Source organism: Medicago sativa, chromosome 6, assembly GCF_051527215.1.
Source record: "Medicago sativa cultivar Bolivia chromosome 6, Bolivia_mono, whole genome shotgun sequence".
NCBI lineage: Eukaryota > Viridiplantae > Streptophyta > Magnoliopsida > Fabales > Fabaceae > Medicago > Medicago sativa.
In genome coordinates this window covers 17,740,474-17,812,562 of record NC_140754.1, presented here as the reverse complement: position 1 = coordinate 17,812,562, position 72,089 = coordinate 17,740,474, and the positions used below count along the sequence as shown (strand labels likewise).

General features: G+C 33.3%; 2 protein-coding genes across 3 annotated transcripts; one reads left to right on the top strand and one right to left on the bottom strand.

Moving 5' to 3' along the window:
* Positions 1-15,673: 15,673 nt before the first annotated feature.
* LOC146913336 (PKS-NRPS hybrid synthetase cheA-like) lies at positions 15,674-21,711 on the bottom strand. The gene is made up of 3 exons (XM_085720913.1): positions 21,349-21,711; positions 16,825-17,562; positions 15,674-16,777 (listed from the first exon to the last, which is right to left on the bottom strand). Exons 1-3 carry the CDS (start codon positions 21,709-21,711, stop codon positions 15,674-15,676), a joined length of 2,205 nt encoding a protein of 734 aa, XP_085577039.1.
* Positions 21,712-25,025: 3,314 nt separating this feature from the next.
* On the top strand, positions 25,026-37,232 carry LOC146913335 (cytochrome c1-2, heme protein, mitochondrial-like). 2 transcript variants are annotated; one of them, XM_085716529.1, is made up of 8 exons: positions 25,026-25,044; positions 33,427-33,494; positions 34,801-35,015; positions 35,488-35,767; positions 35,845-35,916; positions 36,426-36,542; positions 36,650-36,715; positions 36,795-37,232. In XM_085716529.1, exons 2-8 carry the CDS (start codon positions 33,438-33,440, stop codon positions 36,909-36,911), a joined length of 924 nt encoding a protein of 307 aa, XP_085572655.1. In that variant the 5' UTR covers positions 25,026-25,044; positions 33,427-33,437; the 3' UTR covers positions 36,912-37,232. The 2 variants fall into 2 exon arrangements, with proteins under 2 accessions (XP_085572655.1, XP_085572654.1); XM_085716528.1 differs by lacking the exon at positions 25,026-25,044 and adding an exon at positions 31,679-31,795.
* Positions 37,233-72,089: the final 34,857 nt, after the last annotated feature.

The window sequence follows — 72,089 nt, the reverse complement described above, 5'->3', positions numbered from 1 at the left end:
TATACAACAAAGGCGTTCGTACAATAATATTACAACTCGGCTTTTCTAAAGAATAATAAATGCATCCTTTAAAATCCACATCATCCAGCAGCGGGTACGAACGAACATTTGTTGCATCATCCATTCGGCTACTAGCTTGCTAATCCATCCTGATATCTGAAACAAATAAGGATTGGGATGAGACATAATGCCTCAGTGAGTTCCACCTAACCCTAGGCTATAGGCAACCTCAGGGGAAGAACCTATAGTCGCCACGTGTCTACAATACAACCTAACGGTTGATTATACGTGTGTGGAGTCTTGCTTCCCTAGACGGCAGTGCATGCTAGACCCGTCACAGGCTTACCTTACTTGTTATAGGCTTCTCTTCTTATACGTGTCATGGCAGTTAAGGGGGAACTAAAACCGCAATGCCAAGATACGATCTACGCATCAAGGCCTTCACTTGCTAAAGTCATGACACGACTCTAAACCAGACGATTAGGGGAAACCTAGGATCGTCGACGGTATAACTCTCTTAACTTGCTTACTTGAATAAGTTGCATCTAAACTTCTTAATCTTGCCACCAAAGTGACTCTTTCTAGCTTGCTAGCTCTTGACTTTCTACTTCTATATTCTTTCTAGTTCTTGACAGTCTATGCCAAGGCTCTATGACATAACACACATAAATGTATGATGAATATGCATAGTTAGCTTCATTGATTATGTTAGCGTGTAACAAACAATTATCTTGAATTCATTTTATGGATTAGTCCCGAGTGGAGTAACCCCGGAAGTTAATCCTTACTCCCGGTAAAATGCCTAGCAAGGGCGTACCGGACTCCCTTAGTGAACGTGCGGGTCCCTTACGGCTCACCCCGTTCCCCTTGGAGAACCTTTTATACCCAACCTTGGAAGGAATATAAAAGACACGACACCTTCACTTCTCAGTGGTCTTGACCACTTAATACTTAATCTTATGCATGTATGAAGGTTGAACCTATTCATGCTATCTCTTTTACATCGGATCTTTAAACGATCCCTCTAGAGGTAATTTAAAGCTTGCTTATCTTACTTTGCGAATAGTTAATCTAACCATTCACAACTTAACTATAATAAATCTATGCTTGACTATCTAGTTCTCAACAACTATGTTGAGGCTCTACTTTCATTCCCTTCCTTAATGGTTGACTTGCTACCCGTTCTTATCTTACTATTCTTTCATTGCCATGATTTGCTAACTTTGCCAAATACATGCTTCTTCTCAATAAATCTTTACTTAAAATTAGCCAGTAGAACCTTGGTTTGAGGGGTTTACCTTCATAAAAGACTGCTCGGGTAACACCGGCTCAAAGGACGACAACAAGGCCTGAGACGAGCAAACAATGCCGTAGGCACTGTCTTGCTCGCGAGGCGAGCTGCATTACTCGCCGTGGCGAGTTGCATTGCTCGCGAGGCGAACTAGGGGCGAGCAGTACCCCTGATTCGGTTGTCTTGCTCGCCATGGCGAGCTCACTTGCTCGCGAGGCGAGCTGTGACAGTCCAGCCTGCATAAAAGGTGTTCTTGACCCAAAAGCCTCAAAACCAAATACCCTTATGCATAGTATGATTCTAGAGGTCATAGGAAACTTGTAAAACATTTGAATGGCAAGCGTTGGCAAGTATAACAAGCATAACATGAAAAGGGGTGCTTACACACTATATGCAAACCCTAAAAATGCATTTCTTACCTTACAAGTCAATAACATAAACTCAAGGTGGGAAATCTATCTAAGGAACTCACCTAATCAAGCTTCTCATAGCAGCTCCAAGTCCTAAGCTCAAGCATGCCAAAAACCTAGCTCTTGGCCTCTTGCTTCCTTTGCCCAAACCACTCAAACTTGTTGTTCTTTCTTGCAACCTAAGCATCTTGATCCATAACCATGAAGAAACCATACTTGAATCACCTTTGACCTTACCAAGAATCAAACCCTAACTATTTCTTCCAAAATAAATTCAAACTTCCATTCAAATCCATTGTTGTTTCTTGCTTGGTTCACCAACTCCATGAAGCATGCTCAACATGAGCTCCAAGACAACAATCTATAGCCACAACCTCTTATCAAAACCAAACCCTAGATTTTGAATCTTTTCTTGAGAGGAGAAATAGAGAAATCAAATGAATCTCAAGCTTCCTTAAGCTTGATAGATCATGGGGAATCAAAGTCTAAAAGCTTTCCATGAAAGGAAGAAGCTTTGGAAAGATTTGTAGAAGAAAAGAGGGAAGGATGACGTGAGAAGGAAGAGAGAAGGGAGAGAGGATTGCTTTCCAAACTTAGAGAGAGAAAAGGGTAAGAATTGTGAGATATTTTGGTGCCTTTCCAAATAAATACCTCCTTTGGTGCGCAGTTACCAAATTGCCCTTGCCTTAAGCGTGTTTGACACGGCACTGATACCTTATCCGTATTAAACTGACATAGCGTAATAAATATTCTCCATACTTACTTTCCTTAAATTTAATCCTCTGGCACGATCGACTGGTAATATTTCGATACTGACAGACGGGATATTACACGTACACAAACGCAACATTATTAGCTTTTAACCACCAAAACGAATGAAACTTTACTTTATCTACAAAACAATTTAATGTGTTTGGATACAACTGTATGAAAGAGATTTGTGTTATAAAATTACCTCCATCTTTTGATACTTATTTTCTTTTCCCTCTAATTTTTTTAGATTTTTTTTGTAGATTCTATTTAAAAAAAGACTGTAACAAATTGATACAATACTCTTTAAAGTATTTTTTTTCTTAAAACATTATAACAAATGGTTTCATATGGTTTGTTTGTTGCAGAGTAAAATCAAAGTGATATTCACATTCAATAATTTAGAAATTATTTTTTCGGGTAAAATCACTTTTTTGTTTTTGATAGAGTAAAATCACTCTTTTGACAGAGTAAAATATGGTCCATTTGTTTTTCGTTATCGTAATAAAAATCATTTTCTTAAAAATAATTTAGTTTGTTTGGAAACTACTATATAACACACTTTTTTTTTTCAAAATTACTTCAATCTTTTGACACTTATTTTCTCTCTCAACTAAAAGAGGTTTTTTGTTATACAAATTAATGAGCAATTATTTTTGTATGGAAAACGACATAAAATGATTAAAAAAAATGCGATGTGTCCGATTATTAAAATGGGGTATAATTATGTTTTTGCTATTTATTAACATTCATATTAGAGAATAGTATTTAAATTAAAAAGTTAATTTTGAATATCAAATAAATCACATACAATTAATTTTTTTCTCATTCTCATTAATTAAACATGATTTTTGGAGTGATGCATTTCAATAAAAAATATCACCGTTAACTACATGTACAAACCTTCCTCTAAAAATAAAAATAAACTCCATGTATGAACCACCACCTCAAAGAAAAAATACATGTACGAACTGATATATTTTGAAAATAATAAATATATTTACCAGTCTTCATGTATTAAATATGACTTTTAGGGTCATTCATTTCACAAACAAAACCATCGACTACATACATAAAGCCTCGATATATTGCAAAGAATTCATATCTCTCTCATTCTTCATGTATTATATATGACTATTAGGTCATACATGTCTTGTCAAAAAAATATTATATATGTTAAAATACAAAGTGATTGTAAATAACTACTATATTTTTGTTTATAAATACTCACATATTTTTTTTATAAACAAATTATAAATCACATCATGTATTTTCCGTTTATAACAAAAAAAAAATCATATCATATACTACTCTGAAATTAGACGAGAAACATCAACAACAATAATTACTTATTTACTTAATATATAAAAAAATTAATGTAGATTGTTTAATACTCCGTCTCAAAATAATTGTCTCTTTTGTAATTTTTCTCTGTCTCAAAATAATTGTCACGTTTGAATATCAATGCAACATTTACTATATTTTTCCATCATTATACCCTTATTTATTGAATTTCATTAATACTCCACTAACTACAATTAATAAGAGTATTTTAGTAAATGATACTAATTTTACCATTTTTTTAAGGATACCAATTTTACCATTGAAATTGACATAATTAATCATTTTCTTAAAAACTGCACACAAACCTTAAACGACTATTATTTTGAAATGGATAGAGTATTATTTTGCATTTTATTCTTTGAGCACAAATGCCTAAAATAAAATACACTTTACGAGTGCAAATTACCAAAAATTCTTACCTATCTAACCATTAATATATATATTTTTATGGAAAATATGATGCACCTCTAAATATTTATACATATCACATATATGTATTTATAAATAATAAAATCGATGTCCCATTATGTTGGGCGCAATCATCTATCCCGACTATGTTTAGGATCACCACTCAATACAAACTCAAAGTGAAAGAAACAATAAAATACAAATATGTATACATATTATATGTATGTGTTTATAAATAAAAAATCAGTGTCCATTTATGTGTGGAACCCTGGACACAATCATCTATCCGATCACCACTATATATAAACTTAAAGTGAAAGATACCCGGGGGGAGGTGGTGCGGGACGAGAGTAGCTCCTCTCAAACAATCCATAATTGGACGTGCCTCCGACGACATTGGGATTGGGAAAGCTTAAGTTGAAGTAGTGCGACTCCGAGAGGCCATCACCATTTTCGTTATCGGCGATGATGCCATAACCGGTCCTGACATCGATAAGGGTGGCATTCAGAACGGCATGGTAAAAACCAGCCGCTCTTGAGGATTCTCCAGCGTACACGTAGATCACTGGTTGACAGAGTTCGACTGCGCTGAACGGCATGCCTTGAAGAAAGTTGTGACGGAGATAAATGGCTCTGTTGTTAACTGCTTGCATGATGTTTTTGAAAGAGGACCGGGGGGGGGGGGGTGGGGGGGTGGGGCTAAATTTCAAAAAGCTGAATGATTGAACAGTAAATATTTGACAACTTAAATACAGTTATTTCAACGTGTCCCTCACACGGATCGCCAGGGTGGATTTATATCCATTGTGCGATGTTGATCTTATCAACGGGTAATAATCACCCTTTTGTGTTTCCTTACACCCAGAGTCATTTTTATTTCACGCATTACAAAAATAGTGATTTTTCCCTTTCAAAAAAAAAATAGTGATTTTTCATAGACTTTACCCTTTACCAGTTTCTAGTGAAATGTAAATGTAAAGAAAATCTATATTATGTAAATGTGAAATACAATATAAAAATGTGGATGGATTGCTTGTCTTTCCGCTAGTTGTAATATATAAAGAGATATAAATTTGACATATATAACGATCATATATTTTTGTCAAAATAAGATTAAAATATACTATTTTAATAGTGTAAAATATAATTTCTATTGTAGTTGTGGAACTTGTGGTGTTCCTAATTTAATGGGATTTAACTATTTTTACTAGCGCAAAGACGGGCATTATCGTGCCCGTCTATCCGCTCTTTCTACTGCGTTAACGCATGTGATTATTTATTATGTTTGTTTGTATAATTTTGATTTAAATTTTTAAATATTATAGAAATTATTGATATATTGATTTATAAACAAAATATTGTCAAGGCATACAACAAAATAATTTTTGAACTCAACATATTTTAGTTTGCCTTGACGCATTGATATTGATATATTGATATTGTCCAGACATATTTTAGTTTATAAACATCAATATTGATATATTGATGTTTCTTTTACACAACACACATTTATGTTATGATGTTTCTTTTACACAATAATGGTCATTTATTGTTTATTCTAATAGTAATTAGAAACATCGTAACATAAATGTGTGTGTTGTGTAAAAGAAACATTGTTATGATTGCGATAAAAGAATATATTTTAAAACTACATTTTTCGTAAAGTCTCCATCTTCTCCTTCTATTTTCCCTTCTTTAATGAGAACTTTTGTTGAAAATAATTTTAAAGTCAATATATTTTAGTTTGCATTGATGCATTGATATTGATATATTGATATTGTCAAGGCATATTTTAGTTTATAAACATCAATATTGATATATTGATGTTTCTTTTACACAACACACACATTTATGTTATGATGTTTCTTTTACATAATAATGATCATTTATTGTTTATTCTAATAGTAATTAGAAACATCACGACATAAATGTGTGTGTTGTTTAAAAGAAACATCATAAATAAATGTTTAAATGACATGTTATGTAAAACAAACATTGTTATGATTGTGATAAAAGAATATATTTAAAAACTACATTTTTCGTAAAGTCTCCATCTTCTCATTCTATTTACCCTTCTTTAATGAGAACTTTTGTTGAAAATAATTTTTGAACTCAACATATTTTAGTTTGCTTTGACGCACTAATATTGATATATTGATACTGTCAAGACATATTTTAGTTTATAAACATCAATATTGATATATTGATGTTTCTTTTACACAATAATGATCATTTATTGTTTATTCTAATAGTAATTAGAAACATCATAACATAAATGTGTATGTTGTGTAAAAGAAACATCATAAATAAATGTTTAAATGACATGTTATGTAAAAGAAACATTGTTATTATTGTGATAAAAGAATATATTTAAAAACTACATTTTTTCGTAAAGTCTCCATCTTCTCCTTCTATTTTCCCTTCTTTAATGAGAACTTTTGTTGAATTTTGAGAAACTCCTCTTGATAAAGCTACATATAATTGACCATGACCGAAAACATGTCATGCAAGATAGATTCCGACATTGGGAATTGTATGCCCTTGTGACTTATTTATGGTAATACCAAAACTTAGTTTAACGGGAAATTGTTTTCTGCTAAGCACAAAGATAAGTCATGAACTCACATTTGTTTTTAATTTAATTCTGTGCAATAATGCGCTTTTTCCAGGATTGCTTTATGTTAGGATTTCCACATTCAACATATTCTTAAATAAACCACGACATAACAATCGTGTTCCATTACACAGGTCATATCTAGGGTCTATGTTTCGCAACAACATCAAATGTGCACCTTCTTTTACCTTTAAAGTATGTGGTGTGATACTTTTTTGAGCAATTGAGTTTAGGAATTCCTGTTGATATAAGTTATGGGTATCCCCTCCAACCTCGTTAAATGACAACAAATTATGTTATTCTCCTGAAAACTAATTATGAATTATGACATTACTCCTCGCCTATGAATCACATACACTCCTCATATTAGATGTGTCTGAACACGTGTTGCATACACATCCACAAATATAATTACCCTAAACTATGTGGTTTTCTCAAATTATCAACGTTATTGGTGTGTCAGTATCCTTGTTGTATCTGGTGTCGGTGTTCATATCCATACTTCTTAGCGATTCTCTCTTTTTATGGCCTCTCAGATGGTGGTTTGAATGTGACCAAAAACAAAAGATAGTGGTTTGAAGCTTTCTAGTGTTTCTATTTTTAGTTGTTGGTTGTTATCGTTTAAAATTTTTGAATTGTTTAAATGGTTTTAACACTTTGATTTCACTGTATTTTGTTGGATATTGGATAGGGGCCATGGGAGCAGTTTATCAATTGTATACATGCAGAACGTTTGGAATCACAAAGAAAAAAGCAATGTTTTTATTCCTTTGAACGACAGTGGAAGGAACTTAATGACATGGGATGTTATTGCTTATTTTCCCTTTATTTAATAATTAAAAAAACCACGGTTCTCTTTATATAAAAAAAAACACGCTATCATAGTTTGTATAAGCAATTATAAACCATCAAAGTCAAATAATTATTAAAATTAATCGTAAACAATTTGAATCATAATTGATTATAAACCAGCAAAGTCAAATGTGTAATCCATAAAATTAATCGACTTTGATTAGTTGTAACATGAAAGAAAAAGAAAAAAACTAAACAGGTTTATTCTGAACTTTGATGCAAAAGGGTTGAGAGAGGTTGAGAAAAACTAAACAATGCGGGAACGAACTACCTGTGAGAACCCTACTTATTAATATTTAATATAGTGCTAACAAATCTTTTTCTAAAATATTTTGAGTCATAATCATTTTTTTAGAGGATTTAAAGTCCAATCTTTAACATTATTTTTTGGTCACGTTTGTTACTATTCTTTTTTTAGAGGATTTAAAGTCCAATCTTTAACATTATATTTTGCTCACGTTTGTTACTAATCTTTATATCAGAAGATTTAAAGTTCAATCTTTAACATCATTTTTTGCTCACGTTTGTTACTAATATTTTTTTAGAGTATTTAAAGTCCAATCTTTAACATTATTATTTTTTGCTCAAATTTTTTACTAATCTTTTTTTTTAGAGGATTTAAAGTTCAATCTTTAACAATATTTTTTGCTCACGTTTGTTACTAATCTTTTTTTAATGGATTTAAAGTCTAATCTTTAACAATATTTTTTGCTCACGTTTGTTAGTAATCTTTTTTTCGAGGATTTAAAGTTCAATCTTTACCCTTATTTTTTGCTCACGTTTGTTACAATTGATCAAAGGCTAAGGAAGAGTAAATTATATTAATAAAATAATATGAAAATACTGTTTTCTGTGGAAGTAATAAAATATTATGGAAATATTGTTTTTTGTGGAAGGGATATGAAAATAGTTGCCAATCTTTGTCGGTTGTATTGAGGGGAACAACACAGATGTACAACGTAAAATCGGCTGATAAAAAAGTAACATGAGTTTTTGTTTTGTGCTAGTTTTTTGTGAGTTTGATCTGTTGTTAACTGAGGTAAAAGATGGTTAACGAAGACGATTAGTGACATGGATTAGTAATCCACATGTTATTTTATAATTGGCTAACAGTAAGAACAATTCATAAGGAATTGTGTGTAAGTTTTCTCCTTAAATTAAATTTATTCTTATCTATTTGTTACATGTGTTATTTGTATTTAAAATTAAAATTAAAAATTAAGGGTATTTTTGGAAAGAAAAATCCAACCCAAAAGCGTGCATAAAGGAGTAGTTTTCTTTATATATAGTATAGATAAATTAGTAATTTAAATTCATTTTGTTGTGTGGTTATTCCTATTTAACATGGGATTTGACATTTTTCTAATTTAATAATTTAATTTATAAAGTAAAAGGAATAATATTGTAAATATAATATTAATAATTTAAAGGAAGGATAAAATTAGAAGAGGAAAAAAAACACTAAAAACATCAGTTTTTAAACAAAAACTAAGAGATAATTTCTTCTCCATTTAATGATCTTTTTTTCTCTTAAAATCGTATTTTTATTATTTCTTTTAGATTTGAACGTGTTTTTTGTTCAAAATTTTTTAGAGGAGAGAAAGTAACCATCAAAAGATCGAGCTAATTTTGTACAAAAAAAAAAATCTCTTTTATATCCAGTTGTATCCAAACAAACCAAATAATTTATTAAAAAAATGATTTTTATTACAATAAACAAAAAAAGATTATGTTTTTTATTATCTACTAGCGTCCAGACGGGCACTCCCGTGCCCGTCTGTCCGCTTTTTCTACTGCGCTAACGTATGTATGTATGTATTTTAGTTTCTTTATATAAATTAATATACACCGTGTCATACACAAATATAATTATGTAACACCATGTAGAAGAGTTATATATGATACTTGTAAAAAAAAAAAAAAATTTGATAAATAGAGATCTCTTGGTTTGACACTAAGAAAGGTTGCCTTTTAAAAATTAATTTTTTTGAACAATGGAATAGAAATGCAAAACAGAAAATTGTGTGCTTATTTTCCAACTACTCTATTCAAATTTGAATCTAAACAGAGGTACACTCTTTTGTCAAAGCTCTCCCTTAAGAAGCAAGTTAATAGCAGTAAAATTACATAGTACTCTTTTGTGAAAGTTCTTCCTTGCTTGATGCTCCCATACATCTTTAATATTGAGGATTTGCAGAACCCAACATTACAAAGTACCCTTTTGTCAAAGCTCTCCCTTGCTTGATGTTCCCATACATCCTTATTATTGAGGATTACCAAAACCCAACATTTGTTGGACCTTTCAATTACTCTGTGAAAAGGTTCAAGGAGAGAGTTATCTTACAAAAAATATTTGCTTATATTTAAGTTTGTTCAAGAAATACATTGTAGGTTGAGCTTGAAATATTTGAAGAGGTTATGATGTACCAGTGTGTTTTTTGAGAAATGATAATTGTACAATCATTTTAAAATAGATGTTGGGATCTCTCTCTCTCCATTGCTCTCTCTTATACTCTTATTGTGTTTTTACTCTCTCTTTCTATATTGTTTTTGTTATAAAAAAAAGTTGGATGAGACTCTATAAATATCATTACTCATATTTTTTAAGAATCATGAGGTGAAATCATATCAGCTAACAGCTTGGTTCCATTATTTACATCAAATCAATCTTTTTTAATCATTCTCTTTATTTTTATCTTTCTCATAGTGCCCCGTATTTCCTCTTCTTTAATTTGCCCCCGTCTTATCTGTACACTCTACGATGAAGTGAAATAATATAAATTGTTATTTGTTGTTTCGCCACACCCCCTCCAAATGTACTCAATGGATTAACTATATTTGCAGCAGCTGCTCGATTTCGTCATTAAGTGACAAATTTGTGATGGCCAAGAAACCACCCAAACGATGGAATATCAATCTGCTAAAGAGTATAAGAAAAAAATGAATGAAGTTTAAAAATCAAAACCAGCAAACCACATGAAAATTTAAAAATAGCCAGCCAATGACAAAAATTGAAGAAGGAAAATTGTTGAACATGATAAAATAAATTAAGGACGTGATGTAAACAAACAATTGATCAATATAATCACCTAAGAACTAATCAATGCATTTTCTTCAAAAAAAAAAAAAAAACTAATCAATGCATTGAGTCTAAAATCAAATAAAAAAAAAAAAGAGGAAGATGAAAGCATACAATAGGGATCGTTCAACAACAATTGTTAGTGTTGGATATGTTTCTTCTTGATCATCAAAGCAGTGCGAAATATGTAAAATGTGAAATTGAATGAAAATAATATGTACAATAATCGCATCATTGATGTGAAATTAATCGAAAAAGGGAACGAATGAGAAAATAAATAAATTGATTCAAAGCAAATAACTGATAATCTCTTAAAAGATTGGTTGTAAAATATTTTAGATATTGTAAGGAGTTTATGAAAGATTGTTGAAGTTCAAACTGTATAAAAACACAATACAGTTAGAAAATGAAATGTTCTAACTACATTATTTTCAAAATTACATGGAATTGGAAGTAAAATTAAAGAAATGGATTTAAATTTTGATGTGTAGTGAAATAAAAAAAATATAAGGTCCTCCACTATAAAGAGAAATTAGATTTTAATTGCATAGAATCATAGAAAGTATGATAGAAAGAACATTTTTAACTTGGTACTCAAATAAGGATTCATGGCAGTGATTAAAATATCAGTCACCGCAGTTACGTTCATGAAAATGCTACACAAAGACAAAGAAGAAATGTGTTGTCTCCTTCATGAAGGAAATTGCCAAACTCGTAACTATGTTTTGATTGCCGTTGTGAACTACTTGGTAGATGGCCACCGCATACCCACCATTTCTTTTAATAAGAAAAAAAGAACAGTTACATTTTGTTTTTCAAATTTGGTAACCTACACGGCCAATTATAATTTTTTTGGGAATATTTGCAATAAGTGGGGGCATAATAGGAATGTAAAATAGGCTACACCAAACCAAAAAGTATTGCCTTTATCTATAGGTATAGATACCTATAGATAAAGGCAATACTTTTTGGTTTGGTGTAGCCTATTTTACATTCCTATTATGCCCCCACTTATTGCAAATATTCCCAAAAAAATTATAATTGGCCGTGTAGGTTACCAAATTTGAAAAACAAAATGTAACTGTTCTTTTTTTCTTATTAAAAGAAATGGTGGGTATGCGGTGGCCATCTACCAAGTAGTTCACAACGGCAATCAAAACATAGTTACGAGTTTGGCAATTTCCTTCATGAAGGAGACAACACATTTCTTCTTTGTCTTTGTGTAGCATTTTCATGAACGTAACTGCGGTGACTGATATTTTAATCACTGCCATGAATCCTTATTTGAGTACCAAGTTAAAAATGTTCTTTCTATCATACTTTCTATGATTCTATGCAATTAAAATCTAATTTCTCTTTATAGTGGAGGACCTTATATTTTTTTTATTTCACTACACATCAAAATTTAAATCCATTTCTTTAATTTTACTTCCAATTCCATGTAATTTTGAAAATAATGTAGTTAGAACATTTCATTTTCTAACTGTATTGTGTTTTTATACAGTTTGAACTTCAACAATCTTTCATAAACTCCTTACAATATCTAAAATATTTTACAACCAATCTTTTAAGAGATTATCAGTTATTTGCTTTGAATCAATTTATTTATTTTCTCATTCGTTCCCTTTTTCGATTAATTTCACATCAATGATGCGATTATTGTACATATTATTTTCATTCAATTTCACATTTTACATATTTCGCACTGCTTTGATGATCAAGAAGAAACATATCCAACACTAACAATTGTTGTTGAACGATCCCTATTGTATGCTTTCATCTTCCTCTTTTTTTTTTTTATTTGATTTTAGACTCAATGCATTGATTAGTTTTTTTTTTTTTTTTGAAGAAAATGCATTGATTAGTTCTTAGGTGATTATATTGATCAATTGTTTGTTTACATCACGTCCTTAATTTATTTTATCATGTTCAACAATTTTCCTTCTTCAATTTTTGTCATTGGCTGGCTATTTTTAAATTTTCATGTGGTTTGCTGGTTTTGATTTTTAAACTTCATTCATTTTTTTCTTATACTCTTTAGCAGATTGATATTCCATCGTTTGGGTGGTTTCTTGGCCATCACAAATTTGTCACTTAATGACGAAATCGAGCAGCTGCTGCAAATATAGTTAATCCATTGAGTACATTTGGAGGGGGTGTGGCGAAACAACAAATAACAATTTATATTATTTCACTTCATCGTAGAGTGTACAGATAAGACGGGGGCAAATTAAAGAAGAGGAAATACGGGGCACTATGAGAAAGATAAAAATAAAGAGAATGATTAAAAAAGATTGATTTGATGTAAATAATGGAACCAAGCTGTTAGCTGATATGATTTCACCTCATGATTCTTAAAAAATATGAGTAATGATATTTATAGAGTCTCATCCAACTTTTTTTTATAACAAAAACAATATAGAAAGAGAGAGTAAAAACACAATAAGAGTATAAGAGAGAGCAATGGAGAGAGAGAGATCCCAACATCTATTTTAAAATGATTGTACAATTATCATTTCTCAAAAAACACACTGGTACATCATAACCTCTTCAAATATTTCAAGCTCAACCTACAATGTATTTCTTGAACAAACTTAAATATAAGCAAATATTTTTTGTAAGATAACTCTCTCCTTGAACCTTTTCACAGAGTAATTGAAAGGTCCAACAAATGTTGGGTTTTGGTAATCCTCAATAATAAGGATGTATGGGAACATCAAGCAAGGGAGAGCTTTGACAAAAGGGTACTTTGTAATGTTGGGTTCTGCAAATCCTCAATATTAAAGATGTATGGGAGCATCAAGCAAGGAAGAACTTTCACAAAAGAGTACTATGTAATTTTACTGCTATTAACTTGCTTCTTAAGGGAGAGCTTTGACAAAAGAGTGTACCTCTGTTTAGATTCAAATTTGAATAGAGTAGTTGGAAAATAAGCACACAATTTTCTGTTTTGCATTTCTATTCCATTGTTCAAAAAAATTAATTTTTAAAAGGCAACCTTTCTTAGTGTCAAACCAAGAGATCTCTATTTATCAAATTTTTTTTTTTTTTTACAAGTATCATATATAACTCTTCTACATGGTGTTACATAATTATATTTGTGTATGACACGGTGTATATTAATTTATATAAAGAAACTAAAATACATACATACATACGTTAGCGCAGTAGAAAAAGCGGACAGACGGGCACGGGAGTGCCCGTCTGGACGCTAGTATAAAGAAACTAAAATACATACATACATACGTTAGCGCAGTAGAAAAAGCGGACAGACGGGCACGGGAGTGCCCGTCTGGACGCTAGTATTTTTATAAAGTCTCTAAATTATTGAATGTCAAAATCACTTTTTTTTAATCCATAAGAAACATGCCCTAAATTGAGTAAACTGTAAAAACGACAAGTAAATAGAAACAATTTTTTTAGGCGAATGTCAGATGAATCAACGACACCGTAAGTAGATTAAAATAAAAATAATACAAAAAGTTGGGACATAATCGGCCCAAATGGTTAATACAAAGTTACATAACAATCGCAAGAATTTTGCTCTCTACCCAGCACGTTTTGCTCGCACCGTGCAGCCATGCCAAAATTGCCCTTGCACATGTTAACTAACACAAGTGTAATACTATGCGTTAGTTAAGTAACGTTGCGTGACTTAAGATGCGCAAGTGTAAAACTATGCGTTAGTTAACTAACGCATAGTCACGTATAGTATAAAATACTACGTTAGTTAACTCACGCAATGTATTACACTTGCGCGAGTTAACTCACGCACTACTGATATATCAGAACAACATTAAATACTGTACTGATGTGCATTGAATGCAGTTTGGGTCCAAACCTTAATATGCTTGTAATTGAACCTACTTACGCCAGTTTAACAATATTATGGGATAATACGACACAATCGATCAAAATTACACTAAAACATCGTTTTTTTCACATCACATAATCACACATAACGATCCAAACGGTCCTAATTACACAAATTCGCCGGTAATGACCCGTAATCATTTAAACACACTTAATGACACGTAAACGATCCAAATTACACAAATTTGTCCATAAATTTATAAAATTACATAATCTCACATAAACGGTCAAACATTACACTATTACACTTAAATAATGATTACACTTCAACGGATCGGACATGTTTCACCTCACAAACTTCACAAAAATATAATGAAAAACAAATATGAGATAAATGAGATAAAATAAATATTTGAATGATTAGAGACAAAGTAAGTAATGCAAGCAATAATTGGTGTGACATAACCGGCCACCAAAATAATAATTCATTTCATTTAATATTAATATATATAATATTAGTTACATATTGGCCACAAATATACAAATCACATAACCGGCCACCAAAAAATATGTCGGGGTGTAATACCACCAAAAAATAGGACGAACACCGACCGACCTATAACTTTCTTAACCTATAATAACTTATCTAAGAGGTCTAGTGACATTCCTAAATTGTCGTCCTCTTCCATGTCTTCCGTCCATTCAAATTCTTGTTCCTTTTTTTGCGGGGTGGGAGTATCATCACAAACAATTGGATTGTGCTCATTTGTTGCCGTTTCGGGTAAAGTCAATAGAACAACGGGTCTTTTGTAGCAAGAAGCAACAATGTGACCCATATCCGGAGTGGTCATCCAATTATCTAGAGGCGCAACACCAATTGTACGTTTAGGAGGGTATAAACCATTTAAGATTATGTTATAGCGCTCCTCCGTGTCATATATCAGCATGTAGTCACTCTTATGATTTCTCAACTCTTGAATAAGTGCTTGACGAACCAATACATGATCTTCCTCATCCATCCCCAAGTGCCTAGCTATCACCCGGAATCCATAATGACCATCCCCTTTAACATTCACAATTTCTTCAACAAAAGGCCTCATGATATTTGGAATTTATGAAATGTATGGGATATTCCAAAACGGTTTTGAAGTAGAGGATGAAGCTTGTGAGCGGGAGTAAGTGCCAAGGCGTGCATCTTTCCTCTTTGGAAGTGACCTCTTCGGTTGTGAAGGTTGACTATCTGGATTTTGAGAATCAATGGTCTCCCACCTAGAGAGGATTCGACCCGTTGATGACACTTTGAGTGTAGTCCTCTTCCTTTTAGGTGCTCCCTTGATTACCACCTTTTTCAAAGGCGGAGATAAAAATGTGGTTTCCGAAAATGCAATTTGACGCATCATCTCTTTGATGTGGAGCTTCATATTGTAAGGGCTTTTCTTGAGAAGTTCTTGAATGCCATTCCACTCCTCCATCACGGAAAAGTCATCATCAATCTTCTCTCCTTGTACACACAACCTTTTCCAATGAGGGTATATATCATCCAAGACAAGAGGCAATTTTTGCTTGTTCTTCATGGCAATAATAGACGCACAAGGTAACCCGTAGGATGTCTTTTGAACACAACCACAATCTTCCTCACCAAATTCGAATGTCTTGGAGCGTTTCAATTCATCATAGATAAATCTCAATGCTTTTCTAGAAACATAACCCTCCAACTCTTTCATCATCTTGATCTTTTTGTATTTGTGCTCAAAGAACGTTTTGTTCCTCCCGAAACTACCTTGTATCTCACCATATTGCACCGCCAACATCTTGTGAATTTCATCCCAACACGATGCCAAATCACCCACGCTACTCCTCAAATAGTTTTTCAAAACTCCATGAGCGGATTCAACAATGTTGGTGGTTCTACACCCTAGATGCAAGACTTTATCCGTCCATGCCCTCACAAATTTCTCCTTAAGGTTCAAAAGCGTTTCTTCGACATATTTAATGAATTCCGGAAATGGCATGCATACCTCTTTGAATTTCAATAAATTACTTGCATATGATTCCTCCGTAGGAGATTCAACCAACTCTCTCCAAGCATTCACCACTTTCTCGACAACAACGCTATTCTTCATCTTGTTCTTCTTCAATTCTTTCTTGTCAAGTTTTGCACCCTTAGGAGGCTTTGCCACCACTTTACAATCCGTGATGCACTTAGACCTTACATTCTTCCCAATATGAAAATAACAAAGCATGGTGTATGTCTCAGGGAAACTGTGCCAACGGCCTTCATCAAAGCACCATCCCTATCGGTGACAATCACCTTAGGCATGTTGTCTTTTGAGTACAAGAGACCTTTCAACATGGTAAGTGCCCAAGCAAAGTTATTCTCTAGTTCAAAGTGAAGAAAGGCGAAACCAACGGAATACGTCATTTTTGTAGAGGTGCAACCAACTATCTCAAACAACGTCATTCGGTAGTTGTAGGTTTTGTATGTAAAGTCCATGACCAAAATGGTCGGAAAGGTGTTGAGCAATTTAATTGACTCCGGATGAGCAAAAAAGATGTCTTCAAGAGTGGTTTCCTCACTATTGCATCTTGTGTAATAGACGTACTTATGCTCCACCAACTTCGAAATCAAGAATTGTAACTCCGTCATGTCACCTCTTTCCCCCTTGCGCCATCTTGTTCGCACATTGTACACTTGCTTGATTGTTGTCACACTTTCGTTGTTGTTTTCCTTCAAATTGGTGAGAATATTCCGAGGCACCGTCAAGCTCTTTGTCATTTCAATAACTTTTTTCTTCTCCTCCGCACGAAGTCTACCCGAAATTAGGTGTCCTTGTAACTTTCCCACCTCCAAGTCATGGTTGTGCATTCCACAAAGCATTGCAAGCCACCAATCATTTGTATCTTTATCAAAGAAACGTTTCAACCTAAACGGACAATTACATTTCCTTGAGCCAATGCCTTCAAGGTTCGGTTTCTTCCTTGTCTTAGGTGGCTTGTATACCTGTTTTACCTTGGTTTTCGGGTGTCAAACATTGATTACGTTTGAACCTTTTTAACCGGTGATATCTTATTTTTTCTTGGGAAGGGAAAAAGTAAGCAAAACCCTTGAGAATCGAGGTCCGGGAGTTGTTTTCGCTACGGGAAGGTGTTAGGCACCCATAACGACTATAGTATCCTATAGGAACCGTCTTTATTTTCTACGCGCGCGCTTTATTTTTAAATGCTATTTTGAAAGTATTATTAAGCCTAAAGGTTTTCTAAATGAAGAATTGGAGGGAGAAGGAAGTGTTTGAATTTTTATTTTATTTGAATTGAAGGAATTTTGTTCCTTGCCTACGTACCCATTTAAGGGATCAAATCCACCGTAGTTCTCTTCCAAAAAGATTTTTTGTCTTTGTTGGTTGATTTTAAGTTTGAAAATTGGAAGTTGAAGAATGAGAGAGAGAGGCCTCAAGGGCATGAGATTATGAAAAGAGTGAGGTTTGATTAGTTATTTGCAAAATGTGGTCTAAGTATGGTTAAGATTCATTAAAGTTTGATTAAGAAAAGAAAAGGGAAAATTCAATGGGATTTTGATCCCAAGGTTTATTAAGAAAAATATTTGAGTGACATTGTTCATATTTTTTGGAAAATTGATTTTTCTAAGTGTAAATCCTAAGCATTCATCTAAACATACAATCCTAAACATACATCTAAACATGCATATTCTAGCTATATACCTAAAGTGAAGTGTGTGCATGTGTCGGTGCTTGTGTCGGTGCTTGTGTCGGTGTACATTATTAGAGTCCATTGTCCTTTACATCATTGGCCTAGATACATTCTATGGTCTTGCAAGAATTTAAAGGCATAGGAAAAATATTACAAAATTTCCTAAGTTTTACACTCTACTTTTTGCATGAACTTTAAAGTGTAGAAAAATAAAAGGATGAAAATGGGAGATGGAAGATGAAATGCTCATGATGTATGAAATACAATAGAGGAAATTGTTAGTAATATAAGGCATAGAGAGATAGAGATATGGGCAAGTAGGATGGCACTAACAAAGTGGCAAAACTTAACAAAACAAGTAGTAAAATATGCCTAAAAATTCACCACAATAACAAGGCAAACACATGACCTATAATTCTCACATCATGACCACTTTACAAAGTATTTTAGTTCAGTTCTAACACAAGAATTATGAGGAAATGTCATGCCAAGCCTTATAGCACACTTTAAACATATTTTACACTTTATTTTCACAAGAAATCTCTCATTACTTGCAATACAAGAAACTCATAATTGGACACACAAAACTGTAAAAAACAAGCACATATCCAGAGATAAACACATCACAAAGTCACATATCAAGTATCAATATCACATAACAAGGTATCATGGTCAAAACATAGCAAGATTTCACAAAAATTAACAAGAAAAAGTAAACAAGTAACAAGAATTAATACACCTATTTTTTGTCAAATTTTATCATGCAAAAATATCATAAAAACACTAAAGAAAATACCAAGAACTCATGGAAATTTATTTGGAATTTTTTGTAAATTTTTTAGGCAAGGCAGGGGTTCCAGTAGCAAGAAAAATGGTGCATATAGCAAAAAAAACACAAGAAACGAAGGGGAGGAATCTAGGCCCAAGGGAATATGGATCCTGGACTATCCAAACGTACCAGGGACGTTGGATTGATCCAGGATCCACAAACCCTAGATCAAACGGTTACAAACATGCAGCACACCATAAGATAATTCAGGCACATGGAAACAAGGCATCTGGATCATCCACGTGGAGAACCATGGATCCAACGATGGAGATTGAGAAGTGGAATGAACCAAACTGAACCAGACCGGTTCACATGTCTATATAAACACAATGAAACCGGTCCAGTTCATTTCTTCCTTCCCTTTCTCTCACTACAAAGTTTTAGAGAGAGATGCTCTGCAATCTCTCTTCATCTTCTCCGATGAACACGACGGCGGAGGTGTGGTGGTTCGCCGGCGGCGCCACCACACCTGAACATTTTTCGAAACCTTTTTGCACTATCGTGTTCATCTGAGTCTCCTCTTTACGATTCTGGAACTAATTTCTTGAAAACAGGCCTGGATATGAACAGATCTACGCTTGAATCGACGTCCTAGGGTTTCAAAATTTTCTTCTAATCTCTTTGAAACTAAACCCTATCTGGACTTATTTTTCACACTGATGATGATTATGAACCTGGATTCATGAAATAAACGGTGAATCTTGGAGGATTTGCACTTTAGGGTTCGGTTTTCAATCTTTTTCAAATCTTTTCGAATCTTCACATCAATTCACCGTTTATTTTCCATTTTAAGCCTTCGATGATGAATACGAATGAGAACGAGAAGGTTTTCATGTGTTTACCTGGATTTGTTTGGAGATTCGAACAAAGAGATCCTGCGTTCGTTCTTGATTGTTCTGGTAAGCCTTCAAATCCTTCGCAACCGAAAATAAATCGGTGCTTGATCTTCTTCTTCTTCGAACTGGTTTGATTTTGCTTCAATTTCTCTTCTTCTCTCTTCTTCGAACTGTGATCGCACAATTTCTTCGATCTTGTGCTTGAATTGCAGTTCTATCAATTCGATGATGAAGATTCGAACGTGAATCTCTGAGAATTGCAGTGAATTAGCTTCAATTTGATTCACATTGTTGTTCTGGAAACTTAGGGTTTTTCATTGTGTTCTTCGTGTTCTTGGTATTTTTTGGAAACGGTTAGGATTTTGATTCTTGATGAGATGAGAGAGAATTTGTTTTTGTGTTTGTGGTTATTTTTGCTGAGTTGTGTGATTCTGACTGGAATGGCAATGATTGGGATCCTTTTATAGCTTGACATGTGTATTTGTGATCCAATGGGATGTTGACACCTGTGTTTGGGCTGAAAATGGCTCGGCCTTGCTGGATTTTTGGACTTGAGGACCTTTGTGCAATTTTGAAACTTTTAAGGGTTGACTTGCAATTTCTAAAAAGGACCAGACTGCAAATTTTGGACAAAATGACTTAATTGTAAAATTTTAAAAAAAATGTTTAAAGGACTGAAGAAGCAAAATGGACCAAAAATGCAATTATTAAAAATTAAAGGGCTAAAAAAAGAAAAGTAACAAAAAAGACTAATATGCAAATTTTAGGAATTAAAGGACTAAAGTGCAAAAAATGAAAATAAAAAGTAAAATTGAATTAAAAACTGGTAAAATTGACTAAACGTAAAGTGAAACGATTAAAATTGACAAAACGGACTAAAATGAACCAATTACCTAAATGAGGTACTTAAAGTAACCTCTCTCTGCCGAAATTTCGTGTGAAATGACCAAAATGCCCCTCGGGGCTAAAACGACTAAAAATGACTCAGACGCAAATTTAAAATGGATTTTTAACAGGAAATTGAAGCAAGAGCTTATACAAGCAAATTAAAAGACTCAAAAACAATTTTAAGAGATTAAACAGAGCTTTAACACTTGAAAAGACTAAAATGCCCCTGGGGGCTAAACTGACTCAAAATGACTTCAAATGTAATTTTTGAAATGGATTTTGACATAGAATTGAAATAAGGGCTTATTCAAACTACTTGAGAGGACTCAAACCATTTTTGAAGAACTGAAAGAAATTTTAACATGGGAAATGACTAAAATACCCTTTTATATGATTTTTGCAAGTAATATTGAAATAAAATGCAGAGAAAGATGCAATTGATCAGAGACAGTTCAAATGGCTTGAAATGCAAGAAAAGAAGAATTGAGTTAGTATTTTTAGGTCCAAAATTAGGGTATAACAATACCCCACTCCTTTCACATTGCATCGTCAAGTACGACCTTTTTATAACGGATTTATCTATACAAACACCAAATCCGGCCTTTACCCCTTGTCCGCGAACCCAAGTAAGTAACTCTTCTCGATCTCTCCATCTTGCATTTGTTGTAAAAAATGAGGAGGTGTCACGAGCTTCACAAATAACACCGGTAGGTACCGGTTTAGGTTCTTCAATTTTACCAATTCGAGCTTGAATTGGAATTTGGACTTTAAATGGTTTCAAATTAAAGGTTGGTTTGACATCGCCAGAACCTTCGCCGGAACCTTCACCGGAACCTTCTTTTTTGGCCGGTTTCAGTTCAACGTCATCATCCGCGACTTTGTCAACCATCACCTTATATATCCATTGAATAAAAAAAATTACAAAGGAAGAAAAAATAAATTACTTTCGGAACAAGCTAACCAAGAACAAAAGTGGCGAAAAAAATTCAAAAAAACATGACTGCACAGTGGCGTGACTTAAGTCACGCAGCACTAATACACTTGCGACAGTTAAGTCGCTCAGCCAAGCTAACTTGCGCAAGTTAACTTGCGTACCTAGCCCTAGTGCCTACGAAAATCAGACGAACCAAGCAGGAAAACCAGCAAAATGAGATGAGTTTATATGGTACAATACCTGATATTTGATGCTTGATGAGCGTAGATATTTGCTTTCTGACGATTTGCAATGATTTGGGATGATGATTTTCACCCAAAAAATTGCACTTTTTGGGTTTTTGAAGGTGGAGGGAAAGAAAATGGTGGTTGCAGTTCGGACTGATGGGTTTTGTACGAAAACAGGAACATTGCGGGAGTTAACTTGCGCAAGGGTAATTTTGGCATGGCTGCAGGGTGCGAGCAAAATGTGCTGGGTGGAGAGCAAAATTCCAATCGCAATTCACAATCCAGAATTAAAGTCCACAAACTAGATTGTGTGTCAAATCGAGGAGCTAGTTGTACGGACTCGAAGCAGAATTGCAAAAGAACAAAAAAAAAAGTATGTGGACATTAAACACTGAATCCAAAATTTTAGGAAGGCAAGGAATCTGACCAACCATGTACATGTCGAACCTGCCTATCTTAATAGTTTGGTTTTATTAGCAAGGCACTGTAGCGGCATCGCCGCCTATTTAGATCTTCAAACATCAAACGAACCACGAACCATAAACGATCACATATACTGAGTGTTTCCATGATGCTTGCTTGTTGATTAATTCGTCCATTCTATGCAATTGCAACAACCCCGCTCTACGATCCTGATCATTACGATTCGCGTGATCACCGTGTTCGTCTCAAAGCTATTTATAAAGGAAGCAGTTTTGGACGAGTATCTTGGAGGATCTGACCATGCCATGGGCTGCGTAGCTATGGTGGGTTATTGTTTCGGTATTTACCTATATTTTAATTTGGTAAAATATCTAACAACCATCAAATTTCATATCACCCTACAAGTGTGTTTTATTTGGTATCTTTTTTTAATAAATAATGTGTATATTTAAAGGAAAATGTTGTTTCCAGCGAATTTTTTCCTCAAGAAACATCACGAGCGTTGTTTCTTTATTCTGGCAACCCCCCATGTTTGGTAAGTGGGACCTCTTTTTTTTGTTTTATTTTTTTGCTACAACAGCAGATTTTGTTTCGTGAGCTATTCGCGAGAGTTTTCTCGCGTGATATAGCATTACTGATATTTAAAACTCTTTTTAGTTTACTACCATTGTCTTAGCTTTATTTTTTCAATTAGCATTTTCTTCTATACGAATAATTGCTCTTTATATAGTAAGAGTATGGGATGAGTTGACTTGAAAAATACTTGAATTGAATTCGATTAAACGTGCAAGTGAATGAGTAAAGACAATCCAAATATATTTCTTAATTTATTAAAAAGTGATTAATGTTTACGCTGATGCATGAACTTAGCCATCTTCAAATACTTTTACCAAAATTACAATAAAGAAAGAGATGCATGGAAGATTCTTTATTGCTATGACAATGACTACAAATGAAAGGCAACTCGCAACATCTTTTAGATGGGTTATCATTAGTTGGTAACTTATCCTGTAAAATTTTCAAAAAATGTATATATGAGGGATTGAATTGTGTCAGATAAGCTTAGCCTAGGATATATTCTAAGAAGGAGTGCAATGAAAATAACGTGCATCTTTGAAAGAGAGATTGTCATCTTGAGAGTTTTTCCAAGGAAATTTGTCATCTTTATGACTCAATGGATTTGTGATCTTGTCAAGTATTGATTGCAAGGATGGGTAAGCCAAAAGGATAACTTGAATCTAAAACACCATGCAAATGATAAGGGATGTTGAGAGAATGAATAAGAGGTTGTTCACACCAAGGCACACCCAAATAGATAATCAACACTTTATCGTGTACTATTTAACATCCCTTATATGTTAACGTGTATTATTATGAACTATAACGATTTAAAAAAGAAAAAGCTAGAACTAATATATGACATTATATAAAATCATTTTCTATAAAATATTGGGTTAAATATAAAAAGGAAGCATAATCTCATTGATTTTTTTTTTAAAGAAGCTTAATCTCATTGATTGATTAGTTTGTTTGTCTATTTAAATATCTATCTTATTATTTATTTAAATATATTAACATGAAACATACATTTAAATGAACATGTTTTGATCAAGAGTTTCACTAAACGACGATTTGTCTAAGAGAACCTGAGTTTGATTTTTAGGTGGAACACTTCCTAACCATCTTTTACTTACCTCTTGCCCTTATTTCGGATTATCAAGGTCTCATTCCCTTAGGAACCATAGGTTAACACAAAAAAAAATGATGTCATACAAGACTTTTTCAGTCAAATAAAAAAAGACAAGTAATAATTAGGCTTAAAAATAAGTCTATATCACTATCTAGTAACATGTCTAAGCTATTGCTTGGTTCCATTTTTGGATGGGTCAAAATTAATTCTAGAAGTGAGTAATTGATACGACATTATTACAAAAAATAAATAAATTGGTAGATATGAAGTATGATTGATTTATCTCCGAAATTGATTCTAATTTGAAACTAAAAATTATAACTTTTGATTTTAAAATTGATTTTTACACTCTAATTTATTGTTCAACTAACTTTTACATAAACACACTTAAATATAAATAACTTTAGCTTCAACTCAGTCTTAATCAAAATCAATTTTACAAAATCAATTTTTGTTAGAACCAAAGATACACTAATCCTTCCTTTCTGATAGTAAGTCTTGCAAAATTAGCTCGACTTTTAGTACGACTAAATTCATGGAATGTTAAAAAAATTGTGTTGGTCAGAACACTAAAACACGAGCTTTTATTAATGTGGTAATTGCTCTTCTTCTATCTGTTTTTGCTCATTCCATGAAATAGTCGAGCGTGAGTTAACTCATGCAGATGTATTTTCAATATGAGTTAGCTCACGAGCGTGTATTTTTTCAGCGTAAGCTCGGGTAGAATAAGAATGAGCAAAAACATATGGGAGAAGAGCAATTCTCTTATAATGTTTAGGCAAGAAAGCCCATGAATAAAGCCCAAAAGCCCAAAGAAATTCTGGTGGCAAACAACAGCGAAAGAATCGTTTGTATCGTTCTTCCTCTTCTCTTCTCTTCTCTGTTTCATCACTGCTTCTTCTCTTCATTCTTCCTTCCAATCTTCATTCCCAATTTCGCTTCCATTTTGTAAGTCTCTTTTCCCTAATCATCCTTCTCTTTCTTATTCAATTTTCACCTATCACCATGATTCGGATCTGCTTTTTTTTTTCTTTTTGAATTTTTGAATTCTAAGATTTTTTTTTTATTTAATTTTTTTTTTGTATGTATCGAATTGCACTACATTAATCATTGATTTTTTTTAGGTTATGTGATTGATTCATTTCATTGTTTATATCACCATTTTGATTTTTGTGTATTGTATCTTATAGCATTGTTAAAAGTTGAAACTGAAAATTCATAATCTTGTGCTTGTGATCATGTGGCTGAATTCAATTAAATTCGTTAATTTTTTTATTTATCTATAACAATTGTACCTTCAAATAGTTAATGTGTTAGTTAGGAATGTATAAATGTTATTTATCGAAGAGGTGCACTTATAAATTATGCACCTGATTAGTCTCTAACTTTGTAGGATGCTCTGAAATAATATTTCAAAAAGGTCTCTGACTCTATTAAACTGTCAAGTGGGTCCTTATGTTTTAACCACTTACGATCAATTTAGTCCGAACATACTCTCAGAAGGACTAATATGAGTAAAATTTGATCGAGTCAGAGACATTTTTTGAAATATTCATAATCTTAGGGACCTGTTTGATAGCACCCAACAAAGTCGGGAACAAATTTGGTGGATGAGAAAATGTTTAAAATTTGGGATAAAGTAGCTGAATTATTTTTGAAATTAGATTTGAGCTTATCGGAATTTCAATATGGTTTACATGAAGAATATCAGAAGCTAGTATAATAATAGGATCATTGTAATAAAGTGAAAGTTTGAGTTTGATGCATTATTTGTGGTTTCTGTGCTTGAGGAACAATAAGCATTGAGTTATAGAAATCATTATGAAGTTTGTTTTTTTATAGTAAAAAAGTTTAGATGAGTGGGTACCTTGCCTGGGGTCTTAACCGAGCCTTAGAAAACCTTAAGCTTAGATCTTTGGAGTGATGCATTTCAATAAAAAATATCACCGTTAATTACATGTACAAACTTTCCTCTAAAAATAAAAATAAAATCCATGTACGAACCACCACCTCAAAGAAAAAATACATGTACGAACCACTGATATATCTTGAAAATAATAAATATATTTATCAGTCATCATATATTAAATAGGCTTAATTAGTCCCCGAGTCCCTTAACTTAATTGTTTGTACCAAATTGGTCCCGTAAATTTAATTTGTACCAAATTGGTCCTCAAAGTTTTGCTCCGTAACCACTTTAGGTCCTTTCTGTTAGTTTTGCTCAAAAAACATTAACTCATGCATGTGAAATACCCAAAATACCCTTAATGCCAAATTAAAAATCCCAATTTATTCTCAAAAATAAAAAAAATTCTAAAAAATTGTAAAATTAATTTTCAAAAATAAAAAAAATTCTAAAAAATTGGAAAATTAATTTTCAAAAATAAAAAAATTCTAAAAAATTGAAAAATTATTTTTCAAAAATAAAAAAATTTCTAAAAAAATTGGAAAATTAATTTTCAAAAATAAAAAAAATTCTGAAAAATTTGAAAAAAAATCAGGAATTTTTTTTTTAAAATCTGGAAATGTTTTTTTACGGATTTAGTCAAAATGGATTTTTGTTAATTATAATTCAGATTTTTTTCAATATTAAAAAGATTTTACAAAATACAGGAAATTAAATATTCAAAATAGAAAAAAAGCAAAATTTCAAAATTTTACAAAAAAGGTCAGATTTTTTTTCGAAAAAAGTTTTTTAAATTCCAGAATTTTTCGAAAAAAATTTAATATTCCTGAATTTTTTTCAAAAAAGGTCAGATTTTACAAAAAAGTTTTTTAAATTCCTGATGTTTTTTTAAAAAAGTTTTTTAAATTCCTGAATTTTTCGAAAAAAATTTAATATTCCTGAATTTTTTTCAAAAAAGGTCAGATTTTACAAAAAAGTTTTTTAAATTCCTGAATTTAAAAAACTTTTTTTCGAAAAAAAATCTGACCTTTTTTGTAAAATTTTGAATTTTTGCTTTTTTTGTATTTTGAATATTAAATTCCTGAAATTTGTAAAATCTTTTTAATATTGAAAAAAATCTGAATTATAATTAACAAAAATCCATTTTGACTAAATCCGTAAAAAAACATTTCCAAATTTTTAAAAAAAAAATTCCTGATTTTTTTTCAAATTTTTTAGAATTTTTGAAAATTAATTTTCCAATTTTTTAGATTTTTTAGAATTTTTTTTATTTTTGAAAATTAATTTTACAATTTTTAAATTTTTTTTATTTTTGAAAATTACTTTTACAATTTTTTAGATTTTTTTTTATTTTTGAGAATAAATTGGGATTTTTAATTTGGCATTAAGGGTATTTTGGGTATTTCACATACATGAGTTAATGTTTTTTGAGCAAAACTAACAGAAAGGACCTAAAGTGGTTACGGAACAAAACTTTGAGGACCAATTTGGTACAAATTAAATTTACGGGACCAATTTGGTACAAACAATTAAGTTAAGGGACTCGGGGACTAATTAAGCCTATTAAATATGACTTTTAGGGTCATGCATTTCACAAACAAAACCATCGACTACATACATAAATCCTCAATATATTGCAAAGAATTCATATCTCTCTCATTCTTCATGTATTATATATGACTATTAGGTCATACATGTCTTGTCAAAAAAATATTATATATGTTAAAATACAAAGTGATTGTAAATATAGTAGTTATTTACAAAGTGATCGTAAATAACTACTATATTTTTGTTTATAAATACTCACATATTTTTTTTTTATAAACAAATTATAAATCACATCATGTATTTTCCGTTTATAACAAAAAAAAAAAATCATATCATATACTACTCTGAAATTAGACGAGAAACATCAACAACAATAATTACTTATTTACTTAATATATAAAAAAAATAATAATGTAGATTGTTTAATACTCCGTCTCAAAATAATTGTCTCCTTTGTAATCTTTCTCTGTCTCAAAATAATTGTCACGTTTGAATATCAATGCAACATTTATTATTTTTTTCCAACATTATACCCTTATTTATTGAATTTCATAAATACTCCACTAACTACAATTAATAAGAGTATTTTAGTAAATGATATTAATTTTACCTTTTTTTTAAGGATACCAATTTTACCATTGAAATTGACATAATTAATCATTTTCTTAAAAACTGCACACAAACATTAAACGACCATTATTTTGAAATGGATAGAGTATTATTTTGTAATTTATTCTTTGAGCAGAAATGCCTAAAATAAAATACACTTTACGAGTGCAAATTACAAAAAATTGTTACCTATCTAACCATTAATATATATATTTTTATGGAAAATATGATGCACCTCTAAATATTTATACATATTACATATATGTATTTATAAATAATAAAATCGATGTCCCATTATGTTGGGCGCAATCATCTATCCCGACTATGTTTAGGATCACCACTCTATACAAACTCAAAGTTCTGACGGAGCTAATTTTGTACAAAAAAAAATCTCTTTTATCCAGTTGTATCCAAACAAACCAAATAATTTATTTAAAAAAATAATTTTTATTACAATAAACAAAAAAAGATTATGTTTTTTATTATATTTTTATAAAGTCTCTAAATTATTGAATGTCAAAATCACTTTTTTTTAATCCATAAGAAACATGCCCTAAATTGAGTAAACTGTAAAAACGACAAGTAAATAGAAACAATTTTTTTTAGGCGAATGTCAGATGAATCAACGACACCGTAAGTAGATTAAAATAAAAATAATACAAAAAGTTGGGACATAATCGGCCCAAATGGTTAATGCAAAGTTACATAACAATCGCAATTCACAATCCAGAATTAAAGTCCACAAACCAGATTGTGTGTCAAATCGAGGAGCTAGTTGTACGGACTCGAAGCAGAATTGCAAAAGAACAAAAAAAAAAGTATGTGGACATTAAACACTGAATCCAAAATTTTAGGAAGGCGAGGAATCTGACCAACCATGATGTACATGTCGAACCTGGCTATCTTAATAGTTTGGTTTTATTAGCAAGGCACTGCAGCGGCACCGCCGCCTATTTAGATCTTCAAACATCAAACGAACCACGAACCATAAACGATCACATATACTGAGCGTTTCCATGATGCTTGCCTGTTGAGGTTGATTATTGCTTATTAGTCATTCACATAACCACATACTTCTCAGATTAATTCATCCATTCTATGCAATTGCAGCAACCCCACTCTATTTGTTCCTGATCATTACGATTCGCGTGATCACCGTGTTCATCTCAAAGCTATTCATAAAGGAAGCAGTTTTGGACGAGTATCTTGGAGGATCTGACCATGCCATGGGCTGCGTAGCTATGGTGGGTTATTGTTTCGGTATTTACCTATATTTTAATTTGGTAAAATATCTAACAACCATCAAATTTCATATCACCCTATAAGTGTGTTTTATTTGGTATGTTTTTTTAATAAATAATGTGTATATTTAAAACTCTTTTTAGTTTACTACCATTGTCTTAACTTTATTTCTTCAATTAGCATTTTCTTCTATACGAATAATTGCTCTTTATATAGTAAGAGTATGGGATGAGTTGATTTGAAAAATACTTGAATTGAATTCGATTAAACATGCAAGTGAATGAGTAAAGACAATCCATTGATATATTTCTTAATTTATTAAAAAGTGATTAATGTTTACGCTGATGCATGGAAGATTCTTTTACCAAAATTACAATAAAGAAAGAGATGCATGGAAGATTCTTTATTGCTATGACAAATGACTACAGATGAAAGGCAACTCGCAACATCTTTTAGATGGGTTATCATTAGTTGGTAACTTATCCTGTAAAATTTTCAAAAAATGTATATATGAGGGATTGAATTGTGTCAGATAAGCTTAGCCTAGGATATATTCTAAGGAGTGCTATGAAAATAACGTGCATCTTTGAAAGAGAGATTGTCATCTTGAGAGTTTTTGCAAGGAAATTTGTCATCTTTATGACTCAATGGATTTGTGATCTTGTCAAGTATTGATTGCAAGGAAGGGTAAGCCAAAAGGATAACTTGAATCTAAAACACCATGCAAATGATAAGGGATGTTGAGAGAATGAATAAGAGGTTGTTCACACCAAGGCACACCCAAATAGATAATCAACACTTTATCGTGTACTATTTAACATCCCTTATATGTTAACGTGTATTATTATGAACTATAACGATTTAAAAAAGAAAAAGCTAGAACTAATATATGACATTATATAAAATCATTTTCTATAAAATATTGGGTTAAATATAAAAAGGAAGCATAATCTCATTGATTTTTTTTTTTAAAGAAGCTTAATCTCATTGATTGATTAGTTTGTTTCTCTATTTAAATATCTATCTTATTATTTATTTAAATATATTAACATGAAACATACATTTAAATGAACATGTTTTGATCAAGAGTTTCACTAAACGACGATTTGTCTAAGAGAACCTGAGTTTAATTTTTAGGTGGAACACTTCCTAACCATCTTTTACTTACCTCTTGCCCTTATTTCGGATTATCAAGATCGCATTCCCCTAGGAACCATAGGTTAACACAAAAAAAGATGATGTCATACAAGACTTTTTCAGTCAAATAAAAAAAGACAAGTAATAATTAGGCTTAAAAATAAGTCTATATCAATATCTAGTAACATGTCCAAGCTATTGCTTGGTTCCATTCCTGGATGGGTCAAAATTAATTCAAGAAGTGTGTAATTGATACGACATTATTACAAAAAATAAATAAATTGGTAGATATGAAGTATCATTGATTTATCTCCAAAATTGATTCTAATTTGAAACTAAAAATTATAACTTTTGATTCTAAAATTGATTTTTACACTCTAATTTATTGTTCAACTAACTTTTACAAAACGCACTTAAATATAAATAACTTTAGCTTCAACTTAGTCTTAATCAAAATCAATTTTACAAAATCAATTTTTGTTAGAACCAAAGATACACTAATCCTTCCTTTCTGATAATAAGTCTTACAAAATTAGCTCAACTATTAGTACGACTAAATTCATGGAATATTAAAAAAATTGTGTTGGTAAAAACACTAAAACACGAGCTTTTATTAATGTAGTACTCCCTCCGTTTCAAAATCAGTGTCGCTTTAGCAAAAATAATTTGTTTCAAAATGAATGTCATTCTCACTTTTCAATGTACTATTAATTACGTTTTTCCAATAGTAACCCTTGATTATTATTGTCCACACAACTTCCAAAGTATCATTTTGTACAATAATGACAAATGCACCAATAACTAGCGAGGCTATTTTAGTAAAAGTATCATATCTTTGGACAACATTATTTCATTCCTTAATTTGTATGCAATTGGCTAAAGCGACACTCATTTTGAAACGGAGGGAGTAATTGCTCTTCTCCCTTCTGTTTTTGCTCATTCCCATTAAACAGTCGAACTTTAGTTAACTCATGCAGGTGTATTTTCAATGTGAGTTAACTCACGCAGATGTATTTTTTCAACGTGAGTTAACTCACGTAGAATAGGAATGAGCAAAAACATATGGGTGAATAGCAATTCTCTTATAATGTTTAGGCAAGAAAGCCCATGAATAAAGCCCAAAGAAATTCTGGTGGCAAAAAACAGCGAAAGAATCGTTTGTATCGTTCTTCCTCTTCTCTTCTCTTCTCTGTTTCATCACTGCTTCTTCTCTTCATTCTTCCTTCCAATCTTCATTCCCAATTTCGCTTCCATTTCGTAAGTCTCTTTCCCCTAATCATCCTTCTCTTTCTTATTCAATTTTCGCTTATCACCTTGATTCGGATCTGCGTTTTTTTCTTTTTGAATTTTTGAATTCTGAGATTTTTTTTTTTGTATGTATCGATTTGAACTGTATTCATCATTGATTTTTTAGGTTATGTGATTGATTCATTTCATTGTTTATGTTACCATTTCGATTTTTGTGTATTGTGTATTACTGCATTGTTGGAACTGAAAATTCATAAGCTTGTGCTTGTGATCGTGATCATGTGACTGAATTAAATTAAATTAGTTAATTTTTATTTTATCTATAATGATTATACCTTCAAATAGTTAACGTGTTAGTTAGGAATGTATAAATGTTTTGTCGAAGAGGAGCACTTATAATCATGCACGTGATTAGTCCCTGACTTTGTAGGACGCTCTGAAATAGGTCTATGAGATTGTTAATATTTCAAAAAGGCTTCCGACTCTATTAAACGCGGTCCTTATATTTCAACCACTTACTATCAATTTAGTCCGAACATACTCTCAGAAGGGCTAATATGAGTAAATTTGATCGAGTTAGAGACATTTTTTTAAATATTTATAATCTTAGGGAACTGTTTGATGGCGCCCTACAAAGTTAGGGATGAATTTGGTGGGCGAGGAAATGTTCAAAATTTGGGATAAAGTAGCTGAATTAATTTTGAAATTAGATTGGAGCTTATTGGAATTTCAATATGGTTTACATGAAGAATATCGGAAGCTAGTATAATAATAGGATCATTGTAATGAAGTAACAGTTTGAGTTTGATGCATTATTTATGGTTTCTGTGCTTGAGGAGCAATAGTCTTCGAATGATAAATGTCATTATGAATTTTTATTTTTACAATAAATTTTTTTAGATGAGTTGTGTCCCGGGGGTCTTGACCGAGCTATAGAAAACCTCAAGCTCAAAGTTTTCACAAATGTACTTACATATCGCCCACTAATGAGGTCCTCACATTGGCAATAAGATTCAAACTCAAGTTCTTGTGGGGTATGAGTTGAATCCTTACCAACTGGGCTAACCTTTATTGCTATCGTTATAAAGTTTTTAATGATATCACTTGTAATTTGGGAAGATAAAAGTATTTCTTAGTGGGTTAGGATACTATCAGAAATTTGGTTAATTGGCATCATGGTTATATCATATTTTACATGTGTCTTGGAGTTTTATTTGTTGGTATGTGTTCTACAGAGAACAAATATAAGCTCTGTCTTTCTGTGCAAACCTTTGTCTATATCATGTCTGTCTCTTTTTTATTCTTGTTGTCAATATATTTCACCAATACTTGGATTACATGCCTATATGTCTGTTTGATAGATCATCACTCCATAATCTAAAATTTGAAATTTGTAAGTATTTCTTCTGCCAGTTTTCGTTTAAGGGTTCAATTTTCATAATTTTTTTCATTGCAGAAGCTGCCGATAATTTTTTTTATTGTAGCTATTTGCTCATATTTGATGATGCTGTCCTTAATATTATTTTTGATCAAATGTTGTTCTTACTATTGACTTTATGCTTATATATGTTTATCATTGATACCTTGTTGGTTTATTCAGTTATTTATCTTTAGTTTCTATTTATATGACCGGTTGCCAGTGTGGATTGAAATGGCTGGAGGTGTTTTTCAGCAGTTATTGAGGAGGAAACTCCAATCTCATTCTCCTGTAAGCACTAGATCCTCTCTTCGTGATAATTTTATACTTTTGTGAATGTTAGGACTATGCTTCTGGTCCTTCCATTTTTGGACTTAAATCGGAGACCCTTAGACTTGTTAGGTATCGGGAAAATTGATTTTATGCTTATCTGGAAGTGGTTATTGCTATGCACTTTACCTTTTATTTATTTATTTATTTATTTATTTATAAAAATGATTTTATGCTTATTTATTTATTTATATCTGGAAGTGGTATCGAGCAATATTGTTTTCTATTCCATCCAATTTATCATTTCTTCTCTCTAGGAGTCACATATACAATAGACTTCTCCATGGGCACAATGTTGTTAATGACACGTGGATTCATGATGGCAAGCCCAAAATCCACCATAAAATACGACTGATGTACAGTAGCATATGGCTGAAGCATGAAAGCTATAATAAAAATCTAATACATGTATCAAAAAGTATGCAAAAGTTAACAGCTCATGTTCCGAATAATAAACAAGAAACTGGTTGCAAAATTAAATGGTGCTTTGTTCAACAGTCCCCTATGCCGTACCGCCATGGTTGCCATTTTACATGATTCTTTTTCAAATCATTCAAAACCCTCTATTTTGTAGACATCATCACTTCTTCATGATGGGTTGATGATGCTGGGATCACTACTGATGCTGTGTTTCAAAAGAGGTAGTATTGTGTAAGGCAGTTGGCTGCCGGTTGAAACTTCATTGAATATTTTATGGCATGGAACAATGATAATAGTGTTCTAAAAATTACCCATTTCTAAACAGTCTGCTATAATTTTTCATGCCGTGTTTAGAATTCCCTTTGTCATTATTCCCTTTTGAATATTTTAATAAGAAAGTGCATCATCATTGTAGCAATTAAGATTTATCTCTTGCATGGAAAATATTTAGTTTAGGTGGTGGATTCCTTCGTGTTTCACCACTACTGTAAATTTTTTTGCCTTATCGATAGATCAAGTTAAATCCCATGAAATTTGTAAATGCAATTCTCCGAATCCAAATCATGCTCAATCTTTTGGTCATTAGGGTATACAGAATTCTCAGTTTAATTTGCCCATATCATAGCTTTAATTACTCCTCAATAGAACTCCTGAGGACTTGGGTCCAAGTCCAATTAATGGGAGCTATCTTCTATTACATGCTTAGGGTCATTGTTTGATATAGGGAAAGACCATTATAAAATCATACATTTTCATGTCATAAAACTTCCACGAGTTTATAACAATTTTCCTTCCATGGAACAATCAAATTGTCTGTTGCTAATGGCTTCTGATATGCTTCCTGCAGAGTCCTTCATCTATGTCATCGATAATCACGAAGAATGATGGTGCTGGTTCTACGAGCAGCAGATCCTTTAGAGTCCTTGCATTAATTGGAGCGGGTGTCTCAGGTCTTTTGGGTTTTGCAACAACAGCATCATCTGATGAAGCTGAGCATGGCCTGGCTGCTCCAAGCTATCCATGGCCGCACGAGGGAATCCTCAGTTCATATGATCATGCTTCGTATGTTTGAGCTAAGCTTTTCCTATATTTTCATGTTTTTGGGTTCAGCGATATCATTTCCCAAGCTAGTCACTATTACATATACTAAAACTAGCCTCTTTTTCCTTTTAAGGTGATTTGCAAATAGTTGTTAGTTGTAGGTACATTTTTAATTGGACTTCTTTCATTTATATTACTTAATGTTGTTTTTATCAGTTTTGGATCAGCATTCAGTCTTCCTCTCTTTGTTATTTCATTTTTATATTACTAAATGTTATTTCATGTTTGTGTTATATAGTGAAGTAGTTAGTGATCAATAATATTTGTATCTTAAAAGAACCATGATTTTTTCTTTTCTTTTCCTAGACTGTAATTTTCTGAAAGGAAATGTTCTAAATTATGCAATAAGTATTTCCTCTTTCTTTTAGGGCCTTTTTCTGGGCCAGGATTTCGGTGAATCTGTATTATGCTCTTAACTATTTTTTTTGACCAGGATTCGTCGTGGTCATCAAGTTTATACACAAGTCTGCGCTTCCTGCCATTCCATGTCTTTGATATCATACCGTGATTTGGTTGGTGTTGCTTACACAGAAGAGGAGGTAAAGGCAATGGCTACTGAGATTGAGGTGGTTGATGGCCCTAATGATGAGGGTGAGATGTTTACACGTCCCGGTAAACTCAGTGACCGCTTTCCTCAGCCATATTCAAATGAATCAGCTGCTAGATTTGCTAATGGAGGAGCCTATCCTCCAGATCTAAGTCTCATCACCAAAGTAATGTCGGCTGTCTTCTAGTAACTAAGATTTTCTGTTTTATGCATACAAGAAATATCTTTAACTTGTATTTTCAGGCTCGTCACAATGGTCAGAACTACGTGTTTGCTCTTCTTACCGGTTATCGTGACCCCCCTGCCGGTGTTGTGGTAAATTCTCTTTACATTGATTTTACAGCTAAACTCTACTTATTAAAGTATTTTCAGAAGTTTTTATATGTTGGGCAGTTCAGACCCAAAACAAACTAGATTCTGAAATCAGTTGTATATGAGCGGTAGGTGCGGGTTTGAAATCTGTGCAAGCATATATAGTCAACAAGTGTCAAATTAAGTTTTTCTTTTTCTTGTACACCAATATGTAAAAATATACATGCACCTTATGTGGAATATCACGATTTGTTGTTCGATATGATAAATAAAGACATTATGGCATTATTTAGTTTGTGGCCGGCAACACCTAATGAGAATGAATATGGTGGTGAATTTGTCCTTACATGTGACTTGAGTTGTCGTTCATGCATGCTTGTATATGGATATTAACAATTAGTGAAGAACTTTGTTTTACTTTCTCGACTATCTAATTGTCATCAATTCTAAATATCACGTTCAAGTTGATAGTTATTTTGCCCCTACATTATTGCTTATCAATTCCAATGCAGATTAGAGAAGGACTGCACTATAATCCTTATTTTCCCGGTGGAGCCATTGCCATGCCTAAAATGCTTAATGATGGTGCTGTTGAATATGAAGATGGTACCCCTGCTACCGAAGCTCAGGTACTTTTATGTGTTGCGGAGGATTTCGTTCAATAAATCTTATCATAATTGATAATTATCTACTTAGGAAGAATGAAATATCATATTTATACTTTAATTTGCTGCAGATGGGGAAAGATATTGTGTCATTTTTGTCTTGGGCAGCGGAACCTGAGATGGAAGAGAGAAAACTGGTTTGTTTCCTTTATTTTCTTCTATCAGATCAAATGAAATAAACGTATTGATTTTCTTACACATTGCTACCATTTGCAGATGGGATTTAAATGGATATTTGTACTTTCATTGGCATTACTTCAAGCTGCATATTATCGTCGCCTTCGGTGGTCTGTTCTCAAGTCTCGCAAGTTGGTTCTTGATGTTGTCAACTAACTGCTTTCAAGTTACATTTATTATTTTTGGAAAGAAGATAATTGTTACCAATAACGATGTCAAATCTCATCACGTCAAATTCGTTGAGAGACTAGCCAGAAAGCATGCCATATTTTTGTTCGAGGTATAAAAATAAAGGTGTTACATGCATTTGATATACGTTACTTCAATTTTTCTCCTCCTTCTTAGAGCTGTGCATCTTTTGCATTTAAATTTTGGCTCACTCGGGATCTTCAAGATATTATTTGTAATTGATCCAAGTTATTACATCAAAATTTTGATTTTGAAAGTAAATTGTTGAATGATACCTTTGGAATTTAATTTCTTGTATGTTTTTAGAAGAGGTGTTCCAAAAAGAAGAATATTTTGAATGAAATAAGAAATTAAGAAAAGGAGATTTATAAAGGGCATTTGCTACCCTGTACAATTTCATTCTAATGACCCCACATTTTTTCTTTGCAAGTCCTAAAGTATCATCTTCTTTCCAATTTAGACTCTAAATTATGTCAATTTAATAAGTTCTTATACTATTATATAATCTGTGGCTACCAAGATGTTAGAAACTAAATTGATGGAGTTACATTACTAATATGACATAATTTAACATAGGGTAGGAGCGAAATTGATAATCTATTCAATGTATTACATGGAACCAACTCATAGCATTTCATTATCAATCAAAGTGTAAATACATAACCAAACATCAACTACTAATTGGTGGCTAGCTAATAATGGAGCTACATTTGCTAATTCATGAGTATGTAAGATTGATCCACTTTTGCATATGCCAAATTTTTTGGAGATTAAAATTGAATTTGACATAAATTTATTGGTACGACACAGTTTTACATAAATATATCTTAACATAAATCACCTTAACTCATTCTAACAATAATTAGTTTTAAAGAATCCAATTCAATTAAAATCGATTTTTATCACCGTAACACTAATCAAAAGCTTAGTGGTCGATGATAATGTTCTTTCATGATCAGGTACGTTAGTGTGAGTAGATATAGACAGTAGCACATGCCAAAGAAAATAGAGAAATACACATCCAAACAGTTAGTTATTTATGTATTTCCATGTCCAGAATAATCCAATTTAATCTTTCTTATTTACTTTTTCATTATTTCGATATTTGTGATATTTTCTACTATGTGGGAATCTTTATATACAAGCCTCTGCCACCTTAAACCATTTCTTGTTTGGCTTCTTCCTCATCTAACATAGAATTTAACCTAATATTTGAGTATAAATAGGACCATAATTTCAATATACTAAAATCACATAGTAGCATATAGATAGAGAGAAAACGTGTAGATATAAAATAATTAGGGATAGAGAAAACTCTCACCTCTTCAAACAAAATTACCATTTTCCTTTCTATAATTAAACTCCACATATTATGTTATGTTACCAATAGTCATCATAACCCCTTTCAATCCCCCTCATTTCTGTTTCATTGACTTTTTAAACTTGAGAGTGCTAAGAACAGAACACGTGAGTGTTAATAAGAGAATGTCATTAACATTTATCTAAGTATTACATTAGGAATAGTCCTCTCTTTCCTTTTTATTATCTTTTTTATGTCGAGTTTCATATATTTTGACAAATTTTTTAAATGCTGAACACCATTTTTTAGTTAGATTCTCATTTCCAATTGCCATTATTACTTCATTGTAGTCTTGGATTTTTATTGACTTTAACTACTAAAGTATTTTTATGCAGTTTTAGTCTGCACTTCCATTTTGACTTTTAGTCGTGGTTCCCTTTCTTCATAGTTGTTCTTTGAAATCCTAGTATTAATATTTGCCTCTTTTCATTATCATGACAATGATACATCGGAGTACTAGAGAATGGGTTAGGTTTGAAAATTGGTTGTTACATCTATTTATGATTAAGAACATGATGTGTTGGCCTTAACTGAAACAAAGTGAAAAAGATTATGAGTAACCAAAAAATTCATCGTGGAAGAAGGATGGCAGTGTCAGTTGGATCGATTGAACTAACATTGTCTTCCTTCACCCTCCATCCTTGAACTTTTTGTCATCATTCATACCCTTAGTCCATATTGTTTTGGTAAAGTACAGCACATTAAGGTTAACCTTAAACATATGTGTAAAGACAATTTTCCAATGTTCGTTGTCCCTATAATATTTCAAGATTTTATCTTTATAATGTCGAAAACATAAATAAATATTAAATCTAGGATTTATAAGAACCATTTTTTCAAATTAGAAAATGTCCCTATGAGCTTAGCTCAATTGGTAAAGACAATGCATAATATATGCAAGGTTTGGGGTTCGAACCCGGAAAAAAAATAGAAAATAACATTCCTTGCACATGAAAACAAAGTTCTAATATTAATAATCATAATCAAATTGGAAAAAAGTAAATTTGGAGAAAGAGATGTAAAAAATAAGTGTATACAAAATTTTGTGATAGAACAAACAAGTTGCAAAAGAAAAAACTAATTTCACCAAACAAAATCAAACAAAGTAAACATGCAAGTGAGGGCCACAATAAATAAAAAAAGACTAACTCTAAACCCTAAAAACGAAACACTAGTTTTAAATGAATAATTCTTGGGTGGACACAAAGATTTGGATCCTCTATTTGGTCACACACAAAAAAGTGAACATGCTAAAATCATTTGAAAATTAATGATTATTTAATTGTTATTTTTTTTACTTTTTCCTTTTTATATGTGTGTGACCAAATAAAAGGGTCCAAATCTTTGTGTCCACCCAAGAGTCTCTCGTTTTAAATAGAGAAAATAGAATAACAAATCTTGGTAGAGAAATAGAGCAAGAACATGCAGATATGCATTCCAGAACAGAGAAAAAAATATTGTGTTTTTCTTTACTACACGATGTCTTTTGAGTTAGTGTTAGAAAGTTGAAGGGTTTGTTCAATAAAATGAAAATGTAGTATACGGTGATGTCTTCAATCTTGAGTCAATTTATTTATTTTTGTATAATTTGATCAGTAAGTGAGAATGGTCATTGACGAAAAAACACAACAACAACAATAGTAATAATAAAAGTAGTAATAATAATTCTTTCAAAAAAAAAGTAGTAATAATAATAATAATAATAATAATAATAATAATAATAATAATAATAATAATAATAATAATAATAATAATAATAATAATAATAATAATAATAATAATAATAATAATAATAATAATAATAATAATAATAATAGGGAGAACAAAACGATTTATAATAGTTATAATGTAATATATTTATATTATATTAAAAAAAAAGCTTTATAATGTCTTTATACTTAGAAGTTTCTTTTAAAAAATTTGATGCATTTCTAATCCTGAACCATGTCTTTTATATTCTCATTTCTAATTACCATTATTACTTTATTCATATGGTTTTAGTTTTTCATATTGACTCGACATAATGTAATTTTCATACAGTTTTGATCCGCACTTCCATTTTGAGCATTGTGTTTACTTTCCCATCCCTTGCTTGAAACATAATATTCATTTTAAAGTTAATTATATCAAGGTTAGGTGGGAGAGTCTCATGACTTAAGTAGCGCATTGATCACTTTTATCTACTTATTCCAAGACTCCTAACACTAATGCTAAAAGTTATGAATGTAAGAATGTATGTAGAATGATGTTTGGAATTGATGTTATTATAGTGGCAATCATAAGTTTTCTCTATATAGTTCATCCCACTTTCGATGAAGTATCAATCTTTGTTAGTATTTTACGGATATAGTGAGAGCTCACAAATTATTATCACATTTTAAATTTAAATCTATAAACTCTCAATATTTCCATTAAGGGTTGCTTAGATCTTCGTCTGGATTTGGATTTAGCGTATGAAGCAAATTTCAATTGACACTTTAATAACAAAAATCAAAATACAGTCTCAGATGCAAAGCAATTTAGACCACAGGCAATGGCTTGCGGCCTATAGAATCCTAAATCGGGTATCACGACTGAACCATGCGACATCATCAAACTGTAGTTGCAAAAGTTTACTTGGCACGTACGTCTATGTTGTCATTGTGTTTACCGTAAAAATTAGCTTGTTATTACTAACCACAGCCTATGATATTTATTTTAGTTATTGCACTACTTGTCTTTGTTTGTTTGCCTCTTGGCTTTTGAATGTGCATAACTTGCAAGTCCTACTCCTATGTTAGTATGAATTATTGGGAATTAAGTTCGATAGTCAATGTTTTAGGTTGGATAGTTGATGTTTTCTTTCTTTTTATTGTATGAGTTGGACAGTTAAGCGTGGAAAATATAAGCTACATTTGATCATACTAAAAGAGCATGATTGTTTTTAGCTAATCTTGATATTGGTAGTTTTGATATTATTTGAATTTTTTGCATTGCAACTTTTGTTATTGGTAGGGTTAACCTTGATTACGTTTGTAGTTGATACAAATTTACAAATGGTATGAATAACAAAGGTATATCAATCTTCTACCTAATTTTAAGTCTTATCTTCTGTCTTTATTATTTTAATCAAACTATGTTACATTTGATTCATTTTTCTCATTGCAACCTCTCAGTCTCTCATGACCAAACCACTTTAATCTGAGTTTTGGTCATCTTCTCCTCAGCAAAGTGCTACTCAAAATCCGAAAATAGGGTTAACAGTAGGGTTAACAAGTTTAAAGTGTTGATAGAAGTATTAAAATTGAAAGGATGAACAAAAATAGAATTTGAGTTTGAAATTGACCTAGAGTTTGAAACATAACTTAAGATGATTCTATTTTGTAATATCAACACTTCTTAATGATGGGTTGGTAATGTATTCACTATGGATCAGTGATAATATTGTGCTAAAAATGACCAGCTTCTGAACATTCTTTTGGAATTTGATTTAACTATAGATATCTTTTATTTGCTACAATACAAGATAGTCAACACTAATGTTTGTGTTTTTGGATAGAAGACATTCTTTTGAGATTTCCCTGTATTTTCATGTTTTTGGTTTCAACGATATCATTTCCCAAGTTAGTCACTACCACATATACTAAAACTAGCCTCTTTTTCATTTTTAAGGTGATTTACAAATAGTTAATACTTTTTGTTACACCTTTCATTTATATGTTATTTCGTTTTTGTGGTGACATGTGATCTAAGATGTTGTGCCATTTTTTCTCTTGGGCTGCAGAACCTGAGATGGAAGAGAGAAAACTGGTTTGCCATTTTTTACATGCAATGAAGAAAATATATGATTTTCTAAGATCATTGCTGCTACATGTAGATAATGTATAAATGGATATTTGACTTCAAGCTGTGTATTATCGTCGGCTTCGGTGGTCTGTTCTTAAGTCTCGCAAGTTGGTTCTTGATGTCGTCAACTAGCTGCCTTCAAATTTTTTCATTTTTGGGAGAAGATAATTGTTGCCAATAACAATGTCAAATCTCATCACGTCAATTTTCCTCATCGTACTTTGAGGTGTGTATTTCTTGCATTTAAATTTTGACTCCTGATAAGTGTTCAAAAGTGATATATTTCATATGTTAGTTTAGGCATTTTAGTGACATTTTTTTGCAAGATTCTCTATGGAAAACTCCAATATTTTGCAAATATGTCATTTATACTTTTGGAACCTTATTCTACCCTTTTTGTGCAGGAAAATACAAGCAAGGATCAAGAGTTGTCAAAATTCAAAGATTCACGCTATTAGCGTGGAACACGCTATTAGCGTACAAACTCCAGAGAGCCACGCCATTAGCGTACCTGGAGCGAAGCAGAAGCTGGTCATGAAGAATTACACTATTAGCGTGAGATACGCTATTAGCGTAAATGCTCCAGAGAGCCACGCCATTAGCGTAGCTAGAGCGAAGAAGCAGGGCAAGACCAACGTGGCACAATCCCATTGGCCACAAGCTTAAACCCCCACACTTCGCTAATAGCGTATATTTCGCTATTAGCGCAGGTGTAAAAACTTAGCCCATTTAAATAGCATTTTTACCTCTCTTTTAGGTATTCACTATTCCATTAGATATTTTCTTACATTCTAAGAGAGAGGTTAGAGCTATATATTTCTTGAAGAGAAACACAAAGCAAGTGGTTTAGGAGTAGATTCAACCCTAGATTCATTGAGACATCAAGGATCTTGGCATGGAATCTTCATCTTTCCTTCATCCTTTGCATAGTTTACATGTCTATATGTAGCTATTATCTACTCTTGTAGTATTGAGGTAATCAAACAAGTTATTATGTAATCTTTTGATCTTTTAATATATAAGGTTCTAGCTTAATGATTCAATATTGTTGTTATTCTTGTTCTTAATGCTTTCTATGAGATTCAAGATGATTTGGACACGAACTCTTGAATCTATAACTAGAATAACAATCTATCTTAAGTTATATCACTCTTGACAAGTTTGTAAACCTTTGATAATCACTTTTAATCAAGAAATCAATGCTTTCGGATGTTTAATCAGGCTGGACACGGTAGATTAAGCTATCCGATCGACTTTATTATCGTTTAAAGGATTTGGACACGAATGTTTAAACGATACTTTAGAAATAACGATATCACTTTGGACACGAAGGATATTTGTAGAAATGATTGTGATAATATTGGTTATAAAGCTAGAATCCATTAATCGATCTAGAGATTGCTGCTGTTATGCTTGGTTGATTTCTTGAGCCGCAAGCGAAATAGTTCTATCTCTTCTCGTTTTATTTTATTGTCAATTAGAAGTAGTTTTACAAACAAACAATTTATATCCAAACCCTTAATGTGAACTATTGTGAAAATGCTTATGATTAACGCAACTCCCTGTGGAAACGATCCTATATTATACTCACGTGTATATAGTTTTATGACATGTAAAAAAATCTTACATCAACTCCCTGTGAATCTTTATGATATATATCATTTATTTGTAATTCATTTAAATTACGAACATTTCAAAATTTTGATTGTAAATTGTCAAATGACATCTTTGGAACTTAATTTCTTGTATGTTTATCATGACAAGAACACATTCCGGATATTAAAAGTTCCTAAAAGAAGAATATTTTGAATGAACAAAAAAAAAAAGGAGATTAATAAAGGGCATTTACTGCCCTGTAAAACTTCATTTTAAGGACTCCGTATATTTTTCTCCAACTTGGTCTCTAAATTATGTCAATTTAGTCTTGGCTACTAAGATGTTAGGAACTAAATCGACGGAGTTTCATTATTAAATTGACATATTTTATAAAGTGTAGCTGGTACTAAATTGACAATCTATTTTTTGACCGAAGCAAAATTAATTTATATCATTAACAAGGAAAGGTTCAATACAAGCAAGAGCTGTAGACCAAGATTTTTGGGTGTCAAGCCATTGATTGGACTTGAACCTTCAATCTACCGGACTTGCTCGATTTTATTCTTGGGAAGGGAAAAAGAGATTGAAAAACCCTTTTTGGATCCGGAGGTCGGTTACGATTCGGGAAGGTGTTAGGCACCCGCGTCGTTCACGGTACTCCGTGAGAACCTCTTTCTAACTTTATTTTTATTTGGAAAATTATTGCTTAAAGTATAAGTGAAAGAATGGAGGGAGAAGAAGTTGGAGTTTTTGGTTATTTTTATTTGATCGATTTGAAAGGAATAAAGCCTCTGCCTACGTACCCTAAAAAGGGATCAAAACCACCGTAGTTCTCTCTTAAAAAGTATTTTTGTGGGTTAGGTTGATTTTAATTATTTTTTGAAAATGATTTTGAGAAGGGTTGCGAGACCTCAAAGGTATAGAAGAATAAAATGGAAGTGAGGTTGTTTCATTTTATTTGCGAAAGGTAGTCTAAGTTTGATTAAAGTTCAATTAGGAATTTGATTAAGAAAATAAAGGGAAAACAACATGGATTTGGATCCAAGGTTTATTAAGAAAAATAATTTGACTTTCACTTAATTGATTTTTGGAATGAAAAAAAGTTTTACTAAACTAACGGTAAATTGGCGTAACGATGCGAAAAGTAAAGCAAGCATGGATAAAATGGTGTAGTGTCGGTGCTTGTGTCGGTGTGTGCAATTACTAAGCTATTACATACCATTCCTAAATGCAAAGCCCACAACAAATTACATCATTCCCCTAATTATACACACTAAAAATTATGGGGCTTTGCAATAGGAAAAACAAATGAATAGATACCGAAATTTAAAGCAAGCATGATTAAATGAGATATAGAGAAAGTTAAAGCATCAAATACTAAAATGCAATGCAATGATAAGGCATAAAATAAAGCAAGATGCATATGTGAGAAAATGCATAGGACATTAAAAAGAATGCATGACCTAAAGTTTTAAAGCCAAGAACACAAAAGAATAAAATATGGAAACCAAAGTTTTAAAATAGATGAGACAATATTAAATAAAATGCATGAAAGAAATTTAGAATATGAAATTATGAAATGTAGTGAAAATATCAACAGTAAAAACAGTAAATAAAACGATAAAATAAACACATATATTTTTAGGAGTTTTTGGAGAAGTTTTGAATGAAACAGGGGTGTAAGTAACACAACAGAGGGGTTTCAGTAGTAAAAAAGTAGAGAAAAATAAAGTTGGGCCTTCACTTTGATCCATTGGCAGGGGATTTGATCCTAGCCTTTGGATATTTTGATCATAAGGCTAAAAAGAGGTGTACACACAGCACTACCAAAATACAGGCATTTATGGAATTAAATGGAAAGCTTCAGTAGCCATTAGATCTATAAGATGATAGATCTAATGGTCCTTAAGCAGTAACACATACAATAACAAGTAATGCCTATAGTAACAAGCAGAACAGAAGCCATTGGATCATCAAGGAAAGCAGATCGGATGGTTGAAAGAGGAAGGGAAAGAACCGAAGTAAACCGGTTCAATTCAAGTGAACCGAACCGGTTTACCTATGTTATAAAACCCAAATTTCGGTTCAGATCCTTCACAATCCTCTTTCTCCCTCTCTCTACAAAACTTTTAGTGAGAGAAGCTCTCAAATGAGTCTTCTTCTCCGGCGAACTCCTCTTTTCCGACGCGGTGGTGCTCAGCCCAAACGGGCGGCGCCGCCGTGTCGAACCTTTTTTTTACCTTATTTCAAAATTTAAACATAGATCTGGACTTCTTTTTCCTTGCTAAGCTCGAATCCGACCTTAGTTTTTTCAAAATCAACACAAAAATGTCCAGATCTACATTTTCAGTTCGGTTTTCGAAAATTATCTTTAAACCAACAAGATTATGGCCATAGAACTTGAAACCGAGGGAGGAGAGATTAATTACCTCTTGCAAAAACGATTCAGTTGCGAAGAAAAAGAAAGAATTCAAGCTGCTGCTCCTTCCACTCTTTTAGCTTCGGATCTGTCTCCGTAACGGTGACTCTAGCGCGTGCTTTCTTGGATATGTAAGTGATAATAACTCCAGTACGAGATCCACTGTCTTGCTGCGATATTGAGGTCGAAAGTGATGAATCTGATATGATTTACCACTTTTGATTGTGTTAAGTGCTTCTGGAAAGTGGTTTATGATTATTGTGGCCTTGGATTGTTGCGATTAGTAGCGAAATTATGTGTGTTTGTTGGAATTCGAGTTCTGGAAAAAAGGATGTTCATGAAGAACCAGGATGAATATTCATCATGTTCTTATTTTTTGTTATTTTTGATCTGTAATTTGGATGAAAGAGAATGGGATTTGCATTTGTGTAATTAAAGCTGCGGCCAATCAATCATTGGGGAATAAATTCTGACACTGTAGACTATATATAGTAGAAAATTAGGGTTAACACTGACTCTGATGCAAAAGACAGTATTACCCTTAAAGTCTCTGATACAGGTGAACAGCAAGGCAAAAAGAGGATTGGAGAGCAAGTTTTAAAACTGAGCCAATAAGAGACTGCCACATGGACACAAAGGGACCCAAGGACTTAACCAACACAAAACATAAAATAAATAATAAAAACAAAAGGAAAAGGTCACTCACGTGACTAAAAGAAAAAGAAATAAAATAATTAATAATAATAATAATAATACTAAAGGTAATAATAATAGTAATAATAAAAAAAAAATTTATAATAATAATAAAAGGATAACGAGAATGAAAACATTATCTTAAATGAGGTATTTTAAAATACCTCTCTGCTGAAATTTTGACTGAAATGTCTGAAAGAAAGCGGCGTTTTAACGTGCGAACAAAATTCTTTTAAAGCAGTTCTAAAGACGGACAAAAGGAAATTGTAAATTAGAAGCTTTTTAAAGGAAATTAAAATAAAACATAGGACGCTAAATTCTTAAAAAGAGCGCGTAAAACATTTTAAAAAGCTAACGCGCAAAAGAAATAACTACACGAAACTTAGACAAAAAGAAATTCACTTTGAACTGTAAAATAAAGCCTCAAAATTTTAAAAGACGACTAAATGACTTTTAAATAAATAAGCGAAAAAGAGCTTGAGACGTTTTAAAAATGAATGGGAAAAGAAATGACTGGTCCAAAATTGGGGTATGACAAGAGCAATCTCAAAAACATGGTGACTAGTCCAAGAACCGGCTGCCGTAACTAAACTATGAGCAACCATGTTTGTTTGTCGCCTAATAAACACCTCGAAGTTGTAATTAAAAGATAGAGAGTTCTTAATAACCGAAACTAGCTATTAAATAAAACTCAGATACTCCGTTATGCTGAGACAAAATGGAATTCACAAGGGTGCTCGAATCCGACTCAGACAACATTGCGCCACCCATTGCTGATAACAATCCACTGCCTCCAACAAAGCCATTGCCTCTCCTTCCAAAACTGACATTTGCACGTTATTTGACATTGTTTGTGCAGTGAGAAAGTGCCCATCTGAATTGCATGAAAGATACACTTATGTCGTCTGCATGAAATACTACATCAACGCTGCACTTGAGCCATCCCTCCGGCGGTCTTCGCATTTAGAACTGCTACATTTCATCAACATGTTGACAATAATGTTACTGGCTGTTCGCTTCATACTACTGCTGCCAAGCGCTTAACGCAGTTCTACCAATGCCATGAGGTGTCTGCCTTGCGTCATTCCACACATGATCGTTACGCGCAGCCCAAATATGCCACAACAGAACAGCTACTTTGCCTACTTTGTTGCGAGGCTCATTCCTTCAAATATCAAAAACAGGCACTGCTACATTGTCAAATTTGTCTATCCTTCTAAGCAACACAGGGGTTAAACCTGGCCACAGTGGCCAGTACCAACATTCCACAGTGGATATTACAAGGAACGAGACTCATGTTTAGGAAATAAATTGATGATTAAATTATGAAATGTTTTTCGCCATCAAGTGCATGGGCAATCACTATTTTCATTTTGAAATATTTTTTACAACTTTCATTCAGAACTATTCCACTTGTGAGCTCTAAATTTTTCATTTTTCATATTTGTTTATCTAATTTCAATTTTAATTTCGAACTAATTTATTGTTTTTGCCTAGTTTCGAATTAAAATCTACATTCTGATACTCATCTCTAAATTAAACTCATCTCTAAATTTATTGTTTTCACCTTCATAATAAGCGTTTTAATGTATGTTGATCCACTTTTGCATTTGTTAAACTTGACTAGAGCGGTTAAAATTGATTTTGACATAAATTTATTGTATAATTCATTTTCACATAAATATAATTTACTTTAACTCATTTTTAATCCGAATCAGGTTTACAAAATCCATTCAATTAAAATATATTTTTGTCACTCCAGTAGTACCAAACACAAGTTTAGTGGTAAATGGTAACATTATTTCTTGACTATAGATAATATCACATGCCAAAGAAAATAAAGAGGACAATACACACCCAAATGGTTATTTATTTATTTCTATTTCAGCATCATCCAATTTAATCTTTCTTATATGCTTTTTCCTTTTTCCATCTTTGTGCTCCTTCCTCAACAGACAACATGCCTCTGCTACCTTAAGCCATTTCTCATTTGACTTCTTTCTCAACTCACAAATTTTGAGTATAAATAGGACCTAAATACCATGATACTAAAGTCACATAATAGCATATAGATAGAAAGGAAACATGCACAGAGAAAACTCTCACATCTTGAAATTAATTCACCATCTTCCTTTGTTGCATCAAACTCCACAATTTTTGCCGCTACCAGTATAGCCACCATTACTCTTTTTATTCCTTTTTTTTTTTTTTTTGTCAAGTGTTACGTTGATTGTTTTTATTGCATTAGGTCTATATATCATTCCTAATTCCCATTGTTGCTTTATTGTGGTTTTGGATTTTTATATTGATTTTAACTAATGTGTCTTTATGCTCTCAAAAAAAAAAAAAAAAACTAATGTATCTTTATGTAGTTTTGGTTTGCACTTCCATTTTAAGTTTTGACCATTGTGTTTACCTTCCTATTCCTTTCTTGAAACCTTGATATTCATTTTTAAATCAATAATATCACCATAAAAATCATGCTATAAAATTATCAATGTAAGAATTTTTGCAAAATATGTTTGGAATATTTAACATGAGTTTTCTTGATAAATAATCTCATGAAAGACCATAGTATGAAAATCTGCAATACGCAGTTTATGGTTTAGTTTTCAAGATATGTGTGTGTACATAGGCCTCATTTTTTAATTTGTCTTAAGTCTCGAGATGTGTTGGACTGACCTTGAGAAAAGCGGTCACAGTTGAGCGGTAATTTGGAGGAATTAGATATAAATCATTTACGATTGATTAAAAATGATGTTTGGAATTGATTTTATTACGATAACAACTGTAAAAAGTTTCTCCATATGGTCAATCCACGCCCATCACTAGAAAACAGCGGGTTTATGGAAATAGTGAGACCTTGCAGATTATCATAACATTTTAAATTTGCTAGTTCTCAATATTTCCATTAAGGCTTGCTGTGATTTCTGTTTCGTTCGACGGTGGATCTCTCATATGTAGCAAACTTCAATTGACGCCGTAATAACATAGATTTTTTTTGATTTGTTCCGACTGGTGGTATTAATTTCATTTTGATTTGTTCAAAAAAACATAGATTTTTTTTTTGTAATATAGTTGGACTGAAAATTCACAATCTGATGTGACAGAATTAAATTAATATTTTTCCTAAAAAAAAGAATTAAATTAATTTCACAATTTTTTTTATACCGTCAAATAGTTAATGTGTTGGTTGTAAATGTTTTTTTTTTTTGAAGGAGTGTTGGTTGTAAATGTTGTAAATGACATGCTATTTATTGACTTTTTGACGATGCACGTTTATGAATTATGCAATTTCACTCATGTTATTCTTAGTGTTTTATTTGATATTCAGTATTTTGTAGTTATTTTCAAATTATTATTATTACAAAGTGGGCATATGTGGCAATATGACGGGTGGTCATTGTGGGATATGAGCTGAATCGTTACCAATTGGTCAACCTTTATATTGATATCGTTATAAAGTTCTCGAAAGGGTCAGGTTAACCAGTGCCCCCGGGGCACTGGTTAAGGAAGTTAAAAGAGAAAGTTTTAAATATAAAATGTCACTTTTTATACTTTTAAGACCTTGAATGCACAAGTTTCAATGTAACATTACTACATTTGGCTTCCTTAACCAGTGCCCCGGAGGCACTGGTTAACATTTTCCTTCTCGAAATGATGAAATTTGTTATTTGGGCGGATAAAAATTTAGTCATTGTAAGTTCAGATTGTAACCTAAGGGGGGGGGGGGGGGGGGGGGGGGGGGTGAATTAGGTTTCTAGCAATATTGGTCAATTTTTTAAGAGTTTCGCGTTGTTGATTATTTTTTCGGTAAATAATGATGAAGGTATGAATGCGGAAAAATAAAAGAGTAAGGGAAAGAAGAAATGACACAAGAGAGTTTATAGTGGTTCCCCTCTAAACCTTAGGGTCAGTCCACTCCCTTCACACCCCGCGAAGGAATTCACTATGTAAAGAATCTTTGTTACAAAGCAACCTTAATCCCAAGGCCCCCTAACAATATCTTTTACAATGATTTCACCAACAATGGTAAGAAGCTTTTTACAATGATTTCACCAAGATAGCACCCCACTATCTTTTACAATGATTTCACCAACAATGGTAAGAAGCTTTTTACAAAGGCAATTGAAGAATAGTGAATGTATGGCTGTTATGCTTTGATCAATATCACATTAACAGTAAGAACTTAGTGCTCAGAAAACTTCTTTATGAATGTTAAAAATGTGGACAAAGTTTTCAAAGCAAGATGGTGAAAGTTTGATAAATCAAGTGATATTGAATATGAGAATTGAGATTGAAAGTTGTAGTAATAATGTTAAGTAATTTGTTTTGATTCTCAATTGAATTTATAGAGGCTAAAAAGATGTTTATGAAGCAATACTACTTTTCAAAAAGAATTACCAAATGAATAGAAATATATTTAAATGATATCTATTCATAAAAAGAAAGTTGCATGAAATGCATTTGAAAAAAAATTAGCCGTTTGGCCATGAACTCAAAATAAATTGACGTTGGAATAATATAGTAACTAGCCGTTGGTTCTTCCTTAAAAAGATATCTAGACCATTATGCCACAAAAATGTTTCCAACGGTAATAAAAATTAATCCAACGGAAAAACACTTTGATCAACCATAATTTGATTATCTGAATTCAATGCATGATAAACATATTTTTATGGTAAAAAATAGTTATGCAAATTCCATAATAAATAATGGCTTTTGATGTAAAAATATTTTCATGCTAAATCACATTTAAATAAAAATCATTGTGAGTGTGTGATTTATTTTCAATTGCTTCATATGGGAACTTAGAAAAAATGTTTGTAATTATTTTCTGAGCATACTAAGTTGTTCCATAAGTTAATAATGACAAATCAAAGATAAGGACCATACTTACAAAAATATAACTATGAAGTCTAAGTCTCATTGTCTTCATTCTTCAACTTGAGCCTCCATGGTTTTTCTTCTTTTTGTGATGTGGTGTTGTTATCATCAAAACCCAGCCAAGTCTAAGAAGGAAATCTTCTTCACAATCTCCCCCTTTTTGATGATGACAAACCATATCCTTTTGACAATGTTTGCTCATTGAAACTCCCCCTATCTTGTATATCTCCCCCTTTGTTTTGCAATTGGATAACCTGAAACAATTTAAGCACAAAACACAAACATACACTTTCTCCCCCTTTTGACATCATCAAAAAGAAGAAAAAGGGTAAAATCCAAAGGGTCGAAATATAGGGAAATAATAAATTTTATATAAAAATAATTGATCTTCTTCACAATGAGTTTTCCATCCTTCACATTATTTTAAATATGATATGTTCTTACAGAAAGCAAAAATTTGAATATAATGTGTACACATGATAAGAATTGGAAAATAGCCAATTATGCATAAACTTTTTATTTATTTTTTTAAAAAAAGAAGTTTATTTGAATATGCACTAAATATCTTTTTCATCCAAAATTCCCAATTCTTTTCTAATTTTATAAAATTGTTCTTTTGCCAAAGGCTTAGTAAAAATATCCACTAATTGTGAATGAGTATCCACAAAAGTAACTTGAACATCTCCTTTGAGAACATGATCTCTTAGGAAATGATGTCTAATGTCTATGTGTTTGGTTCTGGAATGCATGACTGGATTTTTAGTTAAATTAATAGCACTGGTGTTGTCACATCTTAGGGGAATGCATCCTAAATTTAAACCAAAGTCATGTAATTGTTGTTTTAACCAAAGCACTTGTGCACAACAATTTTCTGCAGCAATATATTCTGCTTCTGTAGTACTTAATGCAACACAAGCCTGTTTTTTACATGACCAAGAGACTAATGCATTACCCAGAATATGACATGTCCCACTAGTACTTTTTCGATCTGTTTTGCATCCCGCATAATCTGAATCAGAATACCCAACCAATTCACATAGACTTCCTTTGGGATACCACAAACCAACATTAGGGGTTCCTTTTAGATATTTCATGATTCTTTTAACAGAAGAGAGATGAGATTCTTTTGGACAAGATTGAAATCGTGCACATAAACAAACACTAAACATAATATCTGGTCTACTTGCAGTAAGATAAAGGAGAGAACCAATCATACCTCTATATTTTGTAATGTCTATTGGCTTCCCGGATTCATCTTGATCTACATAAGTGCTTGAACTCATTGGTGTTGCAATCTCCTTGCAATTTTCCATATCGAATCTTTTAAGGAGTTCTTTGCAATATTTTGATTGGTTGATGAAGATACCATCCTTTGATTGCTTTATTTGTAGACCAAGGAAGTAATTAAGTTTTCCCATCATAGACATTTCAAACTCTCCTTGCATCATGTCAGAAAAATCTTTACACAAAGATTCATTAGTGGCACCAAATATAATATCATCAACATAAATTTGCACAAGCAAAGTATGACAATTAATTCTTTTGATAAAAAGAGTAGTATCAACTTTTCCTTTTTCAAAACCTTTTTCACAAAGAAAATTGCTTAATCTGTCATACCATGCTCTTGGTGCTTGTTTTAAGCCATAAAGTGTTGGAACAAAATGTGTTTAACAATAAACCTTAAAGAGTTTTGATGATAACAAGGTATTAAAAATTGTAAATTGGATTAGCTAATATTTGTTCAAGTGTACAGGACCATAATTATAAAGTTACATCATCATTGGTTCTGAATGAGCAAATAAAGAGCTATGGAAACAACAAAAATTTGAAGCTTGGACGCTCCTGAAGGCAACTTGCTCCTGAAGAAATAGCGCTCCTGAAGTAAGCTGCTCCTGAAGAATAGTGCTCCTGAAGACAAGAGGTCCAGAAGTCACATCATCAGAAGCTGCAGAAGTCATCTCATCAGAAGCTACATCATCAGAAGCTGCATCATCAGAAGCTGCCTCATCAGAAGCCATTTCACCAGAAGCTGAATATCAACTGGATTTGCAAAGAATCAAGAATTGAAGAATCATCAATGCAAAAGCTGTCTATTGGATTCGAAAACACAAACAAAGGATTAGTGGAGCTTGCAACGGTCATTCCAAAGGTGTTTGAAGGTGTGTGTTTGCAATTTGGACGAAAGCGTTGACATTGTACTTTGTACGAATTGTACAACCACGTTCTCCACTACTCTGTTTTGTGTCTGCACTTCAAGACAAGAAAACAGCTCCAGAATACGGTCTCGCCTGCATAGATGTTCCTTTGGATAAGGAATGGATTTCAAATTTGTTCTTCATAGGACAACAACCAAATCAGGCAAAGGATCATTGGTGAAAGATCAAGCTTCAACAACGACTCTTTGGTGTGCTGGCAATTTCACAACGTCTCTTTCACACCTCTATATAAAGGAGTGAAGACCTAGAGAATTGGTAATGCAAGAACGCTAAACAAAAGACTCACAAGATTTTCACAAGTACCAAACCTCTGCTGAAATTGTTCTGCATTCACTTAGAATTTCTGTGTCTCAAAGTCATATCTTAGAAATTCTTAAGTCCATTGAGTCTGTATCTGATTTGTATTGTGAGCACCTCTGATTGTATATCAAGTGTTCAACCTTAAACAATTTTCTGTGTAATTTTGTTTAGTTAGGAAGTCTCTTGCAGTTGTGCTTGAGCAGGAAGTCTCTTGATTGTGTTCTTGAGCAAAGGAAGTCTCTTGCTTGTGTGCTTGAGCATTTGTAATCAGATATTACTCATAGTGAAATCTCCTTGGAAGTGCAAGGGGGACTGGACTACTTCCGGATTGTGGAAGGAACCAGTATAATTGCTTTGTGTCGTTCTTCTTCTCTCTCTCTGTTTTATTCCGCTGCATTTAGATTCTGATCATCACTTCAGAAGCTGTCTCACTTAGCTTCTGATCAGTGTATTCAGTTATTTAGAGAAACGAAGAATTTTTCAAAACACAATTCAACCCCCCTTCTTGTGTTTTTCTCACCTTCAATTGGTATCTAGAGCCTTGGTCTGTTGTGTATCACTTAACCGTGCAACAGTCAAAGATCTGAGAAAAACATGACTACTCCTCCTCCTGATGGTGATACTAGCTATAAAAATGTCTCACATGATTATAGTGATAGTAAGAAAACCAGTGTTGGAAAAGTTCCAAAGTTCAATGGAGATGCTGAAGAGTTCTCTTGGTGGAAGACCAATTTTTACAGTTACATCATGAGCCTAGATGAAGAATTGTGGGATATTCTGGAAGACGGCGTTGGTGGTTTAGTCCTTGATGAAGAAGGAGCTGCTGTGGATAGAAAGAAACATACTCCAGAACTGAGGAAACTTTACAAGAAGCATCATATTATCAGAGGAGCTCTTGTCACTGCCATACCCAAAGCAGAATACATGAAGATGAGTGACAAATCCACTGCTAAAGCTATGTTTGCTTCTCTCTGTTCAAATTATGAAGGGAGCAAGAAGGTCAAAGAAGCAAAGGCTCTCCTGCTTGTACATCAGTATGAGTTATTCAAAATGAAGGATGATGAAACTATTGAGGAGATGTACTCAAGGTTTCAAACCTTAGTTTCTGGCCTACAGATTCTAAAGAAGAGCTATGTTGCTTCTGATCATGTAAGCAAGATTCTCAGAAGCTTACCTGCCAGATGGAGACCGAAGGTGACTGCCATTGAGGAAGCTAAAGATTTAAACACTTTAAGTGTCGAAGATCTTGTTAGTTCTCTCAAAGTTCATGAGTTAAGTCTTAATGAACATGAGTCTACTAAGAAGAGTAAATCAATAGCTCTTCCATCCAAAGGCAAGTCATCAAAAGCTCTCAAAGTGGTTGAATCTGAAGAGGAAGAACAGTCAAGTTCAGATTCTGAACCAGATGCTGCAGAAATGGCCATGCTCTCAAACAGACTTCAATATCTGGCCAAGAAGAACAGAAAGTTTCTCTTCAGAAGGGGTAACTCCAGAAGCTCAAGGAAAGAAGATCAGAAGGGATGCTTCAACTGTAAGAAGCCAGGTCACTTCATTGCTGAATGCCCTGATCTTCAAAGAGAAAAGTCAAAGGACAAGTCAAAAAGGTCTACATTCAAACCAAGCAAATTCAAGAAGCAGATTAAGCAGAGTTTAATGGCAACCTGGGATGACTTGGGTAGTGAATCTGGATCTGATAAAGAGGAAGCTGATGAAGATGCAAAGGTAGCTGTTGGGTTGGTAGCAACAGCAACTTCAGAAGCTGGATCAGATTCAGACTCAGAAGATGAAAATGAGGTATATTCCAAAATTCCCAGAGATGAACTTGTTGAGTCACTTAAAGAACTTCTTACACATTTTGAAGTAAGAACCAATGAGTTGAAGGATTTAAAAGAAAAATATGCTGATTTGGTACAACAGCAAAAATCAACTTTATTGGATCTGAAAGCTTCTGAACAAGGACTTAGGGGCTTTGACTTCATGTGTAAAACATATGAAGATCAGCTCAAGTTCTTATGTCAGAAGCTACAAGAAAAGTGTAATGAAAAACCTTTAAGTAACCATGAAATTGCTCTTGAAGATTTTATTATATCTGGTATTGACAGAAGCAGAGTGGCTTCTATGATTTATAGCATTTACAAGAACAATGGCAGAGGAATTGGTTTTCCAGAAGTGAAACTGGAGAAAACCAATCTAAAGTCTTGTTGTGAATGCATCAAGGAAGGTCTGAAAACATTCTTTGTACCAGAAGGGGTTGAGTTGGAAACTGTTGTTCAATCAGAACCTGAAGCTTCTAGTTCTAAGGCTAAGATTACTTCAAAGCCAAAGAACTCTAAGTCAAAGGCTATGATCAAATCTGATTCCAAAACTTCAAAGGTTAGGATCCTGAAAAGATCAGAACCTATTCCTCAGAGTCTGGTGAAACCAAAATCTGGGGTTCTGAAGTCTAAGTTTCAGAAGAAGACAGTTACTGCTTCTGAAGTACCAAAACCTAAGGTGATGGTTAATCAGAAGCAACCCAACTCACAGCACAAGGTACAAGAAGTGAAGAGTAAAGCCTTAAGTACTAACCTTCCAGGACCCATAGAACAATGGGTACCTAAATCTAAAAATGTCAATGATGCAGGTATGTCTAAGAGCAGTGCCAAAGCAAAGATCATGGTACCTAGACAGCGGTTGCTCAAGACACATGACAGGAGACAAGTCCATGTTCCTCAGTCTAACAATGAAAGAGGGAGGAAATGTGAAATTTGGAGGCAACCAGTCAGGCAGGATCATAGGTACAGGAACTATTGGTAATTCCTCTACCTCAATTAATAATGTATGGTTGGTAGATGGTCTTGAACATAACCTTTTGAGCATAAGTCAATTTTGTGATAATGGTTATGATGTGCTTTTTGAAAAACCCAACTGTACAGTAATCAACAAGAAAGACAAATCCATTGTGTTCAAGGGAAAGAGAGTTGACAATGTCTATAAAATCAATTTTTCTGAACTGGCTGATCAGAAGGTGATTTGCCTACTATCAGTGAATGATAAGAAATGGATGTGGCACAGAAGGTTGGGACATGCTAACTGGAGGTTAATCTCTAAGCTTAGTAAGTTACAACTTGTGAAAGGGCTACCAGACATTGACTATCATTCAGATGCACTTTGTGGTGCATGTCAGAGAGGGAAAATTGTGAAATCATCTTTTAAAACCAAAGACATTGTCTCAACCTCAAGACCTTTAGAATTACTCCATATTGATTTATTTGGACCAGTGAGTACTGCATCCTTATATGGAAGTAGATATGGATTAGTCATTGTTGATGATTACAGCAGATGGACTTGGGTGAAATTCATAAAGAGTAAAGATGTTGCGTGTGATGTATTCAGTAGCTTCTGCACTCAAATTCAATCTGAAAAAGAATCAAAAATTTTGAAAGTCAGAAGTGATCATGGTGGAGAATTTGAAAATGAGCCATTTGAAGCTTTTTGTGAAAAACATGGAATTTTCCATGAATTCTCTTCTCCTAGAACACCACAACAAAATGGAGTTGTAGAGAGAAAGAATAGAACTTTACAAGAAATGGCCAGAACCATGATTCATGAAAACAATTTACCAAAACATTTTTGGGCAGAAGCAGTGAATACAGCATGCTATGTTCAAAACAGGATCTATATTAGACCTATTTTGGAGAAAACAGCATATGAACTCTTTAAAGGAAGAAAACCCAATATCTCTTACTTTCATCAATTTGGATGTACTTGTTACATTCTGAACAACAAGCTCTACCTAAAGAAATTTGATGCCAAGGCCCAAAGAGGAATCTTTTTAGGTTACTCTGAAAGGTCAAAGGCATACAGAGTGTATAATTCAGAAACACTCTGTGTTGAAGAATCTATGCACGTTAAATTTGATGACAAGGAGCTTGAAGATAAAACTTCAAAGCAGGGTGAAAGTTTTGCAGAGATACAGGTTCCTGAAGCTACTCCAGAACCTGATCAGATAGCTGAGTCTGAAGATAGTCCAGAAGCTGAACCCACATCAGAAGCGCAAGATGAAACTGCTTCTGATGAAGCACAAGATGGCTCACATCAAGAAGATCCTCCCAGAAACACATTCAAACACAAGTCTTCACATCCTGAGGAGCTAATCATTGGAAACAAAGATAGTCCAAGAAGAACAAGATCACATTTCAGACAAGAAGAGTCAATGATTGGACTAATCTCAATGATTGAACCTACAACAGTTGATGAAGCACTTTCAGATGATGGATGGATCCTAGCTATGCAAGAAGAGTTGAATCAATTTCAAAGAAATGATGTGTGGGATCTGGTACCCAAACCTCAGCACAAGAACATTATTGGAACAAAATGGGTATTCAGAAACAAGCTGAATGAGCAAGGTGAAGTAACAAGAAACAAAGCCAGACTTGTTGCACAAGGGTATAGTCAACAAGAAGGCATTGATTACACTGAAACGTTTGCTCCAGTTGCAAGATTGGAAGCAATCAGGTTACTTCTTTCCTATGCAGTTAATCATGGCATAATATTATATCAGATGGATGTCAAGAGTGCATTTCTCAATGGTGTCATAGAAGAAGAAGTGTATGTTAAGCAACCTCCTGGATTTGAGGATATTAAATATCCTGACCATGTTTTTAAATTGAAGAAATCACTATATGGCTTGAAACAAGCTCCCAGAGCTTGGTATGATAGACTAAGTAATTTCTTAATCAAAAATGATTTTAAGAGAGGACAGGTTGACACTACACTCTTCAGAAGGACCCTTGGGAAAGATATTCTTGTTGTGCAAATATATGTTGATGATATAATATTTGGTTCTACTAATGCATCTCTTTGCAAGGAATTTTCTGAGTTAATGCAGGATGAATTTGAAATGAGCATGATGGGAGAGCTGAAGTTCTTCCTTGGCATTCAAATCAATCAATGCAAAGATGGAGTCTATGTTCATCAATCAAAGTACACAAAGGAGCTTCTGAAGAAGTTCAAACTTGAAGATTGTAAAGTGATGAACACTCCAATGCATCCTACGTGCAACCTGAGCAAAGAAGATGAAGGAGCTAAAGTAGATCAGAAGCTGTATAGAGGTATGATTGGTTCTTTGTTATACCTCACTGCATCTAGGCCAGATATTTTATTCAGTGTATGCTTGTGTGCAAGATTCCAATCAGATCCTAGAGAATCTCATATGACTGCTGTCAAGAGAATCTTCAGGTATTTGAAGGGAACAACTAATCTTGGACTCCTTTATAGGAAATCCTTAGATTATAAGCTAATTGGATTCTGTGATGCTGATTATGCTGGTGATAGGATTGAAAGAAAATCAACCAGTGGCAATTGTCAATTTCTGGGTGATAATCTTATATCCTGGGCTAGCAAAAGACAAACAACTATTGCTATGTCTACAGCAGAAGCAGAATACATTTCAGCTGCAAGTTGTTGTACACAACTACTTTGGATGAAACATCAGTTGGAAGATTATCAGATAACTGCTAACAGTATTCCCATTTATTGTGATAATACTGCTGCTATTTGTTTGTCTAAAAATCCAATTTTGCATTCAAGAGCTAAGCACATTGAAATCAAACACCACTTTATCAGAGATTATGTTCAAAAAGGAATTTTAGATATACAATTCATTGATACTGAAAATCAATGGGCTGATATATTTACTAAGCCTTTAACTGTTGAAAGATTTGATTTTATAAAGAAAAATTTGAACATGCACTTCGTGTCTGATTGAATGTTTGCTTGCTCCTGAATAGGATTTTAGGTTCTGAAGTTAGTTCAGAAGCGGTAGTCCATCAGAAGCTCTTTATTGAGGTTCTGAGGAAAACTCGCTTCTGATGATGACATCAGCATCTGAAGTCCAGAAGCTGGATTTGTTGCTTCTGAATAGTTGAATTAGTGGAAACGTTGGGAGTTACTTGTTAAAGTAACTTCTGGCCCACTAACTTGGTTGTTACTCTGTGAACTTCTTACGTGGCCTGTATGTGTTGGTGTATAACTAAAAGGGCAATGATGATTTAAAAGCTTTGAAAGTACTTTTCACGCGCCCCCAATTTTGTCATTAATGTTATGTTTGTTTGTCTCTTTTGAATTGCAATCGTTTTACTTTTAACACTTTGTCAATTCACACACTACTCACTCACAACAAACACATTTGCTCTCAAACCGTTTGCGAAGTAAGCGCATTCTCTCAACCTCAGAACCCTAAAAATCTTCATCTTCTTCAAATCTTCGTCAATCATCAAATGGCATCATCAAGCTCAAAAGTTTCAGAATCTACTTCAAACAAGCAAAGCGTATCAGAATCTGGGTCCTTCTACAAAGAAAAGACTATGGATATTCCATGGGAATCCTTGATAGTCCAAATAGAGTCACCAGTGGATTTTACTTCACTCAAGAAGTACGAAGTAAACATGGAAGGTTTAATAGAAACACAGGAGCTGTCTGAGTATTTCAGAATGCTAAATGGGCCAACATATGTGAATTTGGTCAAGGACTTTTGGTTAAAAGCTGAAGTGTACAATGAAAAGCCTGCAAAAGTTGTAAGCAAACAAGCTGGGTCAAAGAAAGGGAAAATGGTCATGGATATGAATCCTACATCATTTGACAGCTTAGAAATAAGGTCTGAAGTGATGGGCATTCCTATAACCATCACTGAGGAAGTTATAGCTAAAGCTTGTAGAAGGCATGCAGAGGGAAGATTCCAAGAAATAGTCAGGAAGGAAGATGTCCTGCTACAAGGTTACTACAACACTCTTTTGGGTGGGAAGAAGGATGCAAAGCCTTCTGAAATGGAGATTCACAACAGGATGTTGGTGAAGTTCAGTAATGATTGCTTCTTTCAAAGAGCAGGAGGATCTGACCAACCCAACAATCAACAGAAGCTAGCAATTTACTTCATGGCTATTTTGGAAAAGATAAACTTCCCAAGATATGTAATGGATCATCTCTGCTGGGCCATAAACGAAAGCATTACAAGAGAAAGAAAACAAGTACCCTATGGAAGATTGCTGTCTGAAATCTTTCATCAAGGAAGGGTGCTGGAGTTCTTAAAAAGGACAAGGAGTGCTTCTGATAAATGTTTCAAAGTCTCTACTGCTGAAAGGACTATCAGTAGCAGGAGCTTACACTCTATGAAGTTCTTCAAAGAAGCTCCTAAAGATGAGAAATGGATGGAGTTGACCACAGAAGAATCTGAGATTATCAGAGACTTTCCTTCCATAGTTAAGGAAAGTAATCCTGAACACTTAGCTAGATTAGTAGCTGAGTACGTCTTGGAGGAAGATGCGAGGTCTCAGGAGGAAGCTGCTCTTGCTAAAGGAAAAGGCAAGAAGGCCAAAGCAGTTGCTGTGTCAGAAGCTGCTGTTTCTGATGCACCTAAAGGGAAAAGGGCCAGAACTAGTTCTGAATCTGATGCTGCTCCTACTAAAGGAAAGAAGGCCAGAACCAGTACTGAGTCAGAAGCTGCTATTGCTAAAGCTGCTAAGTCTGAAGCTAAACCTGTTTCTATCAAGGATACAGGAAAGATGCAGAAGATTGGTGCTGCTTCTATTCCTCAGAAGAGAAGAAAAGGTAAGGCAGACTTGGTAATCACTCAAGAGCAGCTGGAGGAAGCTCTTGAAGAAATGGAAAAAGAAGAGGCTGATCCCAAGCTGAAGAAGAAGAAGGCTCCCCTTCAACTTGTGAGTCCTATGGTTGAGATGACTCCAATAAGGAAAAGGATGGCAGATGAACGTGCTTCTGAACTTATTGCAGACAAAAAGGATCTAAAAGCACAATACACTCATCAAAGAGATGAAAAGCTCAAGGCCTTGGGATTGGAAGATTGTGATAGGTTCTACAAAGATAAATTGGCTGAAGTAAGAGCCATTGCTGGTAAGCCCACTGAAGACAATGAGGAAGACGATATGATGCTCATGTTTGAAAATGCTCCAGAAGAGGGAACTTCAGAAGTAGTTCCTCAAGCTGCTGATCCACAAGAGATCACTTCTGAAGCTGGCCCTGCAGATCAGGTAATTCAGATTCCAGTCACCTCTATCCCCATTTCACCTTCTTCAACATCTGTACCTGAACCAACAGAAGACACTTCTGTCTTAGACAATCTTGCTCTCCATTACTCAGGAGAGTTACCCATAGACAAATCCACCTCAGAAAAAGCCTCTGAAGCAACTCCAGAAGCAGCTGCTTCTGAAAACGTTGTTTCAGAAAACCCCCATCAACAAACACCTGAACCACAAAAACCCACAACACCCCCACAATCACCAACAGCTACCATTGACCCCCAACTCAACACTCAAACATCAACTTCACCACAACAACCACCATCTGAAACTGAATTTCAACCTTTACCTGAACACTCTCCTGAACCAACTCCCATGGATATTGACATCTCTCTAGTCAATGTTCAAGCCACAACCTCCACCACACACATTGATTCTGACCAGCCCTCATCTTCTAACACACAAACACACCTTACCATTCCAGTTCCTAACCCTATTCAAGACTTAGAAATCAGTGATTCTGATCTTGAAATCCTTGAACATCCACCCACAAACATCCTGGAATCTGGATATATCAATTCTGAGCTTCTGACAATCCTTAGTCAATTGCTTAATCTTGTGGATCAACGAAGGACAATCGATCTCACAAGTGCATATGAAGACTCCTGGGCATCACTTCAGAACCGGGCAACTGAGCTAATTGAAAGCTTAAGGGCTAAGTGCATCAGAAGCAAGGAAGCTTCTGTCAGGAAGTTAATGGAGCATCTGAATCAGAGTCTCAGAGTAAGAAGTTCTACACTGCTCCTGGCAAACCAGCCTTTCTTCTTAGAAACGGATTACTTGACCAGAGAAGCAAGGTTGTGTAAGCTTCTGAAGAAACAGATGGCACAGCAGCAGCAAGAAGCTAAGGAAAGGGAACAGGCTCTTCTCCAGAGGCAACAACAGCTTGAAGAACTGTTGCAGAAGAAGATTGAAGAAATGGAGGAGATGAAGAAACAACATCAAACCAACACTTAGTTGCACACCCTTGTGTTTTTCTTTTTGTTTGTTGTTTGTTTTGAATTCCTAGTCCTTGCTTCTGAAACCATTCTGTTTTAATTCTCTTTGCCTCTGAATGCTTACTGATTCTGACTGTTTAGCTGCTTCTGACAATTGAATATACATGATTTTTGCTCTGATTTATTTAGTTCATTGCTTAGTATACTCTCTCACGTTTGAGTTTTTCTCATATCTTTTTGTCTTTTGTGCTTAGATTTATTTTAATTTTTTTTGATAATGACAAAAGGGGGAGTATATGTGACAAGTATTTAAAGGCTCTGAGCCCCATTAATGGCATTTGAAATTTTTGAAAAACTTCTATCTTTTTACCTTATTGGTATAAGCTATGAATGAACGAAGGAGTATCAAAATTCAAGTAAAGTTAATTGAACCATTCTTCTTATCTATAAGTAAAATCTTTCAATGATTCAATTTTGCTTTTAAGCTCTGATAATAATTATTGCGCAAAATGAATTTAATTAACCTGGATAGAACTTAGGGGGAGCTTACAAACCTCACCTTAAAGACTATCAGACTCAGGGGGAGTTTGAGCTTACAAACCTCAGATTCTGAGCTTACAAACCTCAGAACCCCAAAGTCAACTTGTTAATTAGATTAACAACAATTGATCAATTTTAAATACTGTTGTTTGTCATCATCAAAAAGGGGGAGATTGTTGGAACAAAATGTGTTTAACAATAAACCTTAAAGAGTTTTGATGATAACAAGGTATTAAAAATTGTAAATTGGATTAGCTAATATTTGTTCAAGTGTACAGGACCATAATTATAAAGTTACATCATCATTGGTTCTGAATGAGCAAATAAAGAGCTATGGAAACAACAAAAATTTGAAGCTTGGACGCTCCTGAAGGCAACTTGCTCCTGAAGAAATAGCGCTCCTGAAGTAAGCTGCTCCTGAAGAATAGTGCTCCTGAAGACAAGAGGTCCAGAAGTCACATCATCAGAAGCTGCAGAAGTCATCTCATCAGAAGCTACATCATCAGAAGCTGCATCATCAGAAGCTGCCTCATCAGAAGCCATTTCACCAGAAGCTGAATATCAACTGGATTTGCAAAGAATCAAGAATTGAAGAATCATCAATGCAAAAGCTGTCTATTGGATTCGAAAACACAAACAAAGGATTAGTGGAGCTTGCAACGGTCATTCCAAAGGTGTTTGAAGGTGTGTGTTTGCAATTTGGACGAAAGCGTTGACATTGTACTTTGTACGAATTGTACAACCACGTTCTCCACTACTCTGTTTTGTGTCTGCACTTCAAGACAAGAAAACAGCTCCAGAATACGGTCTCGCCTGCATAGATGTTCCTTTGGATAAGGAATGGATTTCAAATTTGTTCTTCATAGGACAACAACCAAATCAGGCAAAGGATCATTGGTGAAAGATCAAGCTTCAACAACGACTCTTTGGTGTGCTGGCAATTTCACAACGTCTCTTTCACACCTCTATATAAAGGAGTGAAGACCTAGAGAATTGGTAATGCAAGAACGCTAAACAAAAGACTCACAAGATTTTCACAAGTACCAAACCTCTGCTGAAATTGTTCTGCATTCACTTAGAATTTCTGTGTCTCAAAGTCATATCTTAGAAATTCTTAAGTCCATTGAGTCTGTATCTGATTTGTATTGTGAGCACCTCTGATTGTATATCAAGTGTTCAACCTTAAACAATTTTCTGTGTAATTTTGTTTAGTTAGGAAGTCTCTTGCAGTTGTGCTTGAGCAGGAAGTCTCTTGATTGTGTTCTTGAGCAAAGGAAGTCTCTTGCTTGTGTGCTTGAGCATTTGTAATCAGATATTACTCATAGTGAAATCTCTTTGGAAGTGCAAGGGGGACTGGACTACTTCCGGATTGTGGAAGGAACCAGTATAATTGCTTTGTGTCGTTCTTCTTCTCTCTCTCTGTTTTATTCCGCTGCATTTAGATTCTGATCATCACTTCAGAAGCTGTCTCACTTAGCTTCTGATCAGTGTATTCAGTTATTTAGAGAAACGAAGAATTTTTCAAAACACAATTCAACCCCCCTTCTTGTGTTTTTCTCACCTTCATAAAGTGCTTTCTTTAATTTATATACGTGAGAAGGATTTTTAAAATCTTCAAAACCCGGAGGTTGTTTAACATAGACTTCTTCATGTATATATCCATTCAAAAATGCACTTTTGACATCCATTTGATATAATTGAAAGTTTAAAGAACATGCATATGCTAAAAGTAATCTTATGGCTTCTAATCTTGCCACTGGTGCAAAAGTTTCATCAAAATCAATACCTTCTTCTTGATTATAGCCTTGTGCAACAAGCCTAGCCTTATTTCTTACAATAATACCATTTTCATCTAATTTATTTTTAAAAACCCATTTTGTTCCAATGATATGTTTATCATTAGGCCTAGGTACTAATTCCCAAACTTGATTTCTTTCAAATTGGTTTAGTTCTTCTTGCATGGCTATAATCCATTGATCATCACTTAAAGCATCATCAATTTTAGAAGGTTCAATTTGTGAAACAAATGCCATATTTAAACATGCATCACGAAGATTAAGTCTAGTAGATACTCCCTTATTGATGTCACCAATGATATTATCAATAGGATGATCTCTATGAGTTTTCCATTCTTGTGGTAGATCATCATGTGATAATTCTTGTTGTACCACTTCATCTTCTTGATGTGTATTGTTTTGTTTGTCTTGTTCATCATTATTGTTGGTTTCTTTTGGTAGACATTCTGCATCATCATCATCAGAAATAACAACATTTTCCTCCTTGGAGGGATTAGATTCATCAAAAGAAACATGAACTGATTCTTCAATAGTAAGGGTTCTTTTGTTAAAAATTCTATAAGCCTTACTAGTGAGAGAATAACCAAGAAAGATACCCTCATCTGATTTTGCATCAAATTTTCCAAGGTTATCTTTCCCATTATTTAAAACAAAGCATTTACAACCAAAAATATGAAAATAAGAAATATTTGGTTTTCTACCCTTGTAAAGTTCATAAGAAGTTTTCTTTAGAATAGGTCTTACCAAAACACGGTTGCTTACATAACATGTCGTGCTTACCGCATCAGCCCAAAAAAATTTAGGCAAGTTTGTCTCATTTAGCATTGTTCTTGCAAGTTCCTCCAATGATCTATTCTTTCTTTCAACCACACCATTCTGTTGTGGTGTTCTTGGTGCCGAAAAATTATGGGAAATTCCTTGATCGTCACAAAATTCATCAAAAGAAGCATTTTGAAATTCTCCACCATGATCACTTCGAATTGATGCAATCTTCAATGATTTCTCATTTTGTACCAACTTTGCAAATTTCTTAAAGGCTTTAAAAGCATCATATTTATTTGCAAGAAATAAAGTCCAAGTATATCTAGAATAATCATCAACAATAACCAAGGCATAATAGTTTCCTCCAAAACTTCTAGTTCTTGAAGGACCAAAAAGATCCATATGAATTAATTCAAGAGGTCTAGATGTTGAGACTACATGCTTTGGTTTGAAAGAAACTTTTGTTTGCTTACCTTTCTGACAAGCATCACATAATTTATCTTTAATAAACTTAATCTTAGGCAATTCAACAACAAGATCATGTTTTACTAATTCATTTAAATGATCCATGTGAATGTGTGCAATTCTTTTATGCCACAACCATGCATCATTGTTGTTGTTTACCACAAGACATTTATGTTTTAAAGATAAATCATCCAATGAAATCATAAAAATATTATTATATCTTTTTCCAACCATTTTGATTTCATGTGATGCTTCGTCTTCAACAATACAAGAGTCTTTATTGAAAATAATTTGAAGACCTTTGTCACATAATTGACTAATACTTAGTAAATTATGCTTAAGGCCTTTAACATAAAAAACATTATCAATAGTTATGGAAGGAGTCATACCAATTTTTCCTACTCCAAGAATTTTACCTTTATTGTTGTCTCCATAAGTGACATGACCTTTTGATTTTAGGGTTAAACTTGAAAATCTTGTTATGTCACCCGTCATATGCTTTGAGCAACCACTATCAAGATACCACATGTTGTTTGTTGTGGTTTTCAAGCATCCCTACAAAATAAAAAATTTAAGTCTTGTTAGGTACCCATTGTGATTTGGGTCCTTGTTTGTTAATACCTTTCTTTACCCAAATAAACTCACCATAAGGAACACCAAAGTTTCTTATGTAGCAAGTATTTGGAGTATGCCCTTTTATGTTGCAATAAAAACATGTTAAATTAAGAACATGATGTGAACCAAAATTATTTCCTTGGGAGAAATTATTCTTAGCATTTGAATTATTTTTCTTAAAAAAATTGTTAGAATAATTTATTCTTTTAGAATTAAATTTTTGATTCACATTCTTGGAAGAATTAACAATATGCATTTTCTTGGTTTCTATGTTGTTGGAATTTGCACTTGCTTTAACAAAGACCGTTCTATTGGTGTTTGGTTTATCAAATTTAGAAAAACCAAGCCCGGTTTTGTTGTTTGAATATCTTTGTCGGCTAAGCACATCATCCAAACTGTTGTGACCTTTTTCAAAATTTTTGATTACTTGATTTAATTCAGCAATTGTTGTTTCATGTTCTTTACATTTATTACATGAAGAACCTTTAACCTTTTCTAATTCTTCCTGTGCATCAAAAGCCTTTCTTTCTAGAGATACATTTTGTTTCTTTTGCTTTGCACAAGTTTTAGAAAGATTAATGAATTCTTCAAACAATTCATCAAATGCATTTTGTAATTCTTCATAAGAAGGTTTAAAATTTAATTCAGAATCACTTACCTCTTGTTCACCATCGGAGTGGTGTGACGCCATTAATGTTAAATTTGCATATTCGTCATCCTCTGATTCTGACGATGAACTTATATCATTGTCATCCCATGCAATATAGGCCCTTCTTGGCTTGAATTCTTTCTTTCCTTTGTGGCTACTTTTCCTTGCAAGGGTTGGACAGTCTGCCTTCATATGTCCCTCTTTTCCACATTCGAAGCATGTGAAACTCTGACTTGATGTAGAAACATCATTCTTCTTGTGAAATTTTCTTTTATTTCCAAATTTAATTTTTTTATCCTTTTGAAGGAATTTTCCTAATTTTTTCACAAGAAGAGTAATATTCTCATCTTCATCAGAACTTTCATCTTGTTGAAGAACATTGGACTCTGCCTTCAAGGAGATATTCTTGTGTTTCTTTACACCTTCTTCATGTTGTTCTAGTCTTGCAAGTTCAATTTCATGTTCTTGTAATTTTCCAAAAAGTGCTGCCAACTACATATTTGAAAGACTTTTCTTTTCAGATATGGCTGTTACTTTTGGTTGCCATTCCCTTGTTAGTGACCTGAGAATCTTCAAGTTTATTTCATTGTTGGACAAGGTTTTTCCAAGGGCTGCAAGATGATTGATAAGATGTGAAAATCTCTTCTGCATGTCTAGAATCTTTTCTCCTGGTTGCATTCTAAACATCTCGTACTCTTGAGAGACGGTATTCAATCTGGAACGTTTTACTTCTTCTGTTCCTACATGTGTTGTTTCCAAAGTGTCCCAGATTTCTTTGGTTGTTTTGCAGTTAGAAATTCTGAAAAACTCATCCATCCCAAGAGAGGACTGAAGAATGTTCTTTGCCTTTTTGTCAAATAACACTTTTTTTCGGTCATCATCGTCCCATGATGTTTGTGGTTTGATACCAGTCACACCATTCACAGTTGTAGTGGGAACCTAAGGACCATTCTGGACAGCACCCCAAATTTCTTCACCTTGGGCTTCTAGATACGTTGTCATCCTAATTTTCCAGAAATCATAATGATCTCCGGTGAAACATGGTGGTCGGTTTGAATTAGGACCTTCTGCTAGAAACGGTTTAGCGGAAGCCATTTTCTGGATCAAAGAAGCAAGTTATCTTTACTCTTGCTCTGATGCCAATTGTGAGTTCAGATTGTAACCTAAGAGGGGGGGGGGGGGGGTGAATTAGGTTTCTAGCAATATTGGTCAATTTTTTAAGAGTTTCGCGTTGTTGATTATTTTTTCGGTAAATAATGATGAAGGTATGAATGCGGAAAAATAAAAGAGTAAGGGAAAGAAGAAATGACACAAGAGAGTTTATAGTGGTTCCCCTCTAAACCTTAGGGTCAGTCCACTCCCTTCACACCCCGCGAAGGAATTCACTATGTAAAGAATATTTGTTACAAAGCAACCTTAATCCCAAGGCCCCCTAACAATATTTCTCTACACACCAAGATAGCACCCCACTATCTTTTACAATGATTTCACCAACAATGGTAAGAAGCTTTTTACAAAGGCAATTGAAGAATAATGAATGTATGGCTGTTATGCTTTGATCAATATCACATTAACAGTAAGAACTTAGTGCTCAGAAAACTTCTTTATGAATGTTAAAAATGTGGACAAAGTTTTCAAAGCAAGATGGTGAAAGTTTGATAAATCAAGTGATATTGAATATGAGAATTGAGATTGAAAGTTGTAGTAATAATGTTAAGTAATTTGTTTTGATTCTCAATTGAATTTATAGAGGCTAAAAAGATGTTTATGAAGCAATACTACTTTTCAAAAAGAATTACCAAATGAATAGAAATATATTTAAATGATATCTATTCATAAAAAGAAAGTTGCATGAAATGCATTTGAAAAAAAATTAGCCGTTTGGCCATGAACTCAAAATAAATTGACGTTGGAATAATATAGTAACTAGCCGTTGGTTCTTCCTTAAAAAGATATCTAGACCATTATGCCACAAAAATGTTTCCAACGGTAATAAAAATTAATCCAACGGAAAAACACTTTGATCAACCATAATTTGATTATGTGAATTCAATGCATGATAAACATATTTTTATGGTAAAAAATAGTTATGCAAATTCCATAATAAATAATGGCTTTTGATGTAAAAATATTTTCATGCTAAATCACATTTAAATAAAAATCATTGTGAGTGTGTGATTTATTTTCAATTGCTTCATATGGGAACTTAGAAAAAATGTTTGTAATTATTTTCTGAGCATACTAAGTTGTTCCATAAGTTAATAATGACAAATCAAAGATAAGGACCATACTTACAAAAATATAACTATGAAGTCTAAGTCCCATTGTCTTCATTCTTCAACTTGAGCCTCCATGGTTTTTCTTCTTTTTGTGATGTGGTGTTGTTATCATCAAAACCCAGCCAAGTCTAAGAAGGAAATCTTCTTCACAGTCATGTCTTAGTAGTTTACATGTGTCTTTGGAGTTTTATTTGTTGGTATGTACCATTTCTTTTGTCTATCTTATCTATCTCTTCTTTATTGATTTCATGCTTAACTATGGAACTTTCTTTTTGATACTTTGTTGGACTTGGTGACCTATTCAGGTACTTATCTATAGGTTATTTTTATGAGATGGCTGGAAGTCTTATTCAGCAGTTATTGAGGAGGAAACTCCAATCTCATTGTATTAACTCTAATAGATCAACATGATCAATTGTTGAGCTGTACTATCTCTCACATAAATATAGGAACAGCTAGTCAATTGATAGATGTATTAGTTGTAGCATACGTATAGGAACAGATGCTGAATTAGTCATTCCTACTTAATAGTAACTGATCCTTATCACTATAGGAGCCTCATCAGGAGCCTCTTTTGCTAACCTATGAAGTAGCACTTTTTGTAACTTACTGCTGTATATATTTATCTGATGTAACGTCAATTGAATCAATGAAAATACAAATCATTCTCATTACTTTATATGGTATCATACGCTTCTTTGCTTAACAGCATTCGATCCAAATACCCATCATGTCTTCCTCAACTACTAATGAAACCAATCACCTCATTGCTGATAACAATCAAACTGTTGTCGCACTAAACACTCAAAATTCCATTAAGCTTACAGCCAGCAACTATCCTGCCTGGCAAGTCCTGATGAATGCGCTCTTTGTCAGACATGACCTTATTGGTTATGTTGATGGTACAAAACCTTGTCCAGCAGAAGGTCACAAAGATCTTTCTCATTGGAAACGTCAGGATCAATTCATTATTCATGCTATCATTTCCTCCGTTGACCAAAGTGTGGTCACATTACTTGGAAATGTCAAAAGTTCCAAGCAAGCTTGGGACATTCTCAAGAAAACCTTTGCAAGCAAAACCAGATCCAGGATCATTCACCTCAAAGAAAAGTTGTCTCGATCCAACAAAGGCTCAAAATCTGTGTCTGAATACCTCCATGGCATCAAGGCAATGGCAGATGAGCTCGCTATCATCAATTCCCCTCTTGATGATGATGATTTGGTCATTCATACAATGAATGGCTTAGGTGCTGAATACAAAGAAGTTGCAGCGTCCATTCGCACCAGAGAAAAATCAGTGTCTTTTGAGGAGCTGCATGATCTCCTCACTGATTTTGAAAGCTATCTCCATAGGGATGAAATTACTCAAGAATCCCCTCCTATCATTGCTGCAAATGCTGCTCAAAGAGGAAAGGTGAACTATCCAAAAAAAGGTCAGTACCCAGGAGCAAATAACAATTACTCTAATCAAAGGTCAACCTCTCCTAGTTCATCCAAAAGAGTCATATGCCAATTTTGTGAAAAACCTAATCACACAGCAAAGACATGTTTCAAACTGCATGGATATCCTCAAAAAACTAAGCCTGCACCATTCGCACATCATGTCAGAAGCAGCTCGCCCAATATTGGTAACTCATGGATTATGGACTCTGGCGCTACTCATCACCTGACTCGTGATCTGGAGAACTTGCATCTAACGAGTCCCTATCAAGGCACTGATCAGATTATTG

Excerpts from the sequence above, each read along its gene's own strand:
- LOC146913336 (XM_085720913.1), bottom strand. The coding sequence starts at position 21,711 with ATGGTTGACAAAGTCGCGGATGATGACGTTGAACTGAAACCGGCCAAA. Across the intron at positions 17,563-21,348 it reads TGCAATGTGAAAGGAGTGGG|GTATACAAGCCACCTAAGAC; the intron begins GTATTGTTATAC and ends AAGGTAAAACAG. Across the intron at positions 16,778-16,824 it reads TGATGAAGGCCGTTGGCACA|AATGTAAGGTCTAAGTGCAT; the intron begins GTTTCCCTGAGA and ends CATATTGGGAAG.
- LOC146913335 (XM_085716529.1), top strand. The coding sequence starts at position 33,438 with ATGGCTGGAGGTGTTTTTCAGCAGTTATTGAGGAGGAAACTCCAATCT. Across the intron at positions 35,016-35,487 it reads AGTTCATATGATCATGCTTC|GATTCGTCGTGGTCATCAAG; the intron begins GTATGTTTGAGC and ends TTTTTTGACCAG. Across the intron at positions 36,716-36,794 it reads AGATGGAAGAGAGAAAACTG|ATGGGATTTAAATGGATATT; the intron begins GTTTGTTTCCTT and ends TACCATTTGCAG.